This window comes from Lathyrus oleraceus, chromosome 7 (assembly GCF_024323335.1).
Source record: "Lathyrus oleraceus cultivar Zhongwan6 chromosome 7, CAAS_Psat_ZW6_1.0, whole genome shotgun sequence".
Classification (NCBI taxonomy): Eukaryota; Viridiplantae; Streptophyta; class Magnoliopsida; order Fabales; family Fabaceae; genus Lathyrus; species Lathyrus oleraceus.
The window spans coordinates 261,452,524-261,524,612 of NC_066585.1; the positions used below are offsets into that span (position 1 = coordinate 261,452,524).

The following is a 72,089-nucleotide window of genomic DNA, read 5'->3' on the forward strand; positions in this document are numbered from 1 at the left end:
AAGACAGGCAGTAAATGACCCTGCCAAATGCTGTTTTGTGTGCTGCAGACCTGCTGTACTTGATTTGCTCAAATGGGGTTATTTGCATATTTCCAAATTTTGCATTTTAATCCCAAATGGTGGTGTAATGGTGATATGGTTATGATTTAAGGTTTGAGACAAGTCACAAATGTAACATGGAACATTTCCCAATTGGCCAAATCAAGAAAAAGCCAAAAACTCAAAAAGTCAAAGTTTGGTCAAACTTTGAATTTTAAAGGAATAGGTCCAAAAATGCCATTTTGATTGGCAAGGTTTTAGGTCATGAAATTTATATTTTTGGAAAGAGGATGAAAAATGTGGTTTGTAGGAAAAAACCCCACCAAATTTGGCCTTATGGTTTGAGAGATATGCTCAGTTGAAGTTCAAAATTTGGTGAAAATGATTGGATCATATCTTGACAACCATACATGGGATTTGAGAGTTCTTGGACTTTTTGAAAATGGGAGAACAAGATCTTCAACTTTCATGTTGGGCAAAAATTCATTTGAAGCTTGTATCATGATGTAAGTTGAGGATCAAGAAGTTTCTATTTTTGGCAGTTGAAATTACAGGTCCACTTGCTATTTCTGGAAAATTTTCTGATTGGCTTCAAATTCTTCCATGATGTTGATTGCCATGACACACAAGACCTATTAGGACATGAATAAGCTCCTTCAAACCATTTCCATCCACCAATCCAAAGAATCAATCACAGTTGACCAACTTTGACTTTCTAGGGTTTTGGACTTGACTGTGCATTGACTGATGAATTCCAAACCCTAATCCCTTGAGACCTTGACTTCAAATGATGTCCCAAGTTGTATGGACTCGTGATTATTGATCATGGTGCCCAAATTCCACAAGAATGGCCACCATCCCCTGCTTTGACTGATTGTTGACTGTCTAGGGTTTTGACCTGGTTGTGCATTGACTGCTGACCTCTGAGCCTTCAACCCTTGACTTGAACATTTCAAAAAGACCCCCAAGGCATGTGAACTTGTTGGACAAACCCTAGGGCTTTGATTCCTTGAGAAACATCCTTGCTTGATTGGTGGACTGATCTCCTGATCAGTTTGACCTAATTTCTGCTTGCTTGCTCTTGAGGCAACTGAGGGACAATGCAAATGCTATGCAATGAGTTATGATATGCTATGACCTAATATGAAATGGTATGTACAATGATAGGTGCAAATTTGAGGTGCTACAAGTACAAACCGAAATAGGTGACTTGAGGACGGAACAACAACGACAAGGTATCGAGCAAGCCCGTCAGGCGGCGATGTTGGATGAGATGAGCAGCATGATGCGACCGTTGATGCTACATTTCCCACAACCACCTCCTCAGTAGGGTATTGTGAGTGCCCTCCTTCTCTATTGTTTGTAAACATTATGGACAATGTTGTGTTCAAGTGTGGGGGAGATGTTATGTCTTTTATTATTATTTTATTCTTAGTATTTTTCTATTTTGTTATTTTACTTTTGTGCATTCTAGATTTGGTTTTTCTGTTTGAAGGTACATTATGCTGCGAGTGTGTCAAGTATGTGTTGATAGGTCTGAAATAGTAATGATCACGATTGAGAGTGGATGAAAGGATCACGCCATTCACCTTTGCTTATTGTGAAGGATCTCCCCAGGAAGTTGACACTGCTAAAAGGAAGATCGGACGCAACGTATACAGCTTAATCGACATGAGTATCTTGTACATTCCGAAGTAAGGAAGAAATTGCACCAGGCTAAAGAGTACAGTGGATCATGTCAAAGTTAGACCAAATAGGGTGAGTCATAAAAAGCCAAACACATTGATCATCATGAGCGACATTCAGGTTTGTCTTTATCACTCTAAATTTGTGTAGATTCTTTGGGATTGTCACTGCATGATACACACACTGAGGCACGCTATTTGAAATTAACCCCGAGCCTTTCTAGCCATCCTGAATAATTATATCCCTCGTTAACCTCATTTGAGCCTGTATCCATTTGTTTGTTTAAACCCCATAAATGTACCCCTTGGCCAAAACACTTCCTTACCATGTTTAGAGTCATGTTAATGCATTCAAACCGTGTTGAAAAGCTAAGTTTGGGGTAAAAACCTCAAAAGCTCCCAAAAGCCCAAGAAAGTGCGAGAATAAAAAAAAGAAAAAAAATGATGAATCGAGAGAAAGAAAGAAAAAAATAAAAAGAGAAAAATTTATAACTCGAAGATTAAAAAAGAAGCACGAAAAAGGGCATTCGGTGAAGAAAATAATAAGAAAAGAAAATCGAGCAAATAAAAGAAACAAACACAGTATGTAACATCGACTCTGAACCAAAAACCCACTTGTTTTCCGTTTTTGTTTGAATAATCCATACCCTAACCCAAGCCAAGTTACAACCCGGAAGACCTCAAAAGTGTGTGTGTTGTGTGTAGGTGATAGGAAAAGAGAGACTATTCAAACTTACGAGTTGATATTGCATACTCTAAATTATGAGTGAAAATAGTTGACCCCGAGAAAATTGGTGAGAATGTGATATAAGTTGACAGGTGCAACGGTGCTTTGAAGTGAAAGTGCGAATGAAGACTTACAAAGAAAAAACAGGACTTGTGGAAGGAAAAGGGAAGACGTTAGCGAATAATCTCAGGAGTGGTGGGAAACATAAAGAATTATGGGGAGTGACATTGTGTCTGAAACATTACTTGGGACAAGCAATGAGCTAAGTTTGGGGTTGTGATCAGTCACCATTTGCATTAAGTTTTTGTTACTAATCCGACACGAAACAGAGGCTTTTGACAGATTATGCAAGCATTTATGATACGTTTCGAGTTAGTTTTACTTCCGTCATTATATTTAAGCATTTTTAATCATTGTTATGTTTTACTTATATTTTAGTGATTTTATGCGTGGTATAACTGTGTTTTTGTCCGACAGGTCCAGGTAGAAGAACCAGGGAACTCAGAACGAGACAATGCGAGATTCCGGCAAGCACAGGAGCAGAAAACCCCGGTACAAGAGGCCTGACACGGCCACCCGTGTCAGCTGACACGAGCCGTGTCAAGCAAGGGAGGACGTGTTGAAGAAAACAGTAGCCTGACACGGCGGCCCATGTCAGCTGACACGGGTCGTGTCAGGCACCTCAACCAACCGTGTCACCCATGCCAGGGGCGTGTCAGCCAGGATAGTAGGCTGACACAGCCAACCGTGTTAACTGACACGGGTCGTGTCAGCCCAAGCCCAAAAATTCAGTTTTCTCGGGCTTTTGTTCGTCGGGCCTTTTCAGATATATTTTTGGACATGTCCAACTGCTGCTTGGAATTTTCACTATAAAAGAGGACCTTCTGCCAAAGGAAAAATCTTCTTAGAATATGACGAAATATAGTATTGTGAAGCAATCAAGTATTACAGAGATCAAGGCATTCAGAGAGCTGAAGGTTTTCATGAGCGGGAGCGATTGAAGATCAAAGTCATCTAATTACTTGTAATGTGTAATTTTTATCTTGCATTTGTTTTAAAAAATATGAGTAGCTAAGCCCCCCAATGCTAGGGGGTGTCCCTGATTTAGAATTGTAACGAATTTGAGTTTACATTTGCATTTATAATATTATTTTTACGGTAACCTTTTGATGTGTTTATTGCTTTCTCTTTCGGACCAATCGAGATTGATTTGTAGTTATCAATTAAGCTGGACCGCCATTGATAAGGTCTTCATAAGGTTACTCTACAGTAGATATCACCTATGACTAAGGATACCCTGTATGAACTAGAGTATTCTTGATATTATAAAGCTTAACTTCACCGTAATTGCCTATGGACATATAAATTAAGGTAGATTGATTAAAGGTTTTCTCACTAAGGACTTGGGAGAAAATACCCTTGAGAACTGGTAGTAATTGATATTTGTTGATGCAATAGTAACTCAGAGTTGTTACAGGGATAAATCATACACCTTCGCTGGCATTGTTCCTTTTTCCATGCAAACCCTTATTTTCATTCTTATTTGCTTTTACCTTTATTCTTATATTTTTACACCTAAAAACCAAATTAATACTTTTTGTTTAATTGAATGATAATTTAAACTCAATATCGACTTGCAGTCCTTGAGATCGACATTCGGGGAATTTCCCCATTATTACTATAAAAGGCAAAATAGTACACTTGCTATTTTCCCGATCAAGTATGGACACCTTTGAGGCTATCTTCGTATTGCTTGTCTATGGTTTATCATTGTTCCCTAACATTGATAACTTTGTCTATGTTAATGTCATTAGAATCTTCTTGATTGGGAATCCTATTCCAACTCTATTAGATGAAGTTTACTTCTTCTTACATCTAAGGAATTCTAAGGGTAGTGGACCCATTGTGTGTTGCATCCCTCTTCTATACAAGTGGTTTATTTCGCACTTTCCTCAGACACCAGTCTTCCTAGAGAACAAGCAATGTCTATGGTTGTCTCAGAGACTTATGTCTCTCACTAATGATGATATTACTTGGTATAATTTTGCATATGATGATTTGAAGATTATTGATAGTTGTGGTGAATTCTCTAATGTGCCTCTCATTGGTACACAAGGAGGAATCAACTACAACCCTACTTTGGCTCGTCGTCAACTTGGATTCCCTTTGAAGGATAAACCTAATAACGTTCAGTTAGAGGGTCTGTTCTATCAAGTGGGTAAAGATCCCCAAAACTTGTAGGGTAAGATGGTGCATGCTTGGCATAATGTTTGTAGGAAAGGAAGAACCGAGATTGGACTATGCAATTGCGTAGCTTTGGAACCTTACACTAGTTGGGTGAAGAAGAGAGCCTTAGAGATTAAGATCCACATGCATGTGAAAGATTTATGTCTATGGTTGTGGTTGAGCCATCAAATCTCCCTAACCAAGACATAGATGAGTTGGAAGACACACTAGCTAAGATGAAGCAAGAGAATGACCTTTGGGAAGAACGGTTCCATGCATTAAATCGAAAGCAAGTGGAGTTGCAACTTGAGATGAAAGATAAGGATGCACTTATTAAGATCCTCAAAAATTGTGCAGTTAAGAGAGAGAGAGAGAGAGAGAGAGAGAGGGACAAAGGATTTATTTTCCTCTGGTATCCCTCAGTCTTCTGGTGCTTGGAAGAAGATCGTCGATCAACTCGTCACCGAGAAAGCTCATATGAAGACAGCCAACGAGTCAGAGATCAGACACATTCAAAGGAAATACATGCATATAGCCAGTTCATCTGATGCAGTTGCTAGGGATCCTTAGGATGCTATTTTCCTTTTCTCTTGTATTTGTATTTTGGTTTTTGAAATTGTACTCAGTGTAATCCTTCCAAAAATTATGAATAAAAATGATATTTTATGGTCAATTCAAATTGTTATTATTGACTACTATTATTGAAATATTTGCAAATAAGACTTTGTGTGTTCCTTGAAAAATAATAAAATCAAAAACATCGCATTCATGCATCATTTGCATCGTAGGTTTCTTGCCTTCTAGCCCTTCGGCCAGGTGTCTCATGATCTTCATCTTTGTATCAGTCAAGCTGACGCATTAGTATAACACTCGTGCTAATCATCAAAGCAAGATGCATCAATTGGAGAAATAAAATCATGAACTCAAAGAAGAGGTTGCTAAACTGACTACTCTTATGGAGTCTCTCATCATAGCTTAGAGTCAAGCGGCTCAAGGTCTTGCAACTCCACAACAATGGACAATTATCTCAGAGATTATCTCAACGCCCGTGTCTATGACTCAAGTCAACCAACCTACGTACTCTATGCCTGCCACATTCCCTTGGGGAATGCCTTAAAACTATGTGCCATATGGTTATGCTCCTACCATCTCTCCCATGTCGACATCTCTCCCAATCATGTCTACTCTTTCTTCTGTTGTGCATGTCATGCCTCGTGTTGAAGAGTCTATCTAGCCTTCTGAGCCGTCTGAAGGCCCGAATATGTATGAAAAGATGGGTGAAATAAAGGGCCAGTTTCAAGAACTAAAGAAGGAAATGAAGACCCTAAGGGGAAAATAGTTTTTTGAGAGGAGTGCTTGTGAGCTCTGCTTGGTGCCCAATATGAAGATCCCTATTAAGTTCAAGGTACCTGACTTTGAGAAATACAAGGGGCAAACTTGCCCTATAAGCCATCTTGTAATGTATGCCCTCAAGATGTCAACCCAAACAGACACTGACCAGTTGCTCATTCATTATTTCCAGGATAGCTTGATCGGTGCCGCTTTTCGTTAGTACATGGGTCTGGACAGTGGTAACATTCATAATTGCAATGACTTAGGCGAGGCCTTTGTCAAGCAGTATGAGTACAACATGGATATGGCACCTGATCGTGACCAACTTCGATCTATGTCTCAGAGAGACAAAGAAACATTTAAAGACTATGCGTAAAGATGGAGAGAGCTAGCCACTCATATCAGTCCTCTATTGGAAGAAAAAGAAATGACAAAGATCTCTCTCAAGACTTTGAGTTTATTTTACTATGAGCATATGATTTCTAGTGCTCCCAATGATTTCACCGAGATGGTGAGCATGGGGATGTGTCTAGAGGAAGGTGTCAGTGAGGACAAATTGTCTAGAGAAGAAGCGACAACTAATAAGAAGTATGAGGGTGGTTTCTCGAAAAAGAAGGATGGAGAAACTAATTCAGTAAATATGGAGAGGCGAAGGAAGCCTTATGTGAAGAAGAGTTCCAGATCTCATCAACAACATCATCAAGTGTCTTTTGTTATTCCAATGTTTGCCAATAATTCTTCCGTTCAATCAGCAACAGTCCAACCTCAACAACAACAACAACAACAATGTACTCATAATAATAATCATAACAATAATCAGCATAACAACTATGAGAGGAAAAAGGCTACGTTTGACCATATTTCGATGTCCCATGCAGAATTATATTCAACTCTTATTGTCAAGAATATGGTTCAGCCAAAAAGTCATTCGCCTATGCCTGAACCTCTACCATGGTGGTATAAGCCTGATCAAAATTATGCTTATCATCAAGTGGCACTAGGCCATGATATTGAGAACTGTTACCCGTTGAAATACGAGGTTCAACGATTGGTAAGAAGTGGGATGATGTCCTTCGAGGATCGTGCACCAAATGTTAAAGCCAATTCGTTACCCGCTCATGGTAACTCCTCTATGAATATGGTGGACGGCTGTCCCAGCGAGTACAAAGTTTATGATGTCTTACGTATCTGAAGATCCTTGGTAAAGCTTCACCAGACTTTGTTTCAGATTAGTGAATGCGAGCATGATCATGATGGTTGTATCATTTGTAGTGTCAATTCATGTGGGTGCATGATTGTGAAGAGGGATGTTCAAAGGTTAGTGGATAGAGGTATGATTCATATCCACCAAGCTATAAATCCAGATGATGATGTGAATGTGATTGTTCCAGTTTTCAAAACTCCTAAACCAGTGGTGATTCAATATGATAGTAGTAAGAGAAGCAATATATCAGTATCGTCGTTAGTGATACGGCTGGTGGGCCCAGTCCCACTATGGGAATCACGGAAGTTGTCCAGTTGGGGAGACTGAACCCTGGAGGATATCTACGTATGAGGTTAGGCGTCTCTGGCTTGCTGCCACTAGATTCTCCAATGATTGCCATAATATGATCGTTTTGAAAGTTGGCGCTACTGAATTTGACCGGGTTGAACTGCTTCTTCTTAGGGCTCGCCATGTATACTGCTGGGTGATAACCGATACCAAATATGTTGCGCTTCTTTACCATGTCAACAAATTTACCCCAACCGGGAAGCGAGCTTTTCTCTAATGTCTACTTGGCGCTTTTTACTGAAAATAGAACGGTGGTGGATGATTGGTCATGATTGGCAATAGAGGAACTGACTTCTTCAAATTCTAAATAGTGGAGCAGAATCTCAATAATTCATTCATATGTCTCAACATATCTGAATAATGAGAGTTTGCTAACTAATAGATCCTCTTCACCATATATAATTACCAGTTTATCCCTAATTAAGAACTTCAGCCTTTGGTGCAACGTAGAGGTGACTGCCCCAACGACATGAATCCATGGCATGCCCAACAAACAACTATAAGCCAGGTTGATATCCATGACTTGGAAAGTAATGCTGAACTGGTGAGGCCCAACACAGATGGTCATATCAACTTCCCCAATAAGCTGCCTTCGGGAACCATCAAAAGCTCGTACATTCAGTGTGTTGGTCCTCATCTCGGGTCCTTTAAACTATAATTGACTTAATGTAGATTTTGGCAATACATTAAGCGAAAAACCAGTGTCAATGAGGACTCGAGATAGAAGAGAGTATGTGCACATGGCCGAAATGTGTAGTGCTTTATTATGGGCATTTCCCTCAAGAGGTAGCTCTGCTTCGTTAAATCCTAAATACCTACTGACAGTGATATTAGCAACCACGTCGTCAAACTAATCGACCATGATATCTTGCATCACATGAGCGATATTCAGAACTTTCATCAATGCTTTGCGGTGAGCCTTATAATTCAACAGCAAAGACAAAATGGATATTTTGGAGGGAGTCTGGTTCAACTGGTCTACGATTTTTATGTCACTCTTCTTGATCAATTTGAGGAATTCTTGGCTTTCCTCAAAAGTGATGCTCTTTTTGTGATCTTCAACTTACTCATTCTCAACTATTAGCCCTCTACGTTTAGAAATTTTTTATTCTGCAGCTTTGTGGTCAATAACATTCGTCGGCACTAGAATAATTGTCATGTTCAGAGTGGCAGGTACAGTTGCCCCTGCCTGCAGAGTAGGAGTAGGAATGACCTTCTCCTTAGGCGGGATAACTGTGGGTGATAGAGACACCCTAGAAGTGTATTTTGGAGCGAATACACGACCACTACGAGTCATGCCTCCCGCTCCAGCGATGTTGACGACTTCTGTGTCAGGAATACGAATTTATTTTCCACCCAAATACGCGGTTATCGCATAGTTCCAAGGCATTACCTTGGTGTTCTGATACGGAAACTGACTGGGAACACGAAAATGAATTGGATGAATCCTCTTGGGAGGAGCTTCGACCTTTTTCTTCCTATACATAATGGTTATTGGTTCAATTACTGCAACTTCCTCTACTGCCTTGGACTTGGAGAATTGTATCAAACCCTGGTCCACAAGCTTTTGTACACAACCCCTTAGCTTGTCACAATTGTCTAGATCATACTCACATACTGTGCAATCATCATGTATACCTGCTAGGAACCCAAACGGTCGAAGTCTTTTCAATACAACTAATAGCAGAGTCATTACATCGTCGGCTCTCAGTACAGATTTAGTTGTTTCCTCTTCGACTACAACGTTGACTACTAAACCACCATGATTTGGCAAGGTATTCATCTTCACATTGGGATTTTCCTCGGAGAATGTCCAAATCTCTTGGTTGATCAAATCTTTGACCTTGTATTTGAGGGCCTAACAGTCCTCTGTAGAGTGCCCTATAAATCCAACGTGATAAGCGCATACAGCATTAGGATCATGCTTAGGGAAGAACGGAGGAAAGGTTGTAGGTATTTCTTTTGGTACGATAGCCCCTACGTGGATTAAATATGGCACCTGTTTTGCATACGGTACCAGAATCTTGTCAATTTGGGGATGATTACCAAAACTGTTCCTGTTGTTCTGACCTCGACCTTGTCCTTTGTTGTCACGATTGTGCTGCTGGTTTTGATTTCTCTAAGCAGGTGTTGATTGTTGATTACTTTTTTGTGGTTGATACTGACATGGAGGTTGTTGATATTGAGCTGCGGCAACATACAGATATGGATAGTACGACATATGGGCCATCAAAAACTGATATTTAGGGTGGGCACCTGCCGTCACAACATTTGCTTCCCCCTTCTTCTTCTTTGTGAAACCCCCACGCGACCTCTTGTTCGTTGTCTGTGGAGCGGTTGTATTTGTGGTCTTGCCTGATTTCAGCCCATTTTCTACACGCTCACCAATAGTTACCATATCAGCAAAGTTTGTACACAGAGTTCTCATAATATAACCCTTGGAGCATACCCATGAAGAATTTACCAGTTCATTATCTGACAATGTTGGTCGGACCCTAAACGTCATCTCGCGCCAACATTGAGCATACTCTTTAAAGGTTTCATTAGATCCGTGTGCTTGATTTTGCAATTGAAGCCTCATCAGAGCCATGTCAAGATTATACTTACATTATTTTAGAAATGCCTCAGATAAGTTCCTCCATGACCGGATCTTAGTACGTTCCAAACCCATGTACCAATCCAGAGAAGCTCCAGACAGATTGTCCTGGAAGCAATGGATTAGCAGGTCATCATTATCGATATACGACGCCATTTTCCTGCAGTACATGGTGATATGACTATGAGGACAACTTAGACCTTTATATTTCGGGAGGTCTGGAACCTTGAACTTTTGTTGAAGCACCACATTCGGAACTAAACACAAATCTTGAGCATCGATACCAAAGGCTGAGAAACCCTCAATAGCCCTTATTATATCATCCAATTGCTGATAATTTGCAGGTCTGGCCGGATCAACAGCGGGAAGAACGACCTGACAGGATGATCGAGAGGTTTCAGGAGCTATCACCTGAGCAGACACACTTTGTGGGGCGAACAACATCTGTGGTGGGTACGAGAAACCGGGAGGCACTGTCTGGGCGACATGCACCATGTAAGGATATTGCCCTCCAGCCTGAGCATTAGGGGCCTGAGGTGCCATTGTCTGCACATACTAGAGTGCAGGGTTGGTGGGTGCATAGGTCAACATGGGCATAGAAGTTGCCCCATGATAACTGAATGGAGCAACTTGATTGGTGCTCGTAGGTTGAGCAACTTGAGCAGGAATCTGGAAATGGAGGCGTGGGCCTTAGTATTCACCTTCAACATCAGGAGTTTCATTAGGGACATAACCTTGGTTGTCCTCGGGGTTGGCAACATCAACTAGAAGAGTCTGAGCAGTGGGTACACCCCAAGGGAAAATAGTGTTTCCAGCAGCAGTAGCAGGGGCGGTGAGAGTCGGATGAGGGAAGAAGGCACCCCAATTGGCAAAATGAGCAGCAAAATTTTAGGGGCATTCCCCACGGATAGGCAGCAGCAAGCCTATTCATGTCAGCAGGGACCAGTTGGCGGTTCTCATTGGTTTAGACTACAGTCTCCACTGGAGTTTCGGCGGTAGCACCAACAACAGTAGTAGGATTGGTCACCCCAACATCACAAATGACTTTATCATCAACATGGTTCGTAGAGGCATGAGCCCTTATGAGTCTGGAGGAGTTCCAAAATGGCCTCCAGGTTCCCTTGGGCGAGGGATTCACGGACAGCAGCGTTGTCCACTTTAAAATCAGCCATGATCTTGGATTTATTTGCTCGGGTGAAATAATGATGACGAGTCGTCGTTTTTGCTGTGGAAAATGGTGATGGTAAGCATTTTGTTTTCTGGTTAGTTATATGCAATGAATGAATGCAATAAATGCATGTTAAGAAAATATTACTTCTAGGGTGCCAGTGTGCCAGTGTGCATATATAGTCATATAGTCAGCAGGAATAAGATAAAGAAGTATTTCAACAAAATATCTTTTATTCATTTGAAAGTCAGACAATACAAATAATTACAACTCGATATCATTTTGATGAACTAGCATGGAGATCAGACTTGATCCTTTCCATAACAACCCTACATACATATACAAAATGGAAAGCGGCCCACGGAGTGTTATGAGGGAACATGTCAGCATGAGCTTTTTTCAATAATCCAGGAAGGTCCTCGAGTGGCTGATTAGCAAATTCGGCTAGGCGGGCATGTCTATCAGTCCAATATTTAGCATCCTTGATGAGGTTGCGCAGTAAGGAATGGTCAGGTCCACTCAGGACATCCTGTACAAATTCCTCTTTCTGATCTAGGAGAACTTGCAGGTGACGACTCTGAATCTACCATTGGGTAGATTCCTCTTGCAGCTGGTTCCTTTCTTCCAAGTTCCGATGGGCTTGACTGTTCAAGGCTCGTATCTCTTCAAACCTTTTATCGATGTCACTCTAGAGTTGTGCGAGAGTTACTTCCAGCTTCTTGGCACGAGCTTGCTCGTCCTTTAACTCTTTTTAACATTTCTCCAATTGGTCTTGCAGAGTCTTGATTTGGCCTTGGTAGTCAATCTCCCTTTTGCAGGCTCGGTGTTAGGTTTCAGCCAACTCCTTTTTCTTATTTGTTATGGTATCAAAAGATCCTTTCAAGGCATCTCCACCTTCCTCCTTTTGTTTTGCTCAATCTGGATATCAATATATGTTTTGTTGAACCTTTCTCTTTTCTGACTAAGACTAGCTTTCAGAGTATTCTTTTCTGAGGTGACCTTTATCAAGCTAGAACGGAGACCGACGTTCTCCTTTTCCAACTTCTTGATGGTTTCTTTAAGGTGATCCACTTCAGAAACAATGGCGGTAGGTGGTTTGATGGTCTTGATACACATGAAAGGTTCCCATGGGTATGACAGTTTGATCATTTTGGCCCTTGACTTCACCCAATCAGCATATGAAGCTGTCATGGTACATCGTTGCTTGCCTAGTTCTTTCTTCCCAACTCGCTGTATCTTGCCCCAGGCTCTGCATATTTTCTTCATCAGCTCTGGATTCTCAACCCCTTCAGCTAACATCAGTTCTTCTAATAAACAGTCTTCGAGTTTCTCTTTGAGCGGATATCCCAACTGACGCAATGAGAGAAAAGGGTTATAGTTGATCAAACCCCTTTTTGTGCTGACGAAAGGAACATTTGGGAACTCCCTACATCGGAATATTAGCTTCACCATCAAACAATTGAGACTAAACCAGACGATGTCCTCAGCATATAACAACATCAACCTTTGTGACCATTTCAGATCACCCACATTATCAACAAACGACCCTTTCTTCGGTAGGTGGGACATGATCCACTTCTGAAGCAAAGGAATACATCAGTTGATAGTCCCCCATTTCTTCATGTTTCTCCAATGGAATGAGAGGAATACATCAACTAGTAAGGTGGGAACTGGGTTCTGGGAGATGAATATGGTGATGGCGATCTTGTCAATGAAGCCTTCAACATTCGAGAATAGTACCAACCATAAATGAGTAGTGCGAAGCTGGCGTAAAAGGCGTCCCAACTTCCGCTGTTGGCAAACACAGTGGCATTCTCAAATAAGAACTTAGACGATGGGCCCTCTGTCTTACCCTTGATTCAGAGAGTGGACTCGATTAGATCCTTCTTCATGTACAAAGCTTGAGCTATATCTGCAAAATCCGAGAAATTATCCTCAATCATGTAGGGAGCTAGGTCTTTAATCGGTAATTGTAGCAGATGGACAAACTCCTTTAGTGTGGGGGCTAGAAGGAAGTCCTGGAATGTGAAACAGTGTATAGTGGGATCATATAATTGTGCGAATGTGAACATCAACCCTGAGTCTTCCTTAGTAGACAAAACTCCTAACAAGTTGCCATAGGCCTATTTAAAGGCCGCTCTGTAATCTTCAATCAGGGACTCGCTGAGCTTTCTCAATTCATCGATCTTAGAGTCTCTATATTTGTACTGATATATTTTTCTCCAGTTTGTCTTATCCATGACTGCACTGACAATAGCATCTGGCACAGTAGGTCCCTGAAAAATGCAAATGTAACATGTAATGGTTAATGTAATGATGTAATGCTGTTATGTGATACAATTATGGCAGGGTATCATATAATCAGAATTCTGGCATGTTCTGGATAAGCTGTATAATCTGTTTGTTGCAAGTTCAAAGGTTCGACGTATACACGAGAACACGAGTATGAAAGGTCTTGGTTCCCTGCAAGAAAGACCCATATTCCCCTCACGGGTAGGTACTATCCTTAAAGGGTGGTCCTAAAAGGTCCCTAGAGTCAACGACCCAATTTGAGATACCATTGTCTTGGACGAATGACTTGTCGGACAATGATGCTCCTAAAAGGATCTACTCTAGATGTAACATCTCGTGTCAACCATAATCGCAGAATAACTCTACGGAGGTCAAACATGACTCTAGTCACGTTACTATCTTGTGTGTGTACTCAAGCTCGGGTATAAAGCTTATCTCTCATGTGTCGCCAACCCAACCCAAATAACAACACATACAAATATCCAGGATGCCAGAATGTAATAATAAAGTAAATAGTGAATAATGTAAAACGAGTAAGGCATAAAGATAAACACCTACAAACTAGCGAGAAAATAACCTAAACTAGGCTCAACTCCTTTTAGCGACTAAGAAGTACTCCAAGTAGCGAAGTATCCCTAGCAGAGTCGCCAGCTGAAGCTAACGGAAATATACTTGAATGTATCACACGCTCGAACATACAACAGAGTCGCCATCAAACTTTATTTATCCCTAAAGGGAAGGGAAAACATCGATAAACCCTGGGGGAAAAGAGATATGTTGGGTAAGGAAGTCGGTTATGCAAGGGGAAGGTATTAACACCCCAAACATCCATGGTACTCCATGGGAACCGTTTTGATAAATCTCGCTTGAATAAGTGTTATATCTGAAGTTACTCACGAAAGAATGAGGGACAGAAAGAGAAATAGATAAAGTGCTCGGTGAGGATTAGGGCCTTCATGCCTACGTATCCTCATATTGCAATGAGGAATTCAGAGCTTCGTAGTTCAAGGAACTAGAGGAGGGAGATGAAAAGAATTATGATCAAAGTATGGTCTGAACCAAAGAATGGTGTTGTGAACTCCAACAAGGGTGAAAAGATGAACCCAATAGTAAGGTGGTTGTTACCAGTACGTGGGCTAGTAGGACCGCCGCGATAGGGTAAATCCGAAAAGACGAAGAAATAGGTGTTTGGGCACAATCCCAAACATCTCTTGGTTCACAAGGTGACGCAAGAAGGAACACAAATAGGTAATGCATTTGGCTCAAAGGTAACTGGTATATCACATGGAGCGAATGAAGGTAGATTATGAATGCATCATGGAAATGAATGGAATGAAGTGACCAAAGTCACATAATTGGATATTTGGTGATAAGTGACTGAAGAAGTATTGTTTAAATCCGAAAGGTGAAAGTGTATTGGAATCCGTAAGAGAAATGAGATTCATACCATATAGGGAAACAACTTTAACCGATACGTGGACTAGTAGGATCGTCACTATAGGGTGTTTATCCAAAAAGGAGGGAATTACGTGTTTGAGGGTGTAACCCAAACAATTATAGGTAGAAATGCAGACTTTTCGTTAGGCGTCCTAAAAAGGTGTATATGGAATTCCAAAAAATTGGTATTTCGATGTCAAAGGAATAATATGTCACTGGGTGAACGATTTATGATCAAAGGTAGATAATGGATCATGAGATATGAGTGATGCCCTAAGGCGAATGAGGAATAATTAGAAGTATGCTTGCCAAGGATTCACATTCTCGTGCCTACGTATTCTCATTGTACAATGAGAAAGTCAAAGCAATCGTAGTTCGGAACCACAAGAATAGAAAGAGAGAGACATATAGTGATGAAAGGTATGGCTTGTACCAACAGAATGGTATCGAAAGGTTAACTGCCATGAAACAAGGAGAGAGATACTTGTCTAAGCAACAGGGGACTCACAAGACAAACACCAATTCAAGGAATAATTGCAGTACTGGATAATACAAGAAATAATGTATCATTGGATGGGGAACAAATAGTTCGAGATCAAATAAGAATAGTATCTTGGATCCAAGAAGGTTAGACTCTGAATCGAAGATCAAGGTAGGCATTTACCAGTACGTGGGCTAGTAAGACCGCCACTGTAGGGTAAAGCCAAAAAGAAAGCCAAAATTAAGTGTTTGGGCATGGTCCCACACAAATCTCGATTGATGAGATAGATTATCGTTAAGACATCCTAAAAGGATAGACATGGAGTCCAACGAGAAATGGTAATTGGTCTCGAAAAGATGGTATTGATAGGATGAATGAAGAATGATTGATTGATAAATAGGGTAGATTGATAAATAAGATGGATTTATAAATAAGATAGCTCGCGAAGAATCTGGATCCTCCTGCCTACATATCCTTATAGTGCAATAAGGAAATCAGAGCTTTCGCAGTTCAGCCCACTAGGGCTGAAAGCAAGAATGATTGGAAGTAGAAGAATGTGATTGAATGATTATAATTGAAGTGAATATAAATGGGGAGATGAATGAAGTAGAAGAGTGAAGTGATAAGAGACTTGATAGTTGATTGATAATAATCACACTAAAGTCTATGAATAAGGGCGAACGCTTTGAATATTTGGGGCATACGCCTCATACGCAAAGTCGCTCTAGACGAGGATATGAAAGACTTTATCTCGTCTTTCCCTATTACTTAAGGCTCGTAGGGCATGATACTTCTCTTAACTGATAAGTTGTTGGTGAAAAGTCTTCATTATTGATCCTTGTGTTGATGTTGACCTTGTGTGAAGAAAACTTGGTAGTTTAATTGATTTTTATTGCACTAAAGTCTATGAATAAGGGCGAACACTTTGAATATTTGGGGCATACACCCCATACACAAAGTCGTTATAGAAGAGGATAGGAGAGACTCCGTCTCATCATTCCTTACTACTTAAGGCTCGTTTCGTACAATTTGAATCGGGTTTACCAAGTGTTGACCTTTGATTTGTCTTGTATAATCCGCTGCTTGGTGTGACTGAGGATGCCTTGATTGAAGATCTTGTCTTGAGGCTTCGGGCTCCACAGTTTAGAAGAAAAGTCTTGTTAAGTGACCAAGGGTCTTTTGGTCACCCAATTTAGACTGTGGGGTTATACAAGTTCAAAGGATTTAATTAATCAAAATTTACTTTTGATCGATTTGAATCATGGGTTTGTTTTGATTTCAGAAATTAAGACCTAATCTAATGGTTAGGATTGAATTAGACTATCCTAAGGGATCATGTCATGGTTAATTGCAAATTTGATGTTAGAAAAATCCTAAAGGGACATGTTAATGTTAAGATTTTTGGATTAAAATTCCATATTAAAATCTATTCCTAAAGGAGCATGTGATTATATAGAAAAATATCCAAAATTACCCCTAAAGGGTAAAATGGTCTTTTGATAATTCTTATAGTTATTGAATCAAGAATTCTAATTATGACAATTCTAGTTGTACTCAATTAACTTCTAAACTATCCTATTGCAAAAAATGTTATTAGGTGCTAAAACGTTCAAATTCCTAAAAAGTTTAATACTCCTAAAAGTTCCTAATTAAATCTAACAATATTTTTAATATTTTGGAAATCCTAATTAATTCCTAATTGGTTTAATTAACCTAAATTCTAACCATCAAAATCAATCTAATTAACAAAATTAAATAACAAATAAAGCAAAGAAAAAAGAAAGGGACATTGCAAAACAGGGGGGGAGACCTGGTTTGGATGTGTGCTGGAAAGAAAGCAAGATAGGGTCCAACTGCACGGGCTTCAGTTGCCAAAGCCCAATGTTGAACATGTTATTTTTTGGCCAGGGGATGCAGCAAAGTAACTGGAGTGAGATAGTAGTTTCACTTTGGGCTTGGATGAACCAAACCCAAACAGAAATAAGCCCAAATAGAAATAAGCCCAAATAGAAATAAGCCCAAGGATTAGAATCTGGCTTGAAAAAAAAAAGCCAACAGAATTTGAACATGCCCGCGCGCCTTCTTCATGGCACCACCGGCACCGAAGCTCCACCGCACTGGAAATCGCTTTCGGCGGCGGTGGCGGACAAAGCCAAAAAGGATCTACCTCCAGTTTCGTCTTGACATACCGATCATGAATCCCACCTCTAAACTCCATAATTTCTGTCCTAGATCCCTAAATGAAACCATCTCTCAAGAATCCTAAGAAATCAGATCTGAAAATACCCCTCAATGAACAAGATTTGGGGTTCCTCATGATGGGGTTTTGCAACAGTGTGGTGTAATGTTCAACAATGCAATGAAATGATGAAAAATTGACCTATCTCCGAAGCTGAGACTTGCTCCGACGAGTGTTGATCGGAGAAGATGAAAATGAAAAATCACTTGTACAAACAGGTAAGTATTGCCTTTATCTTTTTCTGACTTGCTTGTTTTCCAATTCTTCTTCTTCAAAAATTATGTAGTGTGATGAGGTTGAGCTCACTCTTCTTGAAGCTTCAATGTGAAACTTCAATGGAGTTTTTAGAAATTGAGCTTTGAGTATGAAAATGAGAGGATCCGAAGAGAATAATTGCAGAGGATTGAAGGTGATGATTGCAAAAAAGGTGGAGTCCCTCAAATGATGATGAAGATGTATATTTATAGTGATTAGGCTTGGGATTAATGTGGCTTGGAGCTCAGGTTTGGAGTTAGTTAGGTGAGGTCTGGAGTTAGTTGGTTTAAACTCAGTGAGTTACTCACTAAGTCAATTTGTTATGGCCTTGAAAGCTGTTATGGCAGTTGGTTGGTTAAATTAGTGGAATGTGTTCAAGTGATTGCTTATGACTGACTATTGCGGGTTAAAACTTGAATGATGACCTGTGGTTTAATTGGTTTAGGTGCAAGATATAACTAGTAGACTTAATCATGACTTACAACTGTAGGTTAACAATTGTGTGGTTATGTTATGCAAACTGTAAATTTGGTCATGTTTGTGCATGTTTAAGTGTGACTTACAGTTGTGAATCATTGTGATTGTTTTGGCATGATAGGAATTTGTATTTTATAGTGTCCCAATAGCTTGTAGCATTGTAATTCTGAAGTAGGCCTTATGATTGTTATGCTCATGGTTTTCTGGTGTTCACGCAGGTACTCGTTTGTCTTGAATTTCAAGCCTTGGCTATCTCCTATGATGAGGGTTCATGTTTTAATCCAGAGGTTCCATTCTCACATCAGTGCAAAAATTCCCGTAAAACAAGCTATGAGTCGACTCAAATAGGGAATGAGTCGACTCAAACAGAGTTTATTCTAGGGTTGATTCGACCTGTTCGGACCCATAGCGAAATGGTTCAAAGAAAAATGGGACATGAGTTGACGAAAAGGATGAATGAGTCGACTCATCCAGGGTTTCCAGAATTGAGTCGACTTGGGCGTCGACCTGTTCGGACCCGAAGGGACAAGGTTCAGGAAAAAAAGGGGAATGAGTCGACATGAGGAGTGAGTGAGTCGACTCACTCAAGTTTCCCAAAATTGAGTCGACCTGTGAGTTGACCTGTTCGAACCCGAAGGTTTTGCTTCGAGTCATGAGTCGACTCACATAGCTGAAACCTCCAAAAATGAGTTTTTGCAATGTGTTGTGACATTTCCTTGCATTTTTTTGTATGTAATGGATATTTTAAGGATAAAAATGAAAGGAATTGGCCAATTGAATGAAAATGAATTGACTTAATACGTGAATATGTCGCTTGAAGTAGATTGACTTTTGGGCTTCTATGATCATGATGAATGGAAGTTATGAGACCAATGACTTGGGTTATGACTAATAGACTCAAGTACCAATTATGGAACCACAATCGCAGAGACAAAATGAATGGACCTAGCACGGGAGGCTGAATGAAACATACACTGAGTGGAAGATCATATGATATTAGGGGTTTGGAGGCCTCTGAGCCTTGGTGCAAGTCCCGACTAAGCATTTATAGTTATTATACAAATAAACCACAACCCTACGAGCCAAGCACTTGGAATGCATGGTAAATGAATGGTGTTTATGCATGAGTTATTAATATATGCCATTGAACCTTAGTCAAATGGTTAAATGGAGATATCAAGAAAAGAGGAGGGCAAATTTTGGGGTACAACACACATGAGAGAGTGTTTGGATGGTTTAAAAACCATATTTTGGGAAAATTACGCATTATAGGTCGACATATGAAGGTCATGTGCCGACCTGTACATGTTATATGTCGATACATATAGTCAGCACATAGGACATAATGTACAAGATTTAAAAATGGAGTATATGTGTCGATCTATAGATGTTATGTGTCGACCTATAGATGTTATGTGTCGACTTATAGGTGTTATGTGTCAACACATAACGTCCTGAATGTTATTTTGCACTGTTCGACGATTTTTGCCATAACTTTTGACCTGTATACCCAAATGACGTGCCATTTGAAGCGTTAGAAAGCTAACACTCAGATTTATAACATGAAGTGATAGGTAAATTTTTTGAGTATTATTCATATGCCTACTATTTTTGTGAAGTTTTTGTTCATATGTTCGGTTAATGAATTGTTGACATATCCCGACGATTTTGGTCATAACTTTCATTTTGTAAGTCCAATTTTGATTCTGTTTGGAACATTAGAAAGTTAAAGCTCATACATGTAACATGGTAGTGATTGTTGAGATGTTTGAATATTATTCACATGCCTATTGTGTTGATAAATGTATTGGTTTATATATTTGGTTGATGAATAGTTGCATTGTTGTAATACCATGGTGTGATAATGATGTTGTTATATTGATAATGTTATGATAACAATGTTAAGATATTGATGAGTTGATATTGTTTGTTATTATTGACGTGGTAACATGAATTAATTATTGCATGATGAATGATGTGATGCACAAATAATGAGATGTATGTGGGATCTTTTTGGTGAACCTTATTGTGTTAATATATGTTAATTGAGAGTCATGCATCATCTTCAGTCTAGTTTTGGTGAGCATCGATCCTATGGAGATGGATCAGGTGCTAGTAACTAGTTCCTGTTATGGGGGATTACCTATGGTGATGATAATGAGTTTTGGTGAGCCTCGATCCCATGGTGATGGATCGGGTGTGAGTAGCTAATTCCTCTTAGGGGGGATTAGTGAATGTTACATATGGTGATGGTAGAGATTTGATGTGCTCAAGTTCCAAGAGAGAATATGATCCTATGGTGGGGATCAGGGAGCGAAATGAACCTGAGTGTTCATATTCGGTACCACCTGCATGTCGAGTCGTTGTCAGGTACATTGCATAAGTGTTGCATTTGTATTGATTGTTGTTGATGTGCTTTTAGATGAGATGTTGTTGTATATGATGTTAATGATAATTGAGATGTTATTGCATATGATGTTAATGACAATTGAGATGTGGTTGTATATGATATTGATGATGATTGAGATGTTGTCGTGTATGGTGTTGATGATGGATTGTGTGTGAGAATGTGATACATTATTGTGCATGATTGTGTAAATGTTGTACTATATTCTTCATGTTATATCGTTTATTATTGAAATGAATTCTCACCCATTTTGTTTGAATGTTGCCTTTACATGGGCATCATACAAATACTCAGGAGTAGCTTGTTGCAATAAGTGGAATGTAGCTCTTGGAGTGACTTCCTATTAGTTGTCGTTATTTTAGCAGGGTCTTGCTATGGTCAATGTAACATCAGGCTACTAATGTTTGCTCTAATTTCTTTTGTCTTGTTAAAATTGCTAGTCATGTTTGATGAGGTTTTTAATGGTGATGATTGAACATTACAACTCTTGTTAATATGTTAAAAGTGGTAAGTTATGAGATTTAAATCTCTGAATTATGATTATTAAATGTTTGATTTAGTTTGATGATGATTCCGCTGCGATGATACCCTAAGTAAAGGTGAGCAGACGATGACAAGTGTTATGTGATATTTTGTAACCCGTGTTACAGAGCATACTTTGTTTGTGATATACGTGACATTCTATGTGGTTGTGAATTTTATTCAATTATGCGTTAAGATTTCATGCGGGGTTTAAGGTGTTACGCAATTCACCCTACAAATGCAAATCAAACGATTGATCTAACATGAACCTATTTTCATAATCAACTTCAAAACGACTAATTCCTACTTCGACAATTTCAAACAATAATAAAATAAAGAGGCTACATGGATGAAAAGTCCAATCATATCCCCGAGTATTAGGCCCAAATGGTAATCTCTTGTAAGTCATAAATACTTGTCTTTCGCCAAAAATGAAAACACGTTTCCTTTTTGCAATAAATGGAAAGAAAAAGACTACCTGGATGAAAGGTTCATTCATAGTCCCGAATACTAATCCCAAGTTGTAATAGTTTACAAGCTAAAGTGTTTCTCTTTCATTCAAAACACTTGTAAGTATTCAAACCTTTTCACAAAACAAATTGAAAGAAAAAGACTACCTGAGTGAAAGGTTCAGTCATAATCCCGATTATTAGGCCCAAGTGATAATCACTTGTAAGTCATCAATACTCGTCTTCCAAGCCTAAAACATACTCAAACTTATTTTCCGCCCTTGTGTGACTTCAAAAACCTTTTTCAGAAATAAGTACACTTTATCCATATCGACGTGAACAAACAAAGGCTTCCTCCTCCAAGAGCGAGCAACAAGTAAGGATTTAACCAATCGATATGTCTAAAATATCACTTCTTAAAAGTAACCAACAAACAATTCTTTGTTACAAATAACTACGTAACCTTAAGTTCTCCATTGCACCTGGAGATACGTAGGAGCAAGATTTTGAAATCTTGTTAGACACATTAATAAAAAACCCTAAAAATCTTTTTCTTTCTTTTTTTGCTCAATAAATTCGAATAAAAAAATAATATAAGCTATCATTCAATCACAAATTTAATTAAAAGATTCTCGTTTAATACAACAGACGTAAGAGATACTAATACCTTCTTCTTACATAGTCGACTCCCAAACCCGAATTTGGTTGTGACGACCATCTTCTTTTTCTCTTAAGGGTTTTATCAATGTTTTCACTTTCCTTATTTGGGAATAAAAGTTCAATGGCGACTCCGTCCAGATCATTTTTTGTGAGCGTGCGAACGCGTCACAATAGATCATATTTTTTAAGATGCGACAATAATCACAGTGCTTCTTAAACCACATGTATCAGTCTTGGTGCGATGTTGTTAACCAGTGTTTTCTATCTCCGATACGGTTGATCTGGAAGAGGTACCTACATGGTTAGCTGTCAAACGCTTAAGCCGGTTTATGATTCAAGATAGTGGGAGTGAAAGTGAAGATTAGAGATTATGTATCTGAAAATACTTTACGAAGGTATTTATACATTGAGTCTGATAGGGTGAGTTGGATAACGAGTCTCATGTTATTGAACCTTTATTCGATGCGGAGCAGTGAGTCCCGGATCTTTGGCTGGCGCAACATAATGGATCATGGGTCTTTGGTCTACACAAAACCAAAAACAAAAATAAAGTGAGCGAGGAAAAAAAGACAATCACATGTGGGATGAACTGCATGAAGAAAGGCCAGGGTTATAATAACAATAACAAAGTAGGAAAAAATCTATAAGCAAATCTACATTTAAGAGTAGGAGAGAAAAAATCCAACGAAACACGTTGAAATAACATATAAAAAAATAAAACAAAATACATTTGAGTTATCTATTTTCTCGAGGATAAACTCTAGAAGCCTTGCTTGATTACTTATTTTTTAAAAGATACCTGACGTTTTTAAGAGATTTAATACACTATTAAAGCGATTACAATATATAAAAGCCATTAGTTACTCTGGAATATGAGATATGCAATGTGAGAAGAAAATACAAAAGGACAAACATCGAAACAAAGTGACAGAAACTAATTGATAGCGAAAATAATAATATTAATTGACATTAAAGAAACACATTGCATATAATACTGAAGGAAAATTATCAGCTTTAGTTTAAAAATCATCAAATATAAGCAAATTGAAAAACACAAAGATTTTTTTTTGTTGCAAGTAAAAGTAAAGTTGAATGTTGACGAAATCATACGAAAATATTTAAACGGGATAATGAAATAATAAAGTTGAATATGGACGGAATGATACAAGATTATTTAAGCGGAATAATGAAATATTTAAACGTCTTAAGGCATAACTAATTATTCTTTCTTAACCTGGAATAATTAAGATCCTTAACACACAAACTAATAATTCTTTTTCTTATGCGGGAGTTATTTGGCGGGATAATGAAATATTTACGCGCCTAAACACAATAAATAATTAGTTTTTTAACGCGGGATAATGAAATATTTAGGCGCCTGAACGCGGTAACAAATTATTCTTTCTTAATATGAGATAATGAAATATTTAGGCGCCTTAACGCGGTAAAACAATATTTTTTTTTAATATAAAATAATAAAATATTTATGCTCCTTAACTCGCAAATTAATACTAATTTTTTAAGCGGAAATTATTTAGCAGGATAAAGAAATATTTACGCGCCATAAGATAATAATTAAGTAATTTTTTAACGCGGGATAATGAAATATTTACGCGCCTTATCGCGGGAGTACATGTATAAAAGATTTTTTTTAGATGTTTAGAGTTTATTCCATTTAAATTTAAATTTGGGTGCTTAAGCATTTTCAAATGTTTTGTTTTTCTCTAAAAATAAGCCAGCCAAAAAAAACCATTCCCCAAAACTGAGCACCCAATTCTACTACTTTCTACCCGTTTTCTCCTCCAATAAAGATCTACAGGGCCCCAAAATGTCTCTCCACAAGTTAAATTCCGTTGCTGAATCCATCTCCTTAAGTCCCTTCACTCACTTACTCACAGAGACCGTATATAGCTTAGCGTCAAATCAAATCAAAATCACCCCTTCATTCCGTTCCCCCCTCTTCTTTCAAACTCCCCCATCTAGCTTCATATTCAAGCTGTCTTTTCCCCCTTTATCTTTATTTTAATTTTAATTTCCACAATAATAATTATTATTTCAACTAAATAAATTCTAGAATTTTTGTCATCACAATAAAAAGATAAAAAAAAGTCCAAACTGTTCTCTCTCCCTGAACCCTCTCTCTATCTCTCTCTAGAATCTCCGCGTCTAGGGTTTTTGTTACTCTAGGGTTTAATCACTATCAGTGTTCTTCTTCTTCGCCATGGCCGCTGAGAAGCTCAGAGATTTGAGCCAACCTATTGATGTGCCCTTACTCGATGCTACCGTCGCCGCCTTCTATGGCACCGGATCTAAGCTAGAGGTCAGTCACCATCTCCACCTTCAATTTTATTTAATTTCTTTTTTCTTCAACAATGTCACGAGCGCTCTCATGAATAATGCGCACTTTAGGTCTCATCAGTATTTCACTGTTCGTCTTGTTTTCAAACTGATTAAGTCTCGTTGTATGCTTTATCATAATCTATTGAATTGAGCAAGACATGGATTTCACTGTGGTTGATAATCGATGTAGTATTTCTGTGATTGATTAATAGTCTTATGAACATTGAGCTTTTTTTCGTTTTAGATAATGTGATGCTGTTTACGGCCGTTTTGTTTATCGACTTTGTATGTTCTTAGTTTAACATTTTTGTGTGTGTTCGTTTTGACCGTGCAGAGGAGTGCTGCTGATTCAATTTTGCGGGATTTGCAAGAGAATCCTGATATGTGGCTTCAAGTTATGCATATCTTGCAGAATACTCAAAATCTCAATACCAAGTTCTTTGCATTGCAGGTTGGCTTGTTTAATGAATTCCTCTGGAGTTAATGTTAGGAGGGGTGGATCGCAATTTTTCAATATAAAATATGGATTTTGATTTATGATTTCCTGCAAAATCCTATTTTTCAAATGACAATTTTTGTCGTTGTCCGAAACGTCTCTTGAATTTTTTTGGTTTTATAATGCAAAAGCTCTAATTGATTTGTTATATGATCAAGATTTGTGCGCTGGGTTGGTTGTTTAATACTGCACTGTATTTGAAAGCATACTTACTCTAAATTTTAAAGCACTAAAAATGAGGTACTTCAGTTTGTAATTATGTGAGATTTGAATGGAAGTACCTGTAACTGAATTTGCTTTGTCAGAGGTCTTGAATATATAGCTTTTATTATCTGAAACTTCTTTTTGTAGCCATTTGCCAAGAGGCTGGCTTATGACAAAAATGTTCATGCCACATCACTTTGTTTGATCGACCTATTGACTCAATATTCGTTTGACTACTGTGCTTATGTTTTCATATTTGTTTTAAATGGATTACTTAGTTTTGTCCTCTGCAGTCTACTTACTTTTGGAGCTTTGCCTTTGGAAACAATGCTTATTAAATGTCAAACAAGTTTTTCATCTCGAATGAGAATAATATATCAGCTGCCTTTCTTAGTTTATGTTTTTTCTATTCTTGTACATTATATTCAGGTTCTTGAAGGTGTGATTAAATATAGATGGAATGCATTACCTGCTGAGCAGCGAGACGGGATGAAGAATTTCATCTCTGATATCATTGTACAGGTATCAGCTGTATTTCGCAAAAGCAGTTATTTGTGTTGAGCTAGTCAGGCATACATAGTTTTTCTTTTTTAGTACTTGGTTTTTCCCGCATCATTGATCTTATTGTTGGTTTTTCTTGCATAGCTTTCCAGCAATGAGGCCTCATTTCGGGCGGAAAGGTTGTATGTCAGCAAACTCAACATTATATTAGTTCAGGTAAACAGCACAGTTTCTTAACATTGACTAGTAATTCCTGTGTTTTTTAAGTTCTGAAACCCATGTTTCTATGGTTAATTTTTATGCTTTCCATTTATACACACATTCATTCATCTTAACACAATTTGTACTTAAAGGCTTTATGTAATGGTGGGTGTCTCACACGCAGATTTTGAAGCACGAGTGGCCAGCAAGATGGCGAAGCTTTATTCCTGATCTTGTCTCAGCAGCTAAAACTAGTGAAACAATCTGTGAGAATTGCATGGCTATATTGAAAGTAAGTCTATCTCACTTTTCATTAAATTATGTTTCTTATGTCAATGTCAATGACTAACCTAAAAAATGGTTGTTCAGCTTTTGAGTGAAGAGGTTTTTGATTTTTCGAGAGGAGAAATGACACAGCAGAAGATTAAAGAGCTTAAACAGTCATTAAACAGGTAGCTGTTGATAGCTCAATGTCTATGTATTATTTTCTGCTTTCCATTTCACTCATCTTTCCTCTAAGTTGTGTGTCTGTAAGATTGAGTTTAATTACTTGTTGTACATTAATGGATTCATTAGGCTGCATTCTTAAAATTCTCAGCTGTGATGTTTTATAAGATTTTGTGTACACTTGATTCTTGGAATGTGCTCTATAGATTGAAAGACTAGCAAGTGGTAATAACTGCATATATAAGTGGCTAGGTAGAGCAATTGATTTTAACTAATAAGTGGGAAAATATGTTGTAGTTTGGATTTGTATTGCCTTAATTGTGATTTTGTAATTGCTTTTGTGGCCTGTAAGAGTTAGACTGGGGCGATCGACATCCAACACTCTGGTTGGTGATCAGTAATTGCTCAGTCTATTTAGAACATGAATACTTTTAGGCAAGTTCATAAAGGAGAATTGTTTTCTAATCCAGGAATTATCACTAAAAGATGATGGCCCTTGCACGAGACTCCCACCAGGTGGGGGTCTTCATAGCGTAGATGCATACAGACTTATCCTCAATAGGTGCTAGAGGGGATGATGGTTGTAGGATTTGAACTGGAATCTACTTATTGACTTGATTACTTACTGATTTGCTTACGATCTGGAAATATTTTTGCTCAGAAGGTAGTCAAACAACTAGAGATAGAGGAAGACCTTGAGATTAACGAGTTGGATAGAAATATGTTTTTTGATAGAACATGGTGTAGTTTGATCCAGGTAGCTGATCTCATTTAGTGAGATAAGACTCGGTTGTTGTTGTATAATATAATGATGTTATTGTATAATATAATGATGTGCTGGAGTTTATTATATAAATTGGCTTCATATACATACTTGATGCTTTCCCTTGTTATAATTATCCTGAAAGCATATTAATTAGGTGGAAGCTTGGTAATGGTTTTATATCTAACATTCTCTTTATCATGCATGCTTTGGATGACTATTTATTTGTTCAGCGATTTTTATTTATCTACCTTTACTTTCTCCGAAGTGTCTATCTTTTGCTAAGAATTATAATTGATTGTTTGCAGTGAATTTCAACTCATACACGAGTTATGCTTATATGTGCTATCAGCATCTCAAAGGGCTGAGCTCATACGTGCTACATTGTCCACATTGCATGCCTTCTTATCATGGATTCCCTTGGGTTATATATTTGAATCACCGTTGGTAGGTTCATTTTTCTGCTCAAAATGAATTTGTTGTTGAGGAACTCACTAACCGAAATATTTTAACTTTTGTCTCTCAGCTTGAGACACTCCTAAAGTTTTTCCCGGTTCCAGCATATCGGAACCTAACATTGCAATGTTTATCTGAGGTATTATCCATCCTTCCAATTCTGATGTTTTTACTTGAATTTTTATTATAGCAATATTCACTTTTTATGTTTCCAGGTAGCATCCCTTCAATTTGGGGATTATTATGATGTGCAGTATGTCAAGATGTATGGTATATTCATAGGTCAATTGCAGGTGTGTTTGATTGATCTCCTTTTTGTAGCATGTAGAACATTCTTATGCTTATTCATTTGATTATGCTTGAGCATTTTGGCTGACTGTGATAATGTAAAATATAGAGCATACTCCCGCCTACAACAAATATACCCGAGGCATATGCACATGGCTCTACTGAAGAACAAGTGGGTTTTTACTGAAACAAGATGCTTAATTTGCTTTAATTAATTTTGAAGTATTTGTGTGACCATGGTTTTTTTCCGCTGTTTAGGATTTTATACAGAACCTGGCACTGTTCTTCACTTCATTTTATAAGGTTAGATTTTTAAAATTTCATGTCTTTAATTTTATTTTGTGATATATAATCATCAAACAACATAATTAAACTATGTGTAAGAATGTTACTTTTCCAAGGCTGGTTCCTTTAAGCTGAAATTTTGACTATCGTATTTGGGCTCATTCAAGAATAGATTCTGCATTATTGGTTTGCTTGCTGGGTGTCTCTCTGGTAAAAATATTCTGACAGTCTTCTATTTATGCAGGTTCATATCCGCATCCTGGAATCCACTCAAGAGAATATATCAGCTTTGCTGTTGGGCCTTGAATATCTTATCAGCATTTCATATGTTGACGATACCGAGGTTTTTAAGGTATGTGCATACTGCATTTGTGTGTCCCAGTCTCCTGTTCCAAATACCTAAATTGATATTGTATCTGATTTGTTGAAAATAATAGGTGTGTTTGGACTACTGGAATTCCTTGGTGTCGGAGCTGTTTGAGCCACACCGAAGTTTGGATAATCCTGCAGCTTCTGCAAACTTAATGGGACTTCAGGTGCTGTGAAACTTACAAAATGACTTGTGGATTGTTAAAATCAAGAATTGACAATTCTCTTTTACCTAGCATCTTTAATATAATGTTTCATTTTTTAATGCCTGTCCTTTTGTTCTTAATGTTCGTATTGTCTCACTGTTTGTTTAGAATGTCTGTTATTATTGGATAAAGAACTGATACATGGTTGGAATTAAATTAGTAAAATCAATAATATGATTAGATGTGATCATAATCATCCTAGTTACTAATAACAATTTTGCTTATTTTGCTCACTTTTCCTCGACTTAATCTTTGCTTTGATTTTATTTAAACAATTTTAAAACATGCTTGTGGTGTTACTACTTACTACCACTAATCTTCATGTTATAAAAAGGACCCATTTTCGAATTTATGACATGCACACAGTAATATGGGTTGGACCAGGAACAGTAGGTCTTGAAAGTAAAAATCCTTATAACAATCAATGAACTGGACCAGGACCCATATGTATGTATGTTTGTATGTGTGAATGAGTGTGTGTGTGTGTGTATATGTATATGCATATATATGTATATGTATGTATATACATGTATATATATTATCTCAATGTCTCTTGTGTGTTTCTAGTATTTCTTTTCTCACTTCTGAGAAAGGTGGCTGTATATAAGTCTTACTGTTGTATTTTTCTCAATGGAGCAAGCAGGTAGCAGGAATGCTTCCTGGTATGGTTGATGGGCACGGTTCTCCGCTTCTTCAACGCCGACAGCTTTATTCTGGTTCCATGTCAAAGTTGAGGATGCTAATGATCTGCCGAATGGCTAAACCTGAAGAGGTTCTCATAGTTGAAGATGAAAATGGGAATATTGTCCGTGAGACCATGAAGGACAATGATGTTCTTGTTCAATATAAGGTTATAAGCTGATATCTAAGTTCTGCTAGATTTTAGTGTCTGATATTCATTCATATTTTTGTGGAAAAAGCGTCTAATAGTTACTTCCCTTTTATATATTTTATTTTTATTGATTCCTCTCAATCAACTCAAATGTGATAAATTTGAGACTTACATACCATTATTTAATTATACAGATTATGAGGGAGACTCTTATTTACTTGTCACATCTTGACCATGAAGATACTGAAAAACAGGTATACAAACCCAAAACCTCCCTTTTATTTTGCTCCAGAGGCAATCACATTATATGGTGGTTTGTTTTTTGATCAGTTTTAGTTTTTATTTGGAACATTTATATTTGTTTAAAATATGAAATGATTTGTTATTTGTCAATTTATGAAACTACGAAATAGCAACTTTCATGAAATATGATTTCAATGACCTAAAGTTGAATTGAATAACCTAATAATGCAACATTATATTAGTATGCTGTTTTGGTTAAGAATGATAGGGATGTATTGCCGCCTTTCATAAACTTTTTTTTTGTGACGAATTTACCTATCACAAATTTGTTGCACCTTTATTAAATTGCCTCATTTCATGTAATGTGCAGATGCTGAGGAAATTAAGTAAACAGCTCAGTGGTGAGGATTGGACATGGAACAATTTGAACACACTCTGCTGGGCAATTGGATCTATATCTGGTTCCATGATTGAAGAACAGGTACTGTGAACCTTATGGTATTTATTGATTGACTCCATATCCGTATATGCATGGGTTGTTTTCAATATTAAATTTATGTACAGCTTTTGTAATCTGTTGAGGCATTTCCATTATTGCGGTATCCCGTTGGTTATAAGATTTTTTTAATATAAATTTTGTGGACATCCATGCCGGTTTCAATGATATCTCGATGGCATAGGGGTATACCTTGGAAGGCATATAGAATGTCTAAATTAGCAGCAGCGTCATGCAAATTTCAGCGATATCTTGATGGCATAGGGGTATACCTTGGAAGGCATATAGAATGTCTTAATTAGCAGCAGCGTCAAGCAATTTGACCTTTTTTTGTTTGGATCCTCAACTATTCCATGAATTGCTTATCTTTCTCTGCGCACACACATATTGGCTTGTTTTTGTCTTTTCTAGGACTGATGAATGTGTAATATCACTTTCACTACTGATTCATTAAACTTGTTAACTGTATCTGTAATTCTTTATGGCATTGTTTTATCAGTTTTGGTATTTTATTTCCCCATTTATGGTTGGACTTCTTTCTTGGATTTGTGACAGGAAAACCGATTTTTGGTTATGGTAATTCGTGATTTATTAAATCTATGTGAAATCACGAAGGGAAAAGATAACAAAGCAGTTATTGCAAGTAATATCATGTAAGAAGTGTTTACATTTGCAATTTTTATTGTTCAATATTGCTGTTTTCTAGATTTAATATTCAGTTGCTTCGGTTGGTAGGTACGTTGTTGGCCAGTATCCACGTTTTTTAAGAGCTCATTGGAAGTTTCTTAAAACTGTTGTTAACAAGTTGTTTGAGTTTATGCATGAGACACATCCTGGAGTTCAGGTTATTTTTTATCCTTTTGAAGCTTACTTTCAGTTTCAACTTGTCTGTTACTTCTAATGATATTATTAATTATTTGTAATTGTTAAAACAAACCCAGGTTGTGATTTATTTTCTCCAAAGCTAGCTTGATTTTCTAGTCTGCAATAATTTAAATATCTGATTAACCTGAACCTTGCCTTATTGATTAAAGCTTTCTGAGTTCAGACTGATTAAAGCAATTTTGACAAGATGCACTACATTCTTCTTCATGGCAGCATTATAGCCTATTTAACCCTCTATATGAGCTAACTATTAAATCTGCTGAAAATTGAGCATCTTATTATTTTGTTTTAGTATTTTGCTGCAGCCTTCAATTCTTTTTTTCTTATCAATTCTTAGAATTGTGGTTGGGGCACTAAATCTTACAACGCCAGTGAAAATTGCCCCCACTTATAAAACATATTTCAAGACCATATCTTATCCAACATGAGACTCTTTAACAGACCCCCTCAAGCCCAAAACTAATGGGTTTGGTGTGTGGATATAAATGGTGGACAAGCCGATAGCAAAAACATGATATTAGGTAGCCCAGCAGATCATAGATCGGCTGTAATATCATCTCAGAATTGTGGTTGGGCCTAACAAAACCTTATATAGAACCGTGTAAAGTGAGGATTGCCCTGACTTATAAACATATTTCCAAGTCATCTATCATCCGATGAAGGACTCAACTCTTTAACTTCAATTGTATATTATATGCCGGTGAGCATTGTCTAACTTATGGCTTGCTGGAGTATTATTCTAATCTATATTTGCCTTATAATATCTGCATGTCTCTTTGTGTCAAATATTAAAAAATAATCTGCATTACACTTTAAATAATGTAATAGTCTGTTGATAATATATATTGATCCTGTTTCCATTGTTATAGGATATGGCCTGCGACACTTTTTTGAAAATAGTTCAGAAGTGCAAGCGGAAGTTTGTGATCACCCAGGTAATAAGGACAGTAATTTCCTTCATTTTCTCATCTTTTTGAATTTAAGTAAAAATGACTAATGCATGTTCCACAATTCGTTCATTTATGTTAGTATGTGATGTAATCCATAACTGTCGAAGTGATTGCTATTTCAGGTTGGCGAAAATGAGCCATTTGTATCGGAACTTCTATCAGGCCTTCCAATCACTATTGCAGATCTTGAACCCCATCAGATACACTCCTTCTACGAATCTGTATTCCTTTTAGATGCCTTAAACTCATTACTTAAAGTTTTCATATTTAATTATATATTTTTTTGTATATTTTATATTTATTCTTGTGTCTGCAATGTATGTTATTTTTGAAAATTGTAGGTTGCTCATATGGTTCAAGCAGAGTCTGATTCACAAAAGAGAGATGAATATATTCAGCGGTTGATGGGGCTCCCTAATCAGGTCTTTTGCCTGCTTAAGAAGCCATGCCATTTGCCAAATCACCTTCATGTTTTTTTTTAATTTTGTAATTTTTCTTCCTGGAAATACTGTCTTATAATTAATGCCTGTGATATTGATTTTTATTCCTGCAGAAATGGATGGAAATTATTGGTCAGGCGCATCAAAATGTTGAATTTTTGAAGGATCAGGATGTAATACGGACTGTACTTAATATACTGCAGGTATAGTTGTCTTTATTTGTTGTAATTTTGTGTCATTCTGCTGGATATTCTTCATAATTTGCCGTGCATGCTAGGATGCCATTTGAATACTGAAATTTCATTTAATGCTTTATTGCCCTACTTTTTTTTTCCAGCATGTCAGTCATTGTTAGAACACTGTTTATGTTGTTGGATTACATAGTTGGTTACAAGCAAGGAAAAGGTGTAGGGATGTATTTTCTTAGTTTTATTTTGGAGTTTAAACAATTAGCATGTGACTTTGGTACCCACTGTTAATTGTTGCAAATTTTTATTCAAGGGAAAGTTGCCTTTATTCATTCACAACTTCTGTTTTTTATTGGTTTTTCTATGTCTTGATGTATAATTATTCTTAGAGTTTCGATCGGGTCTAATTCAACCGTACAAAACCGGCTTGTATGGCGAAGATTGCCCCACTTGAAAACATATGTTTAGATCATATTCCATCCGATGTGAGACTCTAAAGGGCTTGATGCGTGGATATAAATGATGTGTGGTCCGATAGCGGAAACCGGATAACATGTGGTCCAACAGATCTTGAACAAAGTTCTGATCCCATCTTAGAATTTGGGCTGGGCCTAGCTCAATCTTACAAAACAGGCGATGGTTGGTCCTACTTATAAACATATGTGTTCAAGCCATATTTCATTGTGTGGGACTCTTAACAATTATGATTGTAATAAATGCCAAGTCTTTCACTTTTATTTTTGTTGTTCTGCTACTTTATGTTATTAATTTTGTGTTTTAATTCCTCCTAATTGCAGACAAATACAAGTGTTGCATCTTCTTTAGGGACATTTTTCCTTCCCCAAATCACATTGATCTTTTTGGACATGTTGAATGTGTACAGGTGTGTTCTGTTAATCGATAGTTTTTGTATCAGTTATATGCCTAATAACAGTTGATACAGAGCAATACATTGTTTGATTTAACTCATTTTTTTAATCGGTATATGCTAAATCAGTTTTTTGGTTTTCAACAGAATGTACAGTGAGCTTATTTCGAAAAGTATTTCAGAAGGGGGACCTTATGCATCTAAAACATCCTATGTGAAGCTTCTACGGTAAGATTAAATGAGATTGTATCGGTTTTTATAAATATGATGACTGTTCAGTCCCTTTATATATGTGTATATTCTTGTAATGCAGTTCGGTTAAGAGAGAGACACTTAAACTAATTGAGACATTCTTGGATAAGGCTGAAGATCAACCCCAGATTGGAAAGCAATTTGTGCCACCAATGATGGATCCTGTTCTGGGAGATTATGCTAGGAATGTTCCTGATGCAAGGGAATCAGAGGTTTTGTCCCTTTTTGCCACAATAGTAAACAAGTATCCTTCTTTCTCTCTTTTCTGTTTATTTATGTTGTTGATTGTGTACGGTGCTTTGACATCTGGCATTATGCATGCTTATGTTCTGCTACTTCCCCGAGGTTTATATAATATGCACATGTTTTACTCATTTTTCTCTATCCCTATTACTTCCAGATATAAGGCTACCATGATTGAAGATGTACCTCGAATATTTGAAGCTGTCTTTCAGTGCACACTAGAGGTAATTGTGCAGAATATTCAGCTTTGTAAATGTTCTAGTTTTTTGTTGTTATTATTATTGTTGTTGTTATTATTATTATTATTATTATTATTATTATTATTATTATTATTATTATTATTATGTGGTTGGTGGCCCTTGTGTTTGATATCCACCTTGGAATATACTAATTCCTTTGATTTGAATATTTTTAGCTTTGAAATAAAATAGCCATGGTCTTGTATTTAGATCATGGACTTGTGTTTACAAATCAAAATGTAAATTAAATATATTTTGATAAAACATCTAGTTTTATTGTTACTAGAAATGTTAATTTACAGTAAAATATATAATGATTATTTGGAGATTCAAAATTTACAATAACTATTGAGATTCATGATTTACATTATTTTGATTTCACATCTTTTTATTCTGAGATCTTTGATTTTAAAGTTGTAAATTTTAATAACTTGATGACAAATAGTTATTGGGTATATAATATGACCGGTAAACTATCAACTGAACTATATTTTTCTTTTTATTCTGATGTACAGATGATTACAAAAAATTTCGAGGATCACCCAGAGCACCGGCTTAAGTTCTTCTCTCTACTCCGTGCTATAGCTACCCACTGTTTTCCTGCACTAATCTGCTTGTCAAGTCAGGTTTTTTTCTACCCCTTTTTCCACAACAAATCAGTGGCATGTCAGTTTTTTTAGTGTATGAGGTATTAATTGCGCCTGCTTGTCAGAATTTGCAATCTCTGTTGTCTGTCTGATATTTTTGGGCTCATGTGTCAGCAATTGAAGCTCGTTATGGATTCAATCATGTGGGCATTTCGGCATACAGAAAGGAATATTGCTGAAACTGGTCTAAACCTGTTGCTGGAGATGCTGAAGAAGTTTCAGGTGTGGTTTTTCTGTGCGAATACTTTGCTCCCTAACCGGCGTAGGGTTTTTCTCCATAATCTGTTTGTGTACAGGTTTTCCTGTTTTTGAGGACTTCTTTATCTTTGTTGCACTTGGTCTTTTTATCAAATGATAAATTTTATCTTCCATTCATGACAAATTTATTGCCACTTCTGCGTATATCACCATTTTATATATTTTGACTGAATGCGTTATTTTACAACAGGGCTCAGAGTTCTGTAATCAGTTCTACCGGACATATTTCTTGACAACTGAGAATGAGATATTTGCTGTCTTAACTGATACTTTTCATAAGCCTGGGTTCAAATTACATGTCTTGGTGCTTCAGCATTTGTTTTGTCTGGTACAGTGTCGTAGTCATGCTTTTTTTGTTCAATATTTGCATCTCAATTTAGCAAGAGCAGACATAATGAGTTTGACCTTTCAGGTGGAAACTGGTCTGCTAACCGAGCCCCTCTGGGATGTTACTACTACTTCATATTCATACTCAAATAATGCAGCTTTTGTACGCGAGTACACTATAAAGCTTCTAAGTGCTTCTTTTCCTAATATGACAACAGCTGAGGTAATTGAAGAGATAAACAATATTTATTTCCCTTTTGGTAGGACGGATGACTAATTTCGACAAATTTGCAGGTTACCCAATTTGTTAATGGGCTCTTCAAGTCTACAACTGATCTCTCTACATTTAAAACTCATATACGAGATTTTCTTATACAGTCAAAAGAATTTTCAGCTCAGGTAATGATTTATTTAGTATTGATAATTAAACTTGTGCTGAATTCAGGTGTTTTTTGGGCTAAAGCAACAATTTGAGAAGTTTTTTTGGACTCCTATAAGTTGAACCATTAAATCTTGTAATTTATTCACATTATTGTTTCTATGATCATTTTATTAGCTCATTGCTACAGTTTTTTATGTTTGAGTTTTTACATGTTCACACTTGTAAATTGTTGATTGTATTCCTTTCCTGCCCCTACTACTTCACATATCTGATGTTTGTCATCCTCTGTACCTCAGGATAACAAAGACCTCTATGCCGAGGAGGCTGCAGCACAGAGAGAGAGGGAACGACAAAGAATGCTTTCTATTCCGGGGCTGATTGCGCCAAGCGAGTTGCAAGACGAAATGGTGGACTCATAGGTTGATTTAGTTGCAAGACGAAATGGTGGACTCATAGGTAGATTAAACAGCGTGGAAGTTAGTATTAATACCATGGGCATTTTAGTGTATTTCACAGGCTCCGTGATTCAATCAATTAACATTGACTCTGAGAATAGGTGCAACTTTTTTCTCCAAGTTTAGCTTTTACTCTCTTCCCAATATTTTATGTTGGGACTGGTTTGGCAGGTTTTTCAAAGTTTTACCTAGCCGGCAATATTGCCTTGTCCATGGGGTGAGTGTAGATTATTGATTTACTAATCGAGAATGATAATGTTGGGTCATTTGTAAGGAATTCATGAAGGCATCTTTGTTGAACGAAAGATGGAAGTCTCGTTTGAAGTGATGATGACTATTTAGGGGCGACCACCTAACTTCTGGCGGTTTGTGCAGAAAACCCTTGTGGTTTTATATTTTGTATTTTTCCCTTCAATTAATACTTAGGGATATTGATGTACTGAGTGCACTTAATATTTAGTGTTATGTGCCATTCGTCCCAACAGAGAGAAGATATTATTTTACATCTATAATGTCTTGCTCTCTAGCTTCGGTGCTCTAGCACGCCAGCCAATTGGCATACCTAATCAGACCAGCTATTATTGATAATTTTCATAAGTTTAATGCTTCTATGATCTGACCGTGTTTTTCTTAAAATCGGTGTAATAAATATCATCCACAATGATAAATGGCGAATACAACAATTTTGATAAAATTACTTTGATTATTGTCAAATATGATTATTATATAATAATTTTCAAAAGAAAAACAGTATAAATAGGCTAGAGGTCTGAAGATTGGTCGGATGAAAAAATGTTAACTCTGCTTCATAGACTTGTTTGAGTTGAAACTTACATTTTTGGATGCCTCTGACCGACCGTTGTGCTCAGGCCTCCAAAACCTTCTTCTAGTATGATTTTTTCTAATATAATTTTTAAATTTTTGTGACCCACTGTTATGTTCAGGCCTTCGAAAACCTTCTTCTAACTCAATTTTTTAATCTCCCTAAATTAAAGAGATTTTGGTTTTTTGAATATAAATAAAAGTTTTAAATCTCTCACCTAAATTCTTTTGTTCTATTTATAATATATATTTTTTGTCATAATCTTTCTCTCCCTTTTCCTCCAAATTTCTAAACAAAACCTTAGAAAACTTTAGCTTTCTTTTGTTTGAGCTTTGTGTTGATTATTCTTGTAAAATGTGTTCTTTAGGAATGCTTAGGAATGTGATTTACTTCATATTGTGGTAGACATCTCTTGGATTTTATTTCTTTCCGCTTCTCCCATGCAATCCTTTTAGGGTTCTCTTGCCTCTTTTTGTGAAATTTTATGTTGGCACACTCTTGTAAAATAGTTTCCTTAGTGTACAATCTTAGGAATAAGATTAAGGCTTGAGACTGTCTCTTTCCCTAAGCATCGGGTATTGGTCCAATATGATGTAAATCACCTAACAGAATTCATTTAATCTTAACTAAATCTAGTTTAGAGACATGTGCTAAGGTGTTATCTATAAAGCTATATGTAACAAGATTGTAGTTATGCAATACCCAATATAGTTAGAATTTCCTCTCACACATATGCACACGGGCATTTCTCTCTCTTTCTGTTTATGCATGACTATCATTTATAACATGGTGTCATGAGCTTCTATTGATTCGGTTCTCGTTTATATTAGCTTTAGTTCATTTTCATGGCTGCATCAACATAATCACAAAATTTGCAAGACATTCCAAATCGTGACGAAGTTCTCTATGATGCAACAATAAAACAAAAGATCCATGTTAAATTAGATGAAGTTAACTACATCCATTGGAAGTAAGAGGTGGAAAGAATGTTGAGAGACACGAGAATGGCAAATTTTGTGGTTACGTCACAAATTCTTGAACGTTTTCTCACCGTTTGTGGTCACGATTTTGGCCTAGAAAATCCCGCGTACACTTGGTGGGGGAACAAGACTCACTTTTGTGCACGTGCTATCCACGATTTTTGACGAACATCTCTCTTGTTTCGTTTTGCTGCGTCGTTCATGGTATGTCTGGGAGGAGCTTTATCATTTTACCACACACATATGATAACACATTCTATATAACTTCAGTCTGATATCTGTCAAAAGGTTTACATTTAATCTTTGAGTTTATCGCACATGTTCACACCATTGTTGACACATTGATGTCGATTGGAGATCATGTTCCTTATCACGTTCAGATTGAGCTTGTTCTTGAGGCTCTACCATTGGATTTTGATCCCATTCTTATTGTACTCAACATTCGGTCTGAGTTTGCTTATCTTAATGAATTGAAGTCATTGCTCATAACTCAAGAAACACATGTTGACAAGTTCAAAAAGTAGGTAACTCACTTTGTTTATGTCAATCTCACTAAAAGTTCATTGTAATCTATAGATCTTCAAATTTCTGAATCTAGTGAATCTGCAAGCTTTAACTACCATTTTTGTTTGTTGCGGTAGACAATTTTAAGGTTGTGGTTTTCATGGTGGTCATAATGGCAATCAAAGATATGTATCATGGAAAATTTACTACAAATTTGGACATTATGCAAGCTATTGTTACTATCGTCATTCCTCAAATGTCCATGGTGGTTTTGGCGCTCCTCATTCCAATGTGTGGACACAACCTGGTTACAGAGCACCAAATCCTTTGCTTACAAAAATATGCGACCTATAAATCCCTTCTTACACACTCAGTCCTCTGCTCCCAGACCTTAAGCTTATGTTACAAGTTCAGACTCATCTCCTTTCTATAACCACACCTGGTATCCTCACTCAGGTGCAACACACCATGTTACACCTGATTCTTCCAACCTTATGGATTCAATCTCTCTCTCTCTCTCTCACATACACACACTCTCTCTCTCACTCACCTCTACTCTAACCATATCCAAATTGGTAATGGTCAAGGTTTGTCTATTACTTGTCTAAGCTCTATGTCATTTCCTTCCAATCTATATCCTCATATGACTCTCAAACTAAATAAATTGCTCTTAGTTCCTTCCATTACTATTTTTTTTAGTGTGAACCAGTTTGCTAGGGACAACTTTGTATTCTTTGAGTTTCATCCTAATGCTTGTGTTGTCAAATGTTAGGCTACATATAGGGTGCTTCTTAGTGGATCTCTTGGGAGTAATGAATTATACACATTTGATTGCAAGTCCTAGTCATCATCTTCTCAAGTGTTAAGTGTCAACTTTTCTGACTCAAGTTTCAAGTGTCAGGTCTGCCTCCATTGCTTCTTTAGCTTCTAGTCAGCAAGTCTTAAACATGCTCCTATAACATCCTTAAAAGTTTGTACTGATTTGAATTCTAATCGTAATAATATGCCTAGTTATTTTAGTCCTAGCTTGTATCAAATCTAGCAACATATACTAGGTCATCCTCGTCACGAGGTCCTAAGTCATATACTCAAATTGTGTAATGTCCAAATTTTTAATAAAAGGTTCATTGATTTTTGCAATGCATGTTGTATGGGTAAAGCTTATAGGTTTCCCTCTAGTGCTTCTACATCCAAGTATATAAAACCTCCTGAACTCATTTTTTTTAATCTATGGGGACCCTTTTCATGTCATATCTTCTTGTGGCTATAGTTATTTATTAATTTGTGTTGATGCTTACACTCGTTATACTTGGATATATCTCTACGTGCGATTCGTTGAAACCGAAAAAGCTATTCGATGCTATTACTATGCTCCTCTCTTTATATTTAAAACTTAAGTCCCACACACTCACTACCTTTGTTCAGTTTAAAGCACTTGTGAAATTGCAATTAAATCTTAAAATTAAGTTTTTCCAAATAGATGGTAGTGGTGAATTTAAACCACTCACTCACTTCCTAACCTTTCATGGCATAATTCACAAAATCACATGCCCTCACACTTATCACCAAAATTGCTAAGTAAAACGAAAACAAAGACATGTTGCAGAAACCGACCTTACACTTCTAGCTGAAGCCAACATGCCCTTTAAGTTTTGGGAGCATGCCTTTCTTACAACCACTTATTTGATTAATAGGTTACACTCTTCCTATTTAGATAATAATTACCATTTCTTTCTTCTTTACTTTAAATTTCTTGGCTAAAAGTTTCTTAAAGCTTTTGGACGTTCTTGTTTGTTAGATGTGGGCAACGATCTAGAGGTTTGTGTGTGTGTGAAAATATCGCAAATAAATTTTTTTCCAATTATAAATCTGTTTTAAAATTATTTACTATGACAAGCGAAAGCAATTTCGGGTCGATACTCGTCAATCTCGAACCGTTATCGGAAGAATCAGATATACATATAAACCATTACAAAACTCAAAACAATGATGAGAAAGAACTCAATATGTTTTCTAAAATAACGTTTTAACAATTAACACGTTTTAATCAATTTCCAATGAATTAGGAAACAAAAATTAACTAAGACAATTTATCAAACACTTGGTGTGCAATAAACATCAAGCTGATTTTTCTGTGTTAAAAATATGAAAAATCGATTGCAATTATCTTACAAAACCGTTTGAATTACTTTAACAGAAACAAAATTATCAGTTTATCAAATTACACACTAAGTGAATTATATATATATATATATATATATATATATATATATATATATATATATATATATATATATATATATATATATATATATATATATATATATATATATATATATATATATATATATATATATATATATATATATATATATATATATATATATATATAGATAGATAGATAGATAGAGAGAGAGAGAGAGAGAGAGAGAACACAAATTATTATTTAGGCAGTTTCTCAGTTGTCTTCTCTATGGGCACGTCTGTCCCCAATTTCAAATAGAATTGAGATATGTAATTAACCTTTGCAAGAGTTTACAAGAGAAAATGTAGCTATCCAAACCCCTAAACCCTGTATTTGATGTTGATCCTAACTTCTTCTCTCTCCTTGATCTTAAGCAAGATCAAGTGACCCAAGATTTCCAATTCCATCCTCCCGTTACCACTACTTTGACAAAAACTCTGTTCTTTAAAGCTTTCACTCGGAAGTATCTCCGTTTGGGAATCTTGTACAAAAAACCCCAAATTAAACTTTACCTTGGAGGAAAAATCCTAACTAGTTTTATAAATGAAACCCCCAAAGAATATTCAACCCAATTTGATTACAACAATCATAAATTGGACCTTATCAATCTTATCTAGATGACTCAAAACAAAAATGATTATGTGTAATTGTTATGTGTATGCATAGACAAAAGTTGAAGATGATGAGAAAAATCTTTGTATATTCTTGGTTTTAATGTTTGAGAAATGATATGTGTGTGTGTGTGTGTGTGCGCGCGCGCGTACGTGCGTATGTGCGTGTGTGTGTGTGAGAAGAGAAATAACAGAAAGCAAATAATGGTGATCTCAGCATTGCTTACACATAATTTTGGACCTAAGTACATCATTTGATGGGCCTATCACACGCCCATGCAAGTATGCAAGTGAGATTTCCAACTTTGTCCAAAAATGGAAGTGTGCAATTATCAATCTCCATGACTATAAATAGAAGTCCTCTTGCTCAGAATTAAGGACCTTGGCGCGCAAGCTTTGAATCAGCAACCCTAAACCCTCACATTCAAAGGATAAGCTTGAATATTTTCTTTGAAAATCGAGTTTGAATCTCTCACTGTTTTTGAGATTGAATCTCCAAGAGTCCTTCCTTCTCTTTGATCCATTTACATTCCATCAAGCATCTGAAGCAAGGCCAAGCATAATTGAGAGCAAGATCGTGCCAATCTGAAGCTACATTGAAGGTGATTTTCAGAATTTTTCATCTCTTCGATTGTCACTCAATTCTCCACTAGTCTTGTTGATTTTTGGTTATCTAAAGTCCTACCAATGTAGGCAACAAGATTGAGTTGCTTAGAGGTCAAATTGAAGTAACTCAGATCATGATCCTCAAATTTCAACTCCCTGTATCTTTCTATATACTTGGAGTTAGACAAAATTGAGACCAGATTCGAGCTCTTGAGCTTTATTTCTTTAAATTCATGTCCTCCTTTTTCATTTTGGTGATGGTTGAGGGTGAACCAGTCCAGTGAGGTCCACTGGAGAAGAAGACCGGAGCTCTGACTCCAGCGATGTGTTTGCATCCTTCTGAACCACATGATCCATTTAAATTGTTTTAATCCTGAGCGTCCAAAGTGATTACCACACATGTGAGACATTTGAATAGGGAACACATGGATAGCGCGCTCTGATCCACTTGATCTGCCACCTCAATTAATGAGGGAGATTAAGTGGTCCACGTTTTTTTGTAATTTTTGATTTTTTACTTTTATTGCCTTATTTTCATTAATCCATATTAACTTTAATATTGATCCAAAAAATATGGGACTTTCACCAAAATTGTTTAAATATTTTTCTCTTTCATTTTCTGAATTAAAATTATTTTTTGGATCAATATTAATATTTTTCATGATTTAATTGTTTTTGTGCATATTTTTAATTGTTTAAAAATACTTTTAAATTCCCAAAAATTATGAATTTTTTTATCCAAGGTCCTTTAACCTTATTTGACATATGATAAATCTCTTGGCTATTTATTTGGTGTTTTGAAGAGGCTTTAGGTTTTTGATCAACCATAATTTAATTTAATGCATTTTTAATTGATTTTTAATTGTTTAATTGTGAATAAAATGTGTTGAGCTATTTCCATTGACTTGTTGAAATTTGACTATGTTGTTTGAGTCTTGGTCAAAGTTGATTTGACTTTGTTGGATTAAAATCATTGGATTTATGTGATTGATGAAATATACATTTCATCTCCCAAAATGAATGAATGATTTTAATTTGACAAAAGTCCTCCCATGACCAATTTGTGTTTGTCTTATTTCCCTTCCCTCTTCATCTTAAATCCCCTTCTATCCCATCCATCTCATTGGCCTATGATATCTCTATATCTTAAGGTTAATTGGTTCATAAACCAATACAAGTATGGATGAGATTAGGTCCACCCTTTTGCCATTTTTTTAAGTGTGATATGTTTTAGGAGTATGGTTTATTATACCATATCTCTAACATGCATTAACACAAAAATTTCTATTGCCCGACCTCAGATAGTTGTGACTTATACATAAGTTCAATTACGATTGCTTAACATAACGTTAAATTTTGACCCAAAAGCATAATATTCTAGTAAGTGAGATTGTAAGTCTCCCCCCTTTCATGATATTGTGTGAAAGCTTGGCCTTTTTTCCTTCCTTTGGAATATGTCTTGGTTCAAGGATCCATGCTTGTGAATAAATGGTTGAGTATTCTCCAAAGAATGACTTAAGCAATTGAAAAGCAAAAACAATACTAACTTCTAATAAACTAACATTTGACTAACTTTTAGTTTCAAGCCATTTACTTTATGCCATTTAAATTCAAGTCATTTATCATTTGCCATTATACATATTATATAACTTGTTTATTTTAATGTCATTTTCTCTTTGCTCACTTGAGCCATGTATTGTGATTGTATATATTTGTTTGTGTATTTTGTTTGTATTTGTGGTATTTTGACCTTAATGTACATAATAACAACAAAAAGCTCTAAAAAATATTTGTGTGGACTGTTGGGTTTGATCTGAGACTTGGACTTAGAATTAGGCAACAATCCCTATGCAAAAGGACTTGGCCAATGCCAACTTTTCTGAAACCAAGTGCCTGTGAATTGAATTTCCATCTGATGCAAGTGTTGAGATCCATCTGAGTTCATCTGCTACATGGTCTTGATGAAGTTGTTACTTTGAACCTGTGTCTAATGCCTTATTCTGAGCCATTTAAGGAGTATGTCATCTGATGCATGGGAGATTATGAAAACAACTATGGAGTTGGTTGCTTGGATGTGGCTATCTTTATTTGATGCCTTGCTCTTCATCTTGCTATGTGTGTATTGTTATTGCTTGATTCTAAAGTCCAAGGGAAAATTGGGTGTCTATATGACATTCTTGTCTATTAGATTGCATCCCATTGGTCAGATCTTTTCAACTCTTAACTTTTAAATTTTTGCTTAGGATTAGTCTCTTCATCTCCTTCCACTTCTTCAATTTCAAATCTCTATCTCCTTTTAAAATCTTCTTTGCTTGTGATTTCTAAGCTTAGACTCTTTATTGCAAATTAGAAATCCTGACCTTATGCCATTGCATTTTTAAACTCTTTTCTTAAATCAAACTTGTAAATGAATCTAACCATATTGGCCTAAAAAATTCAAAAGACAAAAAGTACTAACACTCATTCAAAACTTTTTTAGGCCCTTTGTGTCTCTTTTTAAATTTAATTTTGTTTAAAAGCAATTCACTAACTTTGAAATTGATACCACAAACTACGAGGTTTTTATCCCTCATTTTTATGTTGGTACGTAGGCACAAGTCCGAAGGTCTTGTCAAACACAAAAATATAATCAATAAATTCTTTTCTCATCCCCACACTCTATTTATTGCAAACATCTTTTATATCAAAAACACATACACACATAGAAAAAGACTCCCTATGAGTACCTAAGACACTTTGGGTGATAATACCTTCCATATGTGTAACCAATCCCCTTACCTGTAATCTTCGGCATTTTATTAGTTTTGATTTAAAAACTTCTTATCTTTGGGTTTTGTTCGTACTTTTACCTTTTCCTTTGGAAACAATAAAAGCGCGGTGGCGACTTTGATTTTATTGACGTTAAGTTTATCCATAGCTTAATGATCATGAATTTACCGCTACAACCTCTTTTAACTAACTTGCAAATTTGAAGTTATTTTGATATTTGGGGCTCATAGAGGATCATGTATGCATAAGATGATATGTCATGAAGTATCCCTTGAAATATTTGACCAATTGTTGGAGAAACTTGCCGAGGAAGTCACACAAGATACCCAGATGAATTAGGGCTTCCAAGGCAAACAAGCTTCGAACTCTTGATGAATTCTTGATCAAATTGACAAATAAAGAACACGGGGATCCATATATGATGATTAAAACCATTGTGAATCTTTCCTTGATTGATCCCTTGCATCGAGGGTCTCAAACCCTAGATATGAGCTTGATATGACACAGATGGATGCACACACTACCTACAAAAGAAATGAAAGTACACTAGACATATTTTTGGTATTTTGGTTAGTAAACAAAGAAAAATAAAGTATGATACAATCAAATGTGCTTGGTAATCTCTCCCAATGCAAGCCCAATGAATGTGGGGTGAGGAAGATACCAAGATGTGATCCCAAAGTCAATGCAAATGATTGAGATAGCATGAGGTATCTTAGGGTCAAAATTAGGGTCTTACACGATGCAAGTGGTGTTAATGATATTACTGAAGCAGTTGTCCTAACATGCATTGACGCAAGTGCATCTTCAACCATCGATCTGACTGGTTATTCTACTACATTCTGGGGATTATTTTATGCACTAGTGTTATCTATTGAAGGACGCGTCATTTTTGGTAAAGACTTTTCATTTCTTAAACACATACAAACTATCCAGAATAATTCATGAACACAAAAATAAGTTTATAAAGGAAACTTATGAGTTTCTATAACAGACAAGAGTTTAGCACATGTCCCACTGGGCGTGCCAATTTATTTACTGTGAAATTTGGTAAACAACCACTAGTCTCTTATTAAAGGTTACTTACAGTATCAACTAGAGAATCCTAGGACATAGTGCTAAAGACTTTGATTTATAGTTTTAGTGGAAATGAAATTGATTTCGACTTGGTTGAAATAGTTGTGAAAAGGTATGGAAACGTGATTTTCAACAATAATAAAAAGCATATATTTTGTAAGAGAAAGGTAAAGTAAAAGTGCAGTTAAAGACAATATGAAGGTAATTGGGCAATAAATCATAAACTGGAATAAAACTTTGCATTTAAATAAAAGATGGTGTTTTAGGATTCATACATTCTCTCAGTGAACTTTTTTCTCTAATGTTGATACTTTGAGTATTTGTGAGATTTTGTAATGAAATCAAATGAACACTCTGAATCCTAACATTAGAATCCCTATTTATGCAAGTGTAAAATAACTACTTCCTAACGTTCATTTCTCCAGACTTCGCCACGTAGACTCTTGCATGCACTTTGCCCCTGAATTCTCTCCACGTGTCCTTCAGGATGAGACTGAGAAGCAGTTATTTATTTTGAAATAAACGGCTCTCGTGTCTGAATAACTGCTGATTCGACGCACTTCCTTGATGATATCGAAAATACCGTCATCGAAATGTCTTCCAAAAACATTCATTTTTCTTGAAAAAATACTAAGTCTCAATCTCTTCTGCCCTTGAGACTTCGACAATATACACGTCAGCAAAACATCTAATTTCCGTCAACTTTCTATGATCTGTAACTTGTGCTGAATTTCTTAATCCTTGTCGAAAAACCCAACTAACAATATGACAAAGACAACTTCAACACTAATGGGATGACACTCACAATCGAATATATTAAAAAAGAATTTCTTTAAGACTCTAAAAAAACTACAAAGATATGTAACCGAGTATTCTTTGATACTTTATGATCCTGAAATATTTCAAGAATAAAATAAGATTTAACACTCGCATAATCGTAATCTATTTTGACCATTCCGGTCCCTTTTTTTCACTACCACCCCTAAAATTGGTAATTTAAGTTGTCAAAATAACTTTTTAAAAGCTTAAATTTAAAAATTCTTAATTTTGTAATAACAAAATGTGATTAGCTGTTATTATAAAATCATTGTTCATGTCCTTTAACCATTTATTTCATAACAAACAAATGTTTGAATAATCAGTGTTTACAAAATATAGTATTATTTTCTCTAACTAAAATGTTTTAAAAATCCAAAAGGTGAAAGATTCCCATTCTGTTTAAGCTAGTATCATAATAACAAGGTGCTTAGAATTCATTTTTCCAAATCAAACGCAACAGGGAAGGTTGAAGGAAACGCAATTCAATTCTATTCAATCCCCCTTTCCTTCCCTTCCCTTTGCATTTCGAAATCCAAAAACCTGTTTTTCGGTTTCCAAGAATCGTATATTCAATCAAGCAACGATTTTCTTTGATTTTGATCGAATGGGTCAAGCTTTTCGCAAGCTTTTCGATACCTTCTTCGGCAATACCGAGATGCGGGTAACCCCTCTCTTCCTTTTCAATCTCACTTTTTTTTTTGAATTTTTTTATAAATTATGAACATAAGAACAATAAATGTCTTTTTTCCCCGTAATAATGATGATTTTATGCTTGATTATTAACTTGTACCTATGATTAGCAGATTTTAATTTTTCCCAAATTGTTAATATAGTTCTAGGTTTGTTTTATTTAATATTTCAATTTGATGTGGTTCAGGTTGTCATGCTTGGTCTTGATGCCGCTGGAAAAACAACTATACTCTACAAACTTCACATTGGAGAAGTTTTATCCACCGTTCCTACAATTGGTTGGTTTTATTAAACTCATTGTTTCCTTTGTTAAAATTTCTTAATGATACATATTCTCATTTTGCAGCTACTTGTTAATTAATGCTAATTAAGTTGTTTTTGGCAGTTATAGTGGAAGATTTATTAGCTTATTCTTGTTGGTTATCTACTTGGTTGTTGTTTCTTTGTGTGTTGTGAATATGTTTGTGAGTTGAGTTGTTTTATTATCCTCTTGACGTGTGATGTTGACATGTTATGATACCGGATTTCTTTTTGACGGAGTTGGTTTTCGTTTGCATGATGGAATAGAGATTCTGGCTTCTGTAACTAGTTGTACTGAAAATATCTGTGGCTGGTCTGTGTGAATTGAATGGATGCAAATGCGTATGACATTTTGGTTAAGCGAATGAGAATTAGAATTGGAAATAGCCCATGCGTTTCTTGAGGCTTATCAGTGTGTATGCATTGTAGGTTTCAATGTAGAGAAGGTTCAGTATAAGAATGTTATTTTCACCGTTTGGGATGTTGGAGGCCAAGAGAAATTGAGGGCACTCTGGAGGCATTATTTTAACAACACAGATGGTCTGGTAAGCATTAATTTCTGTGTAAGTTGGTTGGTTAAATTTTCCTTTTGCTACAAGTATTCATATTTTCCAAAGGGCTGAAAAGACAGGATACGGGTCTAATGAATCAAGGTTGATACATATCTGCATTTTTATGTAGATCTATGTTGTTGATAGTCTGGACCGCGAGAGAATTGGGAAAGCAAAGCAAGAATTTCAGGTGATGAAGTAAAACTTATTGCACACACCATGTTATTCCCAACAGACTTTGAACGTATCTATGGATTACTTGCAGAATATTATAAATGACCCATTTATGCTCAACAGTGTCATCTTGGTGTTAGCCAACAAACAGGACCTGGTATGTGTATCTTCTTGACATGTGTTCTACTTCTTCTTTCTGAATGACTTGTAAAGATGAACTCAAGGCCTAAATATGTGAACTGGTTGACATTTTTTAATACTATCAGAGTTAGGACAATGTGCTATAATTAATGCATATACCAATGCCAACATTGCAAATAAGGCAGGTTTTATATCAGGCATTCAAATAGTTGCAATGTTTGGAATTTTGTTGAAAGGTTTAGGATTTCTTTCCCCATATAATGCTTGTTGGCATAAAAAGAATTCTGCACCTTTTGCTCATGCATTTGTATCTAAAGAGATATTTGTATTTTTCCTAAATTTCAATGTTTATCTGAAGAAATCTTTGTATTTTTTTCTTCTAAATTTCAATGTTTATCTAAAGAAATCTTTGTATTTTTTTCCTGTATTTCAATTTTTCCCTCCAACAGTTTTCTGCTTTCTCTTTTACCACATCTGTGTAATTTGGCCAGTACCCCCTTTGTCTTACTATAAGTGTCTCATTTGAGTTGTGCACTGTTCTTAAAAAATAGTAGCTTGGTTGATTTCAATAATTAAATAACTCTCATTTATTAAAATACCCTTATTAATAATAGTTAGTGGAGTAGTTAAGCGAATTGAGATACAATAAATAAGGAATTAGTGGAGTAGGGAGTACTAAATAGCACAATTCTTTTTCCCTGCCAATAGCTGATAGGTAGCTTGGATCATAAGAGAAATATGAAACTGAGTTAGCTTGACAAATCTATATCTACACCAACTGTGTTATTCCTATAACTGGTCCTCCGTGTGATCATTCTGACTCAATTCTGATCTTGCTGTAGCATCTATATTGATTTATTTTTTTGCTTTCTTTCTGTTGTTTAAAAGTTACAAGAAAATAAGCTTGCTTTAGGACATTCCAACCTGAGTGTGATTTCTTTAAATCTCGAGGTAGGTTAGTGAATACCAAGTGTAATTTTTTCAAATTTCTTGTGTCCTAAAGTTATTGAATATCGGCCATGGCGGATATAGTGGCGGTTTTGGGCTTGCTGCATTGGTAAATATCTGTCAATATTGTGAGTTTTTGGCCCTGCGCCACAAAGCAGACGGAATGGTGGGATTTTGACTCTCCGCCATTAATAGGACCCATTAAGACCCATTAAGAGAAAGACCCAAATAGAGAGAGGGAGAGTGCTGAGCTGGCAAGTTAGTTAGAGATAGTGGAGTGAGTATATGGGGTGTGTGGGAGGGAAAGATGAAGAGGATTCAGTATCATTTTGTACTAGAACCTTAGGGTTGGGAAAAGTGGGAATTTCTTCTTCCTTTGAGGAGTTTTGCTATGAAATTATAGGGAATTTATTCTCTGCAATAATTTTTTTTTTATCATTAATAATACATTTCTCTTATCTATTGAATTGGGTTACTAACAATTGGGCCGACTTGCTGGATTATCGACTGAGCCAGTGTTCGAGAAGGAAGAATCAGATTCATACAATTGGTTTGTGAATGAAAGACTGCCAGAATTTGTGGGTGAAGACGACTTTGGATGGATCAGCAAAGCAGAACTGTTTTTCAGGAGCAGAAAATCCATTCGACTGATAAAGTGCAGCGCGCTTCATGAGAATGGAGGGTGTTGCTTTGTTATGGTTTCAGTCTTGGTGTCAAGACAGCTTTGATGCCAGCTGGACATCATTTTCCATAGTTTTGATGAGAAGAATTGGGGCTCGGATGAAGAAAACCATGCCGGATGATTTGTTATTTAATTTAAGGGAGCTAGCTTACATTTCTGAAATTCAAGAATAACACATATTCCGAGGACAAAGCAAACTCATTAAGAATATATGTGCATGGTTTATCCAAGGGTTAAAAACCACTAGGTTTGCCTAGTGGTTTCAAGTATGGAAAATATGTCATAAGAATGGGAGTTATTCATTGGTTAAAAACCAAGAGGCTGCTAGCACTGTCATAATGGGAATAATAGTACAATATTCCTCACACGGGAAATTAAAGTATTTGATTTGTATGTGGGGATTTTACCTAGTTCTGTTAATTGCTTGGTTGAGATGGGTGGAAAAAGCTCTCAAAAAGAGAAGATAATAGAAAAAGGATAGTACATTCCATTACTTTTGCAGCTATAAGTGATGGAAATAACTTCTCAGCCTTTGATTTAGCTATTGGGATTGGTTCTTCTAGGGATTAGTTCTTCTAAAGCCAAATGAGGATTAGCAAGCTTATACTATTCGTTAAAACTATAATTGATGGACCAGAAAGATGGGAAAGAAGTGCATGTGGGTGCTGTGAAAACTTCTGTTGGCAAGGATGAATTTTTGGCAACAGTTTTAGTTGACAGGGAATACCTGGAAGTAGAAATCACGTCTGATTGTGCTTCCCTTTGAGCATTTGCTTTTGATGCATGTTCAGGGGATTAATGTGAAATTTAAAGTTTATGCATTTGACATGAATGTTATTGCAATTGTTAACATATATTCCAAGTGTTGCAATTGGGGTCTTGTTTTGGAACTTTTCAATACAAGGGAAGGATGGAACTTGTATATATGATAAAATACAAGGGAAGGATGGAACTTGATCACTTTCAACTATGTGATTGTCAATTTCAATTTGAAGGCACAGAGTGAGGGAGTTTTTGGTGTGTATCAGTGGAAGGAAAGTGAAGCCTTACCAATTTGGAACTCCCTGATCAATTGATTTAGACAACCAGGGATCCATGTGGAAGATTTGGACTGCATTAAGAAAATGAGATTATTAGTGTGGCTGCAGTTGGAAATTCTTGCTAGCTTTTTATTAGTGTCCACTGGTGTTGCAAAATGGAAAATATATACATTAGTTTGCATTGGAATCTTTAGTGGATGGAAAGGAAACGATATGTTGGCAACTGGTTTGGTTGAGATGTATGTGAAATTTGTGCATGCTTTTGGGAATGTGGGATCTTTGTCCAATATTTTCCTAAATCGAATGGCCTTGATTTTTGGAATGTTGTGATCGGAGATAGGGAAGAAATGGAGACTGAGTTTGCTTTTCAAATGATTTCTTGGAATTCATCAATTTTGATTAGACAATGGGACCCAAGGAAGTCCAATATTCCTATGGTAGTTATTCGCTTTTTAAATATTGTTGGAGAAATTCTCCCTCAATCTATGGTTTGCATAATTTGGTACATGACAGTGAAGATTTGGTCTTCAATCATTTGGGTGCGACTTAAGTTGGTATACCATAGAGGGAAGTTTTGTTCCTTAAGCTTCTGGGTGCAATTGATGTCTGGTCTCGATGTCTTCAATGTCTCGATTGCTATTTGTAAGCAAACTCAAATAGCAAACTGAAGTGTCTCCTAGCAACAAAAAGAGTAATAAAAACCACTTTCAAATTTGAGGACGAAGTTCTTTATAAGAGGGTGGCATTAATAGGACTCATTAAGAGAAAAACCCAAATAGAGAAAGGGAATGTTGAGCTAGCAAGTTAGTTATAGATAGTGGAATGAGTTACACGTGAGAGGGAGTATATGGTGTGTGAGAGGGAAAGATGGATGAGATTCAATATTATTTTGTACTAGAATCTTAGGGTTGAGCAAAGGGAGAATTTCTTCTTCCTTTGAGGAGTTTGCTTTGGGATTATCAACTATCCAACCAAGCCTTATCCCACTAAATGGGATTGGTTACTTGGATCAAATTCCGTCATAATGTTCTATCCAAAATCATGTTTCTATCCAATTCGTTAGTCTCGAGATCTTAATAGTTTCTCTTATAGTTTTTTTAGGCTTTCCTCTATCTCTTGTTATTTGATTTCTCTCCATCTGATCTATCCTCATTACAATAAAATCTACATGTTTTCTCTCTATATGTCCAAATCACCTAAGCTTATTTTCTACCATCTTTTCAACCATAGGTGGTACCCCGAAACTCTCTAATATTGTCATTTCTAATCGTATCTCGTTTAGTCTCACTATACGTCCAATGCAACATCCTCGTCTCTGCTACACTTACTTTCTTCTCATGTTAACTTTTAACTGCCAAACATTTTATCTCATACAACATCATAGATCTTACTGCTGTCCGATAAAATTTTCCCTTCAAGATATTTAAACCGCGTGACTTGTGGGATGATATAGTCTCTAACTTTCACTTCTAGGTTAGAAACACTTCTCCTTTTGCTGAGCTTATATTCCATATACTCCATCTTACTTCTGCTTAGGCAAGTAGGACTATATTATCTGCAAAAAACATACATCTCGGTGCTAGTTCTTGGATGTGTTTTGTGAGTACATTCAAAGTTAAAGTAAAAAGATAGGGACTTAGGGTTGAACCTTGGTGCAATCCTATTGTAATGGGGAAACCGTCCGTCTCTCCACCTTGTGTCCACACACTAGTCGATACCCCTTCATACATATCTTAGATAGCTCTAATATAGACAATTCTAATCTCTTTCTTCTCTAGGACTTTCCATAAAATCTCTTTAGGCACTCTATCATACGCATTCTCCAAGTCAGTGAAAATTAAGTGCAAGTCTTGTTGGTCCATCTGATACTGTCCCATCACATGTCGTAGTAGATAGATCGCTTCCATGATTAACCTTCCAGACATAAAATCAATTTGATTCTCAATAACTTGAGTCTCTTTTCTTAATATCCGTTCAATCACTTTTTCCTATAATTTTATGGTATAACTTATAAGTTTAATCCCCCTATAATAGGGAGTTTATTCTCTGGGATTATTGAGAGTTTATTCTCTGGGATTATTGAGAGTTTATTCTCTAATAGTTTCTTATATCATTAATAATACTTTTCTCTTTTCTCTTGAGTTGGGTTTCTAACCGCCATGGGCCACCATCTTCCATTAACAACACATAGTGTAGCTTAACATTTTTTAAAAATCAAGGCACATAGAACGTTGTAAAACCAAAACTGTTTTCTATTTTCTTGTTAGCATTTTCTATTGATGAACTTTGTTTTCTTCTTGTCTATCTAAAATTCTGCTTGACTACTAATTTTTTTGATACTAGTGAGACTTTTAGTTTTGGTTTTTCACATTTTGGTGGAATTTGTGATTTTTGAATTGCACATAGTTTACAACTTGACTTCTGCTTGCTATCTTCTCTGCGTGAGCATGACTGATACTGTTTCTGTTCCCAATGTGTCAAGTTTCATAAATGGAACTTCTAACTGTCAAAAAAACACCTGCGCTTTTGTAGGATTATTGATATCCTTGTATTTCTAGCGGTTCACTCCTCTTGAACAAACTACTTTGGGGCAAAGTTTTGCCTTATTTTAAAGCCTAGTTATAATAAAATGTTATCCTTTTCTTTTCCAGAGAGGAGCGATGACGGCAAGAGAAGTATGTGATGGATTAGGTCTCTTTGAGCTCAAGAATAGAAAATGGCACATACAAAGCACTTGCGCACTCAAGGGCGATGGCCTTTATGAGGGTTTGGACTGGTTGTCCTCAACACTAAAGGAGATGAGAGCTGCTGGATACTCTTCATTAGGACTAGGAACTTCATCTTTCTAGTTTTCCGGGTTTGAATATCTTCATCTCTCAATCATGAGTTATATATCTATTTATCATGTCATTACATTTTAATGTATATTTTTATTCTCTTGCAGGTATTTTGGCTTTGTGATTTTGTGATTGGTGAATGCGTAACCGTGACTTTGGGTTTCATCTGAGCGATGAAGAATGTAGTTAATTCGGGTTTCAGGGTACATAAAGATATGTGACTTGCTATGATTATAGAAGTTTGTACATGTCAAATGATTAACTAAATTCTGTTACTATATTGATCCCCACGTTAAGTGCATGAATATTGGATACAAAGTTGGATACCGGCCGGACCAGTTGCTTATTCTCCCTTGATTTCCCTCATCTTATTTTAATGTTATATCTGCTGCCTTGATTCATAAACTTTATGATTCTGGGATTTTGCCACAATTTCTGTTATGTCGCGCCAATGTGTTGTGTGTTTGCGATTACTTTTTTTATTTATTTTTTTTTATCGGAATTCTTTGTATATTTGGACCCTTTCACGTTTTTTAGAAATCAGCATCAATTTGGCTTTCCCGACCACTCTCTCTGCCGCCATGCACATTTTATTTCCCTCTCTTAATTAGGTTTGGCGGTGTTAAAGCATCAGTTCTGTGCAATTTTTCGTTCTCTCTCGGCTATTAGTTTAGGATTAAAAGTAATAAGTAAAACATTTTTTCTTTAATTAATTTATATAGAGCCGTTTAGAATTCGCATTTATTTGTGTTTGTGAAATTCCAAAAAAACAATGTCTGAACTATAGATTTGAGTTTTTGAAATGAAGAAAACAGATTTGATCTCTCATCTGTGTCGAAATTAAATCAGAACCAGTGTTAAACCAATTTAGTGTAGTAGAAAAACCGGTTTAATGATTGAGGATTTTTTAATGTATCCTATTTGTTTTTTATCCTTCATGCGAAAATACTTAAATACTTTCAAATTTTAAAGATGTATCTTCGGACGCACCAAATTTTCAGTTAATGTTTGGAATATTTCGGAGATGTATCTTCATTTATTTTTCAGAGATGTATCTCTGTAATCTATCAGAACATAATAATGCATATTGTATTTTGTTTTCGAGTATTCAAATGATGATTTAAACATATAATAATGCAAAAAATGACGTATATAATTTCAGATGGATCAAATGTCATATATAAATAAAGTCGAATGCAATCAGAGGTGAAAATAAAATACAATCCATAATACGATTATTATATACTATTGCGTTACTGTGTATGTCTGACTACATCCTCTTTGCCTCTTCGCCATCAATTCCCCTAGCCTCACGGCGTTGTCTCCGGTACATCAATGTCCATGTGCCTCCGTCAAGATGGCTTTTAGGACCTTCCTCATATCAGACCCATTAAGGAATATATCTTGGTCAATGCATATTTGTGCAATCTCCACAATACGACGATATTTAGGCAAGACATCCTCAGCATGATCTAATTGTGTCTGCTCCTCCTCCAGTATCTCCTGATGAGCTGACATCGATGGGTCTCCTGGAGCAGCATGTATCATATACGGATGTGACACCCATCTGTCTACGTGTCAAAGCAGGAAGAGCAGAGAGAATAGGGTATCTGAGAATGGTCTGAGTGTATCCGAACTGCCGCATGACAAGCTTGGGAAGATGAGGAGCAGTGAGATGTAACCCGTAGGCCAACCATTCAGAGTATAACACTATCTTGTCAAATGACTGTGTCTCATGGTGGTCAACATAGTTGTTGAAGTGCATGTCCTCGGCAGTCAAGCGGTTAAGATACACTCTGAATGAATATGTCGATTGGTTCTCTCTGAGCGAGGCAAATGCAACAGCACGCGATATATCCTTAGTCTAAGTCAGTACAATCGCCCATACGGAGATGCGCGGGAAGTGCTAGAGGATCCAAACCTAAAAAGTTTGGAACACGCGAATCATAAGTAATGGCGTTGTAAAGATGAAATGAAAATGACACAAAAAGGTTAAAAGACCAATAAATATTACCGTCAGTAGTGTGATGCTGCCTGTAACCTACTCCGTCTTCCACCTACAACCCTCTGATAAGTTCGAGTACAAGTAGATCAAATAAGCGGGCCCCCATTTGTACTTGTGGATCCGCTCAAAATCCTGAAAGTACCGTAGGTAGATGACATATGTATAAGTGACACTCTTGTCCATAAAACCGCAGTGCCAACCAAATATAACATGTATGTTCTCATAGGATGCATTTTGTGGAGCCTCATCTACTCGTCATCACATATAGCCTGATGTGCTCTCTGGAGCTCCTATGTATATACCTTTTTCAGGTTTCAAACCGAGCATGAACCCCCTGGCCCTATCCAACTCCTTCTTCGCCTTCGCTGGGTCAGCCCCTAGATAGTCTACCATCATCTCGAGTGGATCATCTTTGCTAATCCTCTCATGATCTAGTAGTCTCCCCCAAATTGGAAGATATAGAAAACATGAGATATCGTCGAGTGTGATAGATATCTCACCAAGCGGGAGGTGAAATAATGAGGTCTCTGAGTATCATCTCTCCACAAACGCATTAAGCATCTCGTGGTTAACCGTAGTATAACCGGTCATGCACAAGTCCTTCATCCTAGATAGGGACAAAGTTGTCTGAAACCAATCCTCATTCGATTAAGGCAAGCCAATAATATTTCGCCCATGGTTAATAAACTTCGGAGGATCACGGTCCTGCCGAAAATAAAAATCGATGTTAGAAACTTGTCAATTAAAATAATCCTAAATTAAAAATAATGAATTTAACTAATGTTACCTCTTCGTCCTAGATATGTCTGACAGTATGGTCTGAGTACAAAGACAGTAGTGACAACTCTACAAGGTCTCCTCCAAATGCCTCTGGCTCAACATCCTGAACAGTCTCACCATCTGGAGGTGACATTAGCTCAACAACATCAGTAGTAGGAAGTGACACTAACGCATAAGCATCAACAATATCAACAGTAGGAGGTATCTCTAGTGAATCTGGTACCTCTGGCACCTGAATAGGTGAAACCGGCGCCTGCGTGAGGATGGAGGGAGAGGTGCGTCAGCAGGTGAAACCTGTCTCCTACGGGAAGAAGAAAATGGAGAAGCATGATGAGAATCACGATCCCCAGATGTAGATGTATTCACATGGCCAGAGGGAACATGAGCCTCTGAAACATGACTTTTCTTCCTCCGCACTGATGCATGTTACGCAACCTCTCGTGCTTCAGTCTATCGTGTCTATTATCCATAATGCTTGAAAGATAAAGTAAACCTGACAATTAGTACAAGCAATCAACACTACGATCAAGAAAATTAAAAAAATACAGAAAATTTCATAGATGCATCTCCAGTTATTGAGAAAATTAAACGTTGAAATTTTTTGGAGATGCATCTCCAAAATTTTCTGCAACTTAGATTACGTCATTGGTGCCAATGTGCACATGAAATCACAAAAAAATGATCATCTTTTTCAGTCAACAAACGTGTTTTACACTATGTTTAAATTATCGTACATGCAATTTATACTCATTTCTAACCTTAATCATCAAATTCTACTCATTTACGCAAAAACACAAAAAAAAAATCAAAACATCAAAAAAAATTACAAATTGCAACTATGCTTCTGCGTTGGATGATGTTTCTGATGTTGATTGAATTTACCTTGAGATTTTCTGTTTGATTTTATACTTGTTGATGAGAAAAAATTTGAGAGAGTTTGAAGTATATTTTAGAAATATTAGAAATGAGGAAGAGGAAGGGTTCTGGCACAATTTAAGCTCCAAAATATTATGGAGATGCATCTCCGAAGTATTTCAATGTTAACTGAGATATGATGCGTCTGGAGATGCATCTTTGAAATTTGAGAGCATTTAAGTATTTTCGCATGGTGGACAAAAAACATATAGGGTGGATTAAGAAATTCCCTATCGTGGGGATTTTTTTAAAGTTATATGGAGTGGTTTGGTAATTTTATTAATTTGGATAAGTTTTAAAATATGGAACATTATGATTATTGATTTGGATGGCTTCTTTTTCCACCTTTCATTGCTCTTTGAAACTTCTCGATTTATAAAAAAATCTAATACTCTTTCCATCTTTGGTGGTACCGTCCACACCCTTAAGAATTGAAAATGCTCTCATGTGTCCAGAGATACATCTTCGGACACCAAAAATGACGTCTATCTTCTCTTTTCTGAGTTTCATCCTAGTTTTTGAAAAAAATATATTCAGAAATGCATTTCCGTATTATATTTGGGTGTATTCAAAGATGCGCCTCCGAGATATCCCATGAACTTGTTTATGGGTTTGTTATTAACGCAAACAATTTAAATAACAACTCAGTGATATTTCCGAAGACTCATCTCCATAAATGTCCAATGGAAAAGTTGATAAAATACCACTTCCATGAGCTTCCTCCTCATGCTAAAACAATAAACCATAGCAAAATCTTGAAAATTTTATCTCATTCTCAATCAACTTTTCAACACCAAAATATCATTCTTGTATTTAATCACTTCAAAGGGAGAAAAACAAACTGGAATTGCAAGTAAATATCATTCATTCCATTCCTCATTCCTACATTAATCTTTGTTTTCAGCTGAAAAATGAACGTTGAGTCCGAAGATGCATTTTCGGACGAAGTTAGGTGAGTTTCGGATGTGCATCTCTAGATTGTTCATATAGTTTGAAACGTAACACTGTTTTTCTGTTATTGATGGTAATAAATATGATGCACCCATATATGTTACCAAAAGCTATTGTGAATGTGGAGGTTAAACCGGTCGAAGTGAAGCATGATGTTAAACCGAATGATGTGAATGATGATGTTCAACCGGATGATGTTAATTCGGGTGCTTGACCGATCGTTGTAAATGTAGATGTTCGTGCATAATTTATAAATAAAGAAGTGTTTTTTGTTCGTGAGCATATGATACAATGAGTTCGTAGGAAAGTCGGAAAATTAGGGTTTGACGTTGTAATTGGAAGGTCCGATAATGGTTCGGATAGAAAATAAACATTTGTAACAATGACATGCGAAAGAAGTGGCACGTACCAAATGATGATTAGAAAGTTGAAACGAGATGAAACTGGATCAAAGAAATGCGAGTGTTCGTTTAAATTGCGCAAATACTGTATAACGGATGAGACATGAAAACTTAATGTGATTTTAGGTATACATAACCATGCCTTGGATGAAAAGTTAGTCGACCATCCCATTGTATGTCGCCTTGTGCTGGAGGAGATTGAACTTGTTTCGGACATGACATTAAACATGGTGGCTCCGAAAAACATACTCGCGTCTTTGAAACGAAAAAGGCGTCTAAATGTTTAAAATATTATGCAAATATACAACGTGTGTGCTCGAGACAACAAGGTGGTAAAAGGACCAAGATCTGAGATGCAACAACTCTTGAAGCTTTTGGAAGATAACAACTATGTTTAAAGGTTTAGAGTTTGTGAGGATAAAGTCACTGTTCGAGACATATTTTGGAGTCATCCTGATTCCATAAAGTTGTTTAACACCTTTCCCACCATGCTCATAAGTTACTTGACATACAAAATAAACAAGTATAGACTTCCACTCCTGGAAATTATTGGTGTTACTTCTACGGAGATGACTTATTCAGTCGACTATGAATTTTTGGAATCCGCAAAAGAGGACAACATTACATGGGATTTAGAAATGTGCAATACTATGTTGAAGGACCAAAAAAACATGTCACAAGTCATAATCACTGATCGTGACACCACACCGATGAATTCAGTTGCAAAGATGTTTCCTACATTGTTCGCACTACTTTGTAAGTATGACATAACAAAAAATGTGAGAAGTTGACTAAAACCTGCAGTTGGCACTAAACACATCAAAGGATGGGAAAATGGACAAACCTGCTGTTGTGGTGGAAAAGATAATGAATGCATGGAATTGTATAATAAATTCTTCCACAAAAGAATTATATATCGAATTTGTAATACATTTCAGGAGGGTGTGTGCTAGATATGCAAATCTCCTAAAATATGTTGAGGAAACTATTTTGGACCAGGTCAAAGAGAAGATTTTTTGTGCATGGACCGATCAAGTCAAACACTTTGGCAATACAATAACTAACAAGGTTAAATATGCACATGCTAGAATGAAGAATTGGTTGGGAGACGGTAAAGATGATTTTTGTCGAGATTGAGAAGTTGTGGACCAAATGCTTCGAAACCAACATAATGAGATACAAACAATTTTTGGTCAGAGCATTATTGTGTTAGAACACGACTTCAAAGACGACATCCTTTAGTTAGAAACGTATCTCGGGCGGTGTTGAATTTTATTTTTCACGAAGTCAAGCGAGCAGATAAAATAGGTTTGGATAACTCTAAGTATGAATGTACACTTAGGGAGACTTATGGCCTTCCATGTGCTTGTTTAATTTCAAAAGAATCTAAATCTTGAAAAAACAATACATATGGATGAAACTTGCACTCACTAGACAAGACTCCATTTTGATGATGATGGTGTAGCGGAGGATGATATGGTTCGCCATGCTTGAACTGAAGACGTAAGATGATTTGAAGGTGATGTGGAGTGCCTTTTACCGTTACTAAACAAATGGTATGATTGAAGTGGATGTGATAATTCAAAGATCATTCAAAGATATTATAAGAATGCTTCAACGTCCCGAACCACTCGTTTTTAATAACATGTAATGCTAAATTTATGTAATGTTTATCTATGTAATATTTATTTTGGAGTTAATTTATGTTGGTTTTCCATTCTACCATTGTTTCTACCTGTTTCTGGTTTGATCTAACAAAGCGTTTTCCGGAGATGCATCTCCAAAAATCTCACTGACTAATGAACTAAGAGGGGTTACAGAGATATATCTCCGAATCAACTTTTCGTGTATACAGAGAAGCATCTCCAGATAAATTTTTAACAAAATAAGGGTTACTCACCATTTTTACCTCAGTTATGTGTGGAAAATATGTGTCTAGAGATGCATCTCCAAACACTAGGGACATTTTAGTCTTTTCACAGTGGTATGGAAGAACCCTAAGGGTGAAAAGAGAAACCCCTTATAAAAATATCAATCAAATTATAGAATATGGAGCATATTTCTTTAGTGTTAGGATTCTTAAATCCAAACTCTAAAAAGTCGGGAGAAAAGAGGTGTAGTCGGTGTCACCGGTAAATTCAACCGTAAACAAACATAATGAACAATGGAGAACTCAATAAACAAATACCATGAACATAAATACTTCATTAAATCAAATCAAATTCAATGACACAATATATAACAACACCGATAATACGTCAACATTAATTAAAAACGTAATCAAACACAGATAAAATTATGGATTAAACAACTAATTACTTTTTATCAGGTTCAATCACGTACGACACAATTTTATCAAATGTTCTAAGGCGAATCAAGTTTGAACACATCTAATTAAGATAATGTCTAACTCGACCGGTCTATTGATATAATACCAAACAAATATTAACAATATGATTTTAAATCATCATCATTTAAAGTTACATGTTGGTAAAGAAAACACATTAATGATCTTCGATTGATGGACAATCTACCATCTTTCTTATGTCAAGGTGGTTGAGATCACAATTCATTTGATTTAATTGATATTTTAAATTAGATAGTACAAATCTCCTTATAATAATTTGCAACTAAGTTAGAGCTCATTCTAATATGGGTAAGAGTTTAATGTTTTTCTAATATGAACTTCAAAGGAACCAGATACATTATTTTATATATGTCTATGTAATCTAAACCATATATTAAAAATTATACGGTTGACACGTTTCAGATTATAAAATTCTAAACAAGCAAAACACTCTCTCTCAAAACGTGTTCGAATTGTATAATCAAAAACATGAAAAACAACCTCAACATGTGTGTAGATTCTATGGGTTTATATTATTTAATCTGAATTTGTAATTCCCAACAAAATGCATGTTTTATTGATATTTGAACCTTCAAATTTCACCAAAAAACATTAACCATATTATAACCTTAAAAAGTTACATTATAAAACAAAAAATAACCATAACCATAACCAAAATACATAATATATAATACCTACAAATCTTAAACAAAATACATCCTTTTCCTCCTCAACCTCTTCACTTAAAAGGCATTCTTAGCTTCCTTCACAATCTCATGAACAATGGCGTGCACATTAGTGCTTTTCTGTACAATCTTATTAGATAGTATTTCTGATGAGAAGTTTCGGATACGCGCACATGCACGGACCAGACTATGTGCACTGCCACCCTCGTCTACTATTACATCCTCTGCAAGTATTTCCTCCTCAGTTTGTACCAACAATTATCCTTCTAGTGTCGGAAGCAGGTAGAGATGTGATATCTGAATATACCACCTCGTGTATCCCGTCTCAGTATCACAATCTTATATGATATGGGCGCCTCGATCCTCTATAGACACCACATGATCCCGATACTTAGTACACATCTGATCAAACCGTTCTCGAGTGATTGTAGGCCCACAAGAGACGACAAGATGTTAAGGAATACCATGCACGTATGCAAACTGATGCAAGACTCACTCGGGATAATATCAGACCATACACAATCTGCATATGATCAAACTAGAACAAAAGCATATGTCGTTCAACAGACTTGTGGCACAGCGAGTGTCGTAAGAGCCGAACCACACATCTTGTGTTAGTAGCCGATCCATACGCTCTCGATACAATTTTGTAAGAGGATGTCATTTAGTGGGAATGAATAGTTAGCACGAGGCTCTATCTCCGTGTACTCAAGCTCATACTCCTGCCCGCCAATACTGGAAAAATGTTTATAGGTCCATGCCTGCATGAATGTATACTAATTAAGAAACAACATTAAATAAAATACTTGCCGGAAAACCCTGAGGGGAAGATGTGGTCTGAATAATGTTTAAATGATCAACTTGAGTGCATTCACCTGACGTGGAGGTCTACAATGCAATTTGAATGATCGGTCAATAATATGTTCGAGTCGGTTACAATGCTCGCACGGGGTTTGGAGTTAGAAGACCTTTTCGAAAGCGATTTAGATTATTTCAAAGTGACGGAGGGGCAGCAAAACGCTCAAGTGAACTTTTTGCTGGTACTCAGATGAATAACAGATGTATTAGTGATATCTGAAACACCGGCAGAACTCAAAATTTGTTCACTGAGTATTAAAGTACTTCTAAGGCAAGCCATATAGAGCAATGGACATGAAGAAGGTGTTGTGTTGTTCATGTTCCTCCTTTTGTTCAGTTGTAGTGTTTGCGGCAGATGTAGGAGCTCATTAACATCATAATGTGCAAAATAGATGCTACCAATATATGTTGACAAAAGATCGGTTTAATATCAGATCGGTGAAGTGTGGACTTGATAAAAATGAACAACTAACCATCAACTTGTTCCCATTTCGGTTACTGGACTTTGTAACCTTGATCAAGAATCCATAATTTGATGTCACCGGTCCAACTATCGTACTTGGAATCATTCAATTTCTCAATAAAGAGGGGAGAGATGACGTACTTGGTAAATATACTCTTGGAAAACTTGACAATTCCAATAGCAACCAACCATGTGTATCACAGAAGAGAGAAACTCGCAAAATATGAATGTTGTGATGAATTTGTGTATGCGAAATTTTGTGTAAAAGCATAACCAAACTCACATGCTGGATGTTTAACATCCAACAGGTTACAAGTTCCAAATAAAATGGTTAGGATATATAAGCCTTCTATAAGTGATCAAAATTGTGAGTTCGATAAATATATAAAAGGAAAGAAGCTGAAAATGAAAAAATACAAGAAAATGTAGAAAATGAATAGAAGGAATCATTATATTTTAAAAGGAACATAATTTGAGTATAGAGAGATTATGAACATAAGATGAAATAGCTAAAGAATGGTATCTGTCAAACTTTTCCATTGATATTATAAGAATATATATACAAGAATAAACATCAAATATTAGACTCCAACCTCCTACAATTACTCAAGATATACTTCTAATGTTAATCCTATAAACATTCCAACAATAGCTAATGCCTATCAATCAGTCAAAGAAATATGATATGTTGAGATTTTCCTCATCAATAAGTCTATAAAAATGGAGATTACAGCTTCTATAACACATATTTAACAATATTTACCTCAAGTTGGTGCATCAAAATTCTAAATGCCCGACTTGTTGAGGAAATAATAGAACTGTGAGATGCTCCATGCCTTGAGTTGCTTTTGGCTTTTGCAGAATACACAGAAGAAACTGCGCGGGCCCTTAATACATTTCTAACACGTATCGGGTATACAATTCTTTGACATGATTCCATGCTAGCATTACCGCATTGTTCCTTTAAAGTCTCATGCTAAATAAGTTTGGATCTGCAAAACATGTCGAATGCCAAACAGAGGCAATGAGTGTAAGAATTCTCATTCATTTCAATCCGATTGTGGTGAGAGATTTGCAACTATTCCATAATTAGTGCACAAATCATCAGATCTACCATCTCTCATCTTGTATCCAATTATTTTTCTCTTTTGGCCCGGTAGGACCTTCCTCGCCATACAGCTCCAATGGAAGCTTGTTAAACAAGTTTCTCATTGAAGACTGAAGCATGTGAGGAAGCGCGTTGATAATCTTATCCAACTCAGTTTTTGAATCATAAACAATTTTGGGACCCCACTCTCTCATAAACTGCAACCAATTAGGTTCAGCGACAGCATTTCCGAGATATTCAGCCGCAAAAATCTCATAATGGATACTTGAATCCACGTAAAAATTACTACGAACAGTATCGTTCCTAATGCCAAGCCCTAGTTTTGAAGACCCTTGGATATATGTTCCAGGACGAGGGTAACTTGCATGTCCGCTTTTTGACGAGTAAACAATAGCTTTATTGCCATCAATATAATCCAAGTCACACGCGTCCACCCATTCGCCGCCACTGTGCTGCGAGAAGTATATACTATAGAGCTCTCCGGCGAAGTTGCATATGCGAAGCGTGAAATGCTCCCAATCACCAACATGCTCGCCAATCTTGCTCAAAGGTATATTCTTAAGTCCAATTTTCAAAGTGGCTGGCCCATTGAAGGGACAAAATATCCACATTGCAATGTCTGTAAAAGTCCCACCAAGAGCTGGTTTCACATGAATATAAAGCTTTGCACTTTTTAAGTTCCCGCGTTTGACGAAATCCCTCCGATCATCACTGGGCAGGTCTATCCAAAATTGGCCATCATTTGACCCTCCACAAGGTAAATTTGAGCCGGCTGCATCTATTCCCTCTCCTGCAGACACACCCTTTCGGTACAAAAGAGCTCCATTGTTGAAACACCAATCAACAGAAGAAGGCAAGTAAATTTCTTCAGGATGAAAGAAAAGAGTAGGACCATAATGCTCAATAAGTGCATGAATTTGTTGCAAATTAGGCATTGATGGTAGCGCGGGATTCAGATTCTTCAAGCATGCAAGATGGTGCTCTTCTCCATTGCTCAAACCGCTACTGCAGAGAAAAGTCCCAACAGAAACACCTTTCCCTAGCATACCACGGTCACAAGGTCTCAAGCTCCATACCTGAAATGAAAACTCAGGATTTCTAGAACTAACATCAAATATCACACGATAACGTTCATATTTATCAGTTAGATCGGCACGAACACAGCACATTTCATCCAACTCAGGCTTGCTGGGTTTGTTCGTAACAAAGTAGCCAACAGCCTTGTAACCTTCAGGAGGTTCGGGTAGCCAGAAGTAACCACATCCACTCGAAATTTCAAGACTGTCAGGCTCATTCGAACTCCAAACTAACTTAAAATCAAGAGGATTCCTCAGAGGAGGTAACTTTTCCTCAATAGTTTCGGACATGCAAGTTCGCGTTTCCTTTGCGACAAGTACAAAACCCCGTAAAGGCTTGTCACTTGTTTGACAATAGTGACCAAGGATATGGAAACTGTCAGGTACTCCCACAGGCTTATAGAATATAACAGCTTTTTTTGAGTCTAGTGTAGCACTACTCCAAATAAAATCAAACCGTGTGACCTTGAAAACTTCTATTTCACCAAGATTCACAACTCCTGATGCAAAACCTTGTCCTGCTATGACATAAACAGAATAAGATACACAAATGTCACTGCTAACTAATAACAACCCACAAAGCTGGAAGTTATAGATCAAAACAATTCCACAGTAACTCTTGTGGGTGACTTTATTAGCTATTTCAAACCAAAAACAAAAAATTCACAAAAACAAAATGGATTCACAAATGCAAAATTGACATTGATATGATGAAAAAATAATATTTTTTGGCTGACCCAGTAATGAATTCACCGAAAAAATGCTAACCTTGAGGCCATTGAGGGAGGGATGAAGGAAGAGAAAAGATTTGAGGGTGATTTGAAAAGGATTGATCGAATGTAATTGAATTCCAACAAAAGCACGTGGAGCCAAGCATCTCCACTGCTCATAGATCGCACACTTGAAACATTTCTTGATTTACCGACGCTTTTTCATTTGCTTTTTTTCGTCAATTGTTTCCCTCAAGGAATCTACGATGACGTTGTTATTGTTTTTGTTTGAAAAATACTACGTTATATGCTATAACTCCCTTTGTTTAAAGATTAGTTAGTATGATAATGCACAATGTTCATGCCTATGAGCATTTATAAATATTTACTTGGTAATTACAAACAAAAAGTATTTGATTTTGATGGAAATTAATTTAAAATATAATTAGAAAATTCTCATATATTCTTCCCTTCCTTTTTAAGTGATTTCCATTCCTTTTTAAGTGATTTTTTACACATATCAATACCAAAAAAGTTATACGTTCTGATAGGGTTTCACACTTTGCTACGGTTCATGCAGAAGCCTTTGCTAGGGTTTGTTGACGCAAACCAAAAGATCACTCGTGAAGAGGATGACTCGATGGAGAGGAGCACTAAGAAGGTTAAGGATAGGGAGGTCAAAACCATACTAACAACGGATAGACATATGTGGCATTATGAAAGTCGTACCAGAGTAGTTGATGAAGTAAGCAAGATAATCATGTATTAAAACGTGGTAACTGGGAAAGGTGTTGAGGAAAAGGAAGAGGACCAAACCAAGAGAGATAATGAGATATGGGAAACCAAACGGGCATAAGAGGATTTATGCATAGAAGAGAAGAAATATGGAGAATATGATTGTCTTGAAATCATATTATCTGAAACAGAAGAAAATAGGATTGTCAAACCTTGGAAAAAGGGAGTCATAGTTAAAATGTTAGGGGTGAAGGATTGGTTATAAGGCTGTTGAAAATTGACTACAACAAATGTGGAAAAGGAGAGAAGTGTTGAATATAGTGGACCTTGGACATGATTTATATCTGGTTACATTTACCAGTGAGGAAGACCATTAATTTGCATTACTATAGAGACCATGGCTAATTTATGATCATTACCTAACAATAAGGGAATGGAGTCCCAATTTTTGTCTGACTGGAGATGTTATTGAGCAACTAGCTGTCTAGGTCAGAATCTCAGGACTCCCTATTGAATATTATGACACCAGAGTTCTTGGTTTCATTGGGGATTGTATTGGAAAAACGGTAAAAGTGGACAAAATACGCTCACTTGGGAAAAAGGAAAGTATGCAAGGCTATGCATACAAGTGGACCTAACCAAACCATTGTTTGCAATATTTTCCATCAAAGGTAGACATTATAAGGTGGAATATGAAAGTCTTCACCTTCAATGTCTAAGTTGTGGACGATTTGGGCACAACACTGAGGTGTGTGGAGAGAAGAAGGCACTGGTTAGGATGGAAAAAGAGGTTGAAGATATAGCTAGCGTAGGAATATTGAGATAGATCCCAACGATAAGTTGGACAATATTGGGCCATGGGAGGTGGTACAAAAGAAAGAAAACTTCATTGTGGCTCCAACAACGACGCTCTAGTGAAGTAGACTGCAATCAATGCTAGGGTGCAAAATCTGAAGGAGAAGGGCGATCCAAAACGCAGCGGAATTTAAAATTTTCTCCTTTAGTGATCCTTACGAATGGGCATGATCAGTGATAGAATCGTTACCTCTTGTGACGATTGAAACCTTTGATGCAGATCTACGGAGCGATCACGAACCTTGAACGATGACAACGCCTCTACTCAGTCCACACGAACGGATTCCTTCAATATCAGTGCTAACTGCTATGAATGAAGGCTTTGAGTGTGTGTGTGTGTGTGTGTGTGTGTGTGTGTGTGTGTGTCTGTGTGTGTGTGTGTGTGTGTGTGTGTGTGTGTGTGTGTGTGTGTGTGTGTGTGTGAGTGTGTGTGTGTGAGAGAGAGAGAGAGAGAGAGAGAGAGAGAGAGAGAGAGAACGAAATTGCAACTGCATTAAATGCTTCTGCACAAGGGTTCTATTTATAGAACCACTTGTGTGGGCTATAAGCTAAAAAACCCACTTAAGTGTATGTGACCCATATTTTATAATATGCCAAAATCACTTAAGCGCGTGGTACCTTACCATATTTCGTATTCTTCTTAAGTACACCGTATCCTACGATGTTCTACAATTCACTTAAGTGCACCGTACCTTACGGTGTTCCTTAGTTACTCTATCTCTCATCAATCCGTCCTTTAGTGTGTGACCCTGTAGCTTTTCGCAGCATTGACAATTATATTAAATCACGCATTTAACATAATAAACAGTGAGCGGTATCTAGCAACACATCACTGCTACCCAAAACACGAAAATGTCATGTGATCTGACAAATCCTTATGTGATAATACTTATGTGTACAATTACCCTTTTTCCCTTATGTCTATATTGAACACAAGGCATAGACCGTGTCATCCTTGTCCAGTTCAATATTGGACCCATAGACATTTATCCTGTTACGCAGGATGGACAAATTCCATTTAGGTCACTCATGTCCCTTAGCATGCTTCGCGGAGTACCCATCAACTGTCTTTATGGTTATCCAGTTACGGACAACGTTTGATCAGTAATAAGGCACTCGACTCTACATCTAGGGTCCATAGTGATTTCAGGTCGAAGGGTGGTATACACCATTATCACCATGAGAATAACTTATGACACTTTGCATAACATTCTATATAGTATTCTCATAGCGGGTCAATCCAGTATAAATATTACTCTTAATATTCATACCTATTTTTAAAACTTGATAACTCCTTATCCATGATCCATGAGATGTGATCATCAGTCTATATACATAATAGTCTTTATGCTTTAATGTTATCCCACTTCACAATAAAACTCGACTACAGATACTTTAAGAATAGTGTCCTTATGTTTAATGTGATCTCATGATTAAGTCACACTTGATACATTAAACGAACTAGCTATTCCAGGGACTTTATTAAACAAACATAATAAAGAAAAAGCCTTTTATAATTAATAAATAATTCGATACAAGTACCAAAACTATTGGCCTTTAGGGCTTACACCAACAATCTCCCACTAGTACTAGAGCCAATCAGGCATACCCCTAATGCCCATAGATCTAGTATGTCCATCATGCTTCTGCTGCGCAAGAGGCTTTGTCAGTGGGTCAGCAATATTGTCAAGTGTAGGTACTCTGCATATTTTCATATCTCCTTTATCTATTATCTCTCGAATGAGGTGATAACGCCTAAGTATGTGTTTGGATCGTTGGTGAGATCTAGGTTCCTTAACTTGTGCGATTGCACCATTGTTATCACAATAGAGACCAATGGGATCCACAATGCTAGGAACCACGCCAAGTTCACTAATGAACTTTTTGATCTAAACAGCTTCCTTTGCTGCACTCGAGGCAGCAATATACTCGGCCTCGGTTGTAGAATCAACAAATGTATCTTGCTTTGAACTTTTCCAGCTCACAGCGCCACCGTTTAAGCAAAACACATAATCAGATTGCGATCTAAAGTCATCCTTATCTGTCTGGAAGCTAGCATCGGTGTATCCAATTACAGCCAGCTCTTCCTGACCTCCATATATCAAGAATGAGTCCTTAGTCCTTCTCAAATACTTAAGGATATTCTTGACAGCTACCCAATGAGCATCACCAGGATCAGATTGGTACTTACTCGTTGCACTCAAAGCATACGAAACATCTGGTCGAGTACATAACATGGCAAACATGATGGATCCTATTGCAGATGCATATGGAATCTTATTCATATGATCCCGTTCTTCCTTAGTTGAAGGGGATTGTGTTTTTGATAGACACAGGCCATGTTGCATAGGTATGAATCCTTTCTTGGAATCATGCTTATTAAAGCGTCTCAGCACTTTGTCTATGTATGTACTCTGACTTAGGCCAAGCAGTTTTTGTGATCTATCTCTATAGATTCTGATTCCTAATATATAGGCTGCTTCACCTAGGTCCTTCATAGAAAAGCATTTCCCCAACCAAGACTTTACTTGTTGTAGGGTAGGGACATCGTTTCCAATGAGTAATATGTCATCTACATATAATACCAGGAAAACGATGATGCTCCCACTAACCTTCTTGTAGACACAAGGCTCATCTTCGTTCTTGATGAATCCATATTTTTTACTATTTCATCAAAACGAAGATTCCAGCTTCTGGAAGCTTGCTTCAATCCATAGATTGATCTTTGTAACTTACATATCTTTAGGGTTTCTTCAGGTATGTCAAATCCTTCAGGTTGTGTCATGTACACATCCCCAAGTAGATTCCCATTAAGGAAAGCAGTTTTGACATCCATCTGCCATATTTCATAATCATGATATGCAGCGATAGCAAGTAAAATCCGAACAGATTTAAGCATTGCAACTGGTGAAAAGATTTCATCATAGTCAACCCCATGAATTTGTTTATATCCTTTTGCAATCAGTCTTACCTTATAGGTATGTACCTTACTATCCATGTAAGTCTTCTTTTTGAAGACCCACTTGCATCCTATAGGGTTAACTCCTACAGGAGGCTCTACCAAGGTCCAAACCTGGTTTGTGTACATGGAATCCATTTCAGATTTCATGGCTTCTAGCCACTTCTCAGACTCAGGACCAGTTATGACCTCTTGGTAGGTCACAGGCTCATCTTGATCCATGAGTAATACATCACCTTGATCTGTTATGAGATATCCATATCTCTCAGGTAGGTGACGTATCCTGCCTGACCTACGCTGGTCTTGTTCTACTTGAGCAGGTTGCTTTTCCACAACTACTTGTGTTTCCTGCTCTAATTCCTCCATAGGTGTATCAATGCTTTGTGATTCTTGAATTTCTTCAAGCTCTACTTTCTTCCCACTGATTCCTTTGGAAACAAAGTCCTTTTCTAGAAAAACTCCAGTTCGAGCGACAAACACTTTGCCCTCAGAAGGATTGTAGAAGTAATACCCTCCTTTTTCTTTAGGATACCCCACAAATAAGCATTTGTCATATTTGGGTTCAAGCTTAGTTGAAATTTGTCATTTCACATAAACTTCGCAACCTCAAACCTTCATGTAAGACATATGTGGTTTCT

General features: G+C 36.6%; 3 protein-coding genes across 5 annotated transcripts; 2 read left to right on the forward strand and 1 right to left on the reverse strand.

Annotated features, from left to right (window-relative positions):
• Positions 1 to 24,312: 24,312 nt before the first annotated feature.
• On the forward strand, positions 24,313 to 37,310 carry LOC127108371 (protein EXPORTIN 1A). Its single transcript, XM_051045834.1, has 32 exons — positions 24,313 to 24,864; positions 25,219 to 25,335; positions 26,014 to 26,106; positions 26,230 to 26,301; positions 26,471 to 26,578; positions 26,656 to 26,738; positions 27,805 to 27,943; positions 28,023 to 28,091; positions 28,168 to 28,245; positions 28,350 to 28,412; positions 28,499 to 28,543; positions 28,770 to 28,877; positions 28,963 to 29,061; positions 29,744 to 29,950; positions 30,127 to 30,186; positions 30,546 to 30,656; positions 31,227 to 31,324; positions 31,407 to 31,515; positions 32,426 to 32,491; positions 32,629 to 32,727; positions 32,848 to 32,928; positions 33,060 to 33,149; positions 33,932 to 34,017; positions 34,150 to 34,230; positions 34,316 to 34,498; positions 34,655 to 34,721; positions 35,252 to 35,362; positions 35,498 to 35,605; positions 35,832 to 35,969; positions 36,054 to 36,191; positions 36,263 to 36,362; positions 36,642 to 37,310. Exons 1-32 carry the CDS (start codon positions 24,766 to 24,768, stop codon positions 36,767 to 36,769), a joined length of 3,234 nt encoding a protein of 1,077 aa, XP_050901791.1. The 5' UTR covers positions 24,313 to 24,765; the 3' UTR covers positions 36,770 to 37,310.
• Positions 37,311 to 47,535: 10,225 nt separating this feature from the next.
• On the forward strand, positions 47,536 to 54,948 carry LOC127101182 (uncharacterized). Its single transcript, XM_051038526.1, has 7 exons — positions 47,536 to 47,900; positions 48,117 to 48,207; positions 48,659 to 48,774; positions 48,911 to 48,970; positions 49,046 to 49,111; positions 54,417 to 54,622; positions 54,710 to 54,948. Exons 1-6 carry the CDS (start codon positions 47,844 to 47,846, stop codon positions 54,612 to 54,614), a joined length of 588 nt encoding a protein of 195 aa, XP_050894483.1. The 5' UTR covers positions 47,536 to 47,843; the 3' UTR covers positions 54,615 to 54,622; positions 54,710 to 54,948.
• A 7,698-nt stretch (positions 54,949 to 62,646) lies between these two features.
• LOC127106165 (hypothetical protein At1g04090) lies at positions 62,647 to 67,235 on the reverse strand. Of its 3 annotated transcripts, XR_007795302.1 has the most exons (3): positions 66,961 to 67,235; positions 64,772 to 66,713; positions 62,647 to 63,448 (listed from the first exon to the last, which is right to left on the reverse strand). XR_007795302.1 is itself a non-coding variant. In XM_051043454.1 (2 exons), exons 1-2 carry the CDS (start codon positions 67,067 to 67,069, stop codon positions 65,119 to 65,121), a joined length of 1,701 nt encoding a protein of 566 aa, XP_050899411.1. In that variant the 5' UTR covers positions 67,070 to 67,235; the 3' UTR covers positions 64,519 to 65,118. The 3 variants fall into 3 exon arrangements, 2 of the variants coding, with proteins under 2 accessions (XP_050899411.1, XP_050899410.1); XM_051043454.1 differs by lacking the exon at positions 62,647 to 63,448 and having other exon boundaries at positions 64,519 to 66,710; XM_051043453.1 differs by lacking the exon at positions 62,647 to 63,448 and having other exon boundaries at positions 64,519 to 66,713.
• Between the last annotated feature and the right edge of the window lie 4,854 nt (positions 67,236 to 72,089).

Excerpts from the sequence above, each read along its gene's own strand:
- LOC127108371 (XM_051045834.1), top strand. The coding sequence starts at position 24,766 with ATGGCCGCTGAGAAGCTCAGAGATTTGAGCCAACCTATTGATGTGCCC. Across the intron at positions 26,107-26,229 it reads TCTCTGATATCATTGTACAG|CTTTCCAGCAATGAGGCCTC; the intron begins GTATCAGCTGTA and ends TTTCTTGCATAG. Across the intron at positions 35,970-36,053 it reads TTCAGCATTTGTTTTGTCTG|GTGGAAACTGGTCTGCTAAC; the intron begins GTACAGTGTCGT and ends TTGACCTTTCAG.
- LOC127101182 (XM_051038526.1), top strand. The coding sequence starts at position 47,844 with ATGGGTCAAGCTTTTCGCAAGCTTTTCGATACCTTCTTCGGCAATACC. Across the intron at positions 47,901-48,116 it reads TCGGCAATACCGAGATGCGG|GTTGTCATGCTTGGTCTTGA; the intron begins GTAACCCCTCTC and ends GATGTGGTTCAG. Across the intron at positions 48,971-49,045 it reads AAGCAAAGCAAGAATTTCAG|AATATTATAAATGACCCATT; the intron begins GTGATGAAGTAA and ends GATTACTTGCAG.
- LOC127106165 (XM_051043453.1), bottom strand. The coding sequence starts at position 67,069 with ATGCTTGGCTCCACGTGCTTTTGTTGGAATTCAATTACATTCGATCAA. Across the intron at positions 66,714-66,960 it reads CCTCCCTCAATGGCCTCAAG|CAGGACAAGGTTTTGCATCA; the intron begins GTTAGCATTTTT and ends TTTATGTCATAG.